Source organism: Esox lucius, chromosome 7 (assembly GCF_011004845.1).
Source record: "Esox lucius isolate fEsoLuc1 chromosome 7, fEsoLuc1.pri, whole genome shotgun sequence".
NCBI classification, from domain to species: domain Eukaryota; kingdom Metazoa; phylum Chordata; class Actinopteri; order Esociformes; family Esocidae; genus Esox; species Esox lucius.
In genome coordinates, this window is record NC_047575.1 from 22,477,254 (window position 1) to 22,544,336 (window position 67,083).

General features: G+C 42.1%; 1 protein-coding gene across 5 annotated transcripts; it reads left to right on the forward strand.

Moving 5' to 3' along the window:
- Positions 1–8,178: 8,178 nt before the first annotated feature.
- On the forward strand, positions 8,179–59,134 carry nrip1b (nuclear receptor interacting protein 1b). 5 transcript variants are annotated; one of them, XR_002197004.3, is made up of 3 exons: positions 8,179–8,453; positions 52,542–57,440; positions 57,557–59,134. XR_002197004.3 is itself a non-coding variant. In XM_020048516.3 (3 exons), exon 3 carries the CDS (start codon positions 52,991–52,993, stop codon positions 56,804–56,806), a length of 3,816 nt encoding a protein of 1,271 aa, XP_019904075.1. In that variant the 5' UTR covers positions 8,179–8,453; positions 12,746–12,851; positions 52,542–52,990; the 3' UTR covers positions 56,807–59,134. The 5 variants fall into 5 exon arrangements, 4 of the variants coding, with proteins under 4 accessions (XP_019904075.1, XP_010868970.1, XP_010868972.1 ...); XM_020048516.3 differs by adding an exon at positions 12,746–12,851 and having other exon boundaries at positions 52,542–59,134; XM_010870668.4 differs by having other exon boundaries at positions 52,542–59,134.
- Positions 59,135–67,083: the final 7,949 nt, after the last annotated feature.

Below are 67,083 nucleotides of genomic sequence, written 5' to 3' on the forward strand. Positions count from 1 at the left end.
CCTTTTGTGTTCCAATGGACTTGACCTGCGACTGAGTTATTATACATTCCAGGAACAACTGATAGGGATTCTAGTGCGAAAAGAATGAGGTTGTGGTCATAATGGAACGTGTCAAGTCTGACCTTTGTGTTGCTCCCCACCATCTATGATAATAAGTCTAGATGGTATATTTTCTCTTTCATACACGCAGTCACCCAGAGGAGAAATATCTCATGCCTCACATTGTCCCTTTTCCCCTATCAGAAGCAGATGATAGAGGTTACACAAATGTCAAATAGCTGTCCATCAACTAGGATTACCTTGTGCAAACTGGTAAATACAGAATGTTTGCACAAGTGCCTATAATCCATTAGTTAACACACAATAATGACAATAGTAGTAGCTGATGGAATTTAAATTTTGTTGTACTCATTAGAGTTAATACATTGTGTCATAGATCTACAAAACATTGTACATTAAGGAGGGATGGGACTCAGAAACTGTAGGGTTGAGTATCATCTTGGCTAGTCACAATGTTATATCATCTGTGTGTGTTTACTCTGACAAGCGGCTAGCCTTTCTCTTTACTGTCATTTGTTTGTTGCACCAGCAGAATCAGTTTAACTTGTTAATGAGTCATTCTATCCATCTGGCACCTAGAACCAGAGAAAAAGGGTTATGTGAGAGGACATTACGTTTTAGGAAAGTATTTGTGGTTGAATTATTCAAATTGTCAAAATATTAATTGATTGTCTAAAGTAGATATTAAGTGTATTTTTACTCAAACCTATGTGGTAACACTTTAGAATAAGGTACACTTTGTAACAGGTTTATAAAGGGATTTTAATTACGCTATTAATGCTTTAATGCTAATTGAAGCATTTGCAAATGCATTATAAACCATTTCAAATGGTTATGACACTTTGGTAAAAATATGATATAGCTGGTCAGTGCTTGCCAAACAGTAAGCCATTATTTACCTCCTTCAATTAACCTTTTATAAATGCACTTACACTCTTATAAGATGAACAGTTATGTAGTATTAATAATGGTTGCAGTTAAACGATACAAATATTTTTAGTTATTTTCAAACTTCTGTTTTGCATGTGTTGGTGCTGTCCCAAAAACCGGACTGATGGGTTTTTATACCAACTCTTACTCAAACTCAAATTTACAATTCATACATTATTTATATATTACCATTTACAAGATTATTCATACCTCCACACACTGTTTGGTAATATTTCATGTTTAGTGAATGCTCTAATGTGAAATTGTAAATTGGAGTTCAATCTTTGCATTTTTGCAAGATGTCCTTTTCCTTTCAGCAGTTAGCTGAAAGGAAAAGAGCAAGGTATATTATGTAATTGCCATAGCAAGGTATTTACAACTCATTTATACATTGCCATTTGTACGTCACTTTAAATTAGGCATCTTTTCAGCAGTTATAAAAATTGTCATAAACGTTTTAATAGAATAAAATACAAATTCAAATTTTTGAGGTCATAAAGATACTGTATTTACAGATTGGGTATTCATTACCACATGTAAATGAAAGGTTTGACCACCAAATGACAAGATTAAACACCAAAGGTATGTAAATGTACAATTATACATTTGTGAAAAAAACAATAACTGATTATAAACATACATTACAGCTAAGTGAAAGTGAACTGATTTTTTGAAGCCCACATTTTGGGCCAATCAATTAAATTATGTTAATTAACAAATGAAAAAAATGAGGAAATGGCTCACTGAATTTCTCATCCTTAGCCTAAAACCACATTTCAAATGCTCTGCTCACATCAGCATGCAAGGTCTTGTGTGGATTGCTTTAATAATGATTATGATCAAAACTTGCTAAATTAAAATATTATTGGCAACAAACATTATTCATCTGGGAGCCAATCTCAAGTTAACAGTATACTCGCTTACTGCAAGGACATGATGAAATACAGTGCATTCAAGATTTCAGATCCCTTCACTTTACAGCATTATCCTTTTTTTTATTGCATTGATTTCCTTCCTTATCAATCTTCACACAATACTCGATAAAGACAAGGAACTTTTATTATTATAATTTTATTTTGCAAATATGTTATGTTTATAACTGAAATATCTCATTTACATACATATTTAGATCCTTTGCTATGGCACAAAACATTTAGCTCAGGTACACCCTGTTTCCATTGATCATACATTGATCCAACATACAAATGTTTCTACAACTTAACTGAAGTCCACCAGTGGTACATTCAATTGATTGGACATGATTTGTTCCCACCATAGAGTTCAAAGCAAAAACCATGCCATGAGGTTAAAGGAATTGTCTGCAGAGGTGCAAGACAGGATTGTGTCAAAGCACAGATCTGGGGAACGGTACCAAAGGGAAGGGGCCTGAATACATTTTTCCAAATGCACTGTATATATACTGCACTGCAGCTAGTCTCTCATATTACAGTGGTACAATAGTTACATTGGCATGTCCTAACTTCGTTTTAAATTGCTACCACTCAAAATCTATTATTGTGCGGTAACATTGGGTTTATATTCTAAATTAATCTAAAGAAAAACAAGTATTCAACCCCTAGACATTTGTTAAAGCCACCCTTTGCCGCAGTAACATCTTTAAGTGTTTATGGTGAGTATGTATCGGCTTTTCACTCAGTGTTGGTTGGAAGACGCTTATGGACTGCAATTTTCAAATAGTGCTGCAAATTCTTAATGCGAATTGGAATGAATATGATTGATAAGTGCACCGTTACTTAAATCTCAGCCACTGAACTGTAACTCGTTTAAAGTGATTTTCGGCCTCTGTGTTGCTTCCCTCGTAAGTCTCCTTCTTTGAGTGTTGAGTTCCGAGTGACAGACTTTTCTTGGCAGTGCCTGGGTGGTGTGATGCAGCTTCCACTTCCTGGCCTGATTATTGACCCGACAGTGCTTACTGGGATTTTCACACACTAAGATATTATTTTGTACCCTTTTGATAAACTATGCAGTTTTATTATTTTATCTCAAACTTCTGCAGAATGCTCTTTGGTCTTAATTTTTCTTTCTTCAGATTCACAGCCTTACTGATCATCCTTCAGTTGGATTTTTCTCCATAAAATTTGACTGCAACTTCAAAGGTTCACATTTGGAGACCACTGCTAAGGTAACTGTGTCCTCGTTAGGGCAATTTCTTTCATCTGTGTGAACTGGGAGCTTCCCCACCACATTATTTATGCGAGCAGCATACAGTATTTCAGTTTTCTGTATTTTCCTTGTAAATATTTTTCTACATAAAACCAATGTCACCTTACAAACCTTCCAAAATGTCAATATACAATATGAAATACAGCCTATACTATAGAAAGCTTTACTTAAATTGATTGAAATTGCCTCATTTTCAGTGACAAGATAAAAGATTGTGCCAAGTCTTTGTCATAGGCATTCACACCAAGGCTTTTCTGCTCTTTTCCACACTGCTTTTCCAACCAGTCACGTGGGTCAACATGTATCAGGCTATGTTCATTCACCTGATGACCTCTGTTGGATTGGCAGATGCCAAAACCACCTGAGGGAGTCGCTCTAGTGCAATTGGATCCACTAACTGTGCGATGTTGGCCAATTTGCATCGCCCCTGGCAGCCACTCTTCTGCTAGCAACACAGTCAGCGGTTGAACTTAGACTTTGGTGGACAGCTTGGTGCTACAAAAGACCAAATAAGGTGGGTCTCCTTTCAATAAAAACAGAACCTTCCATACTCAGACCTTTTTATGACCTCTAGTCCAAATGTCAAAAATACAACTCTATCCATTATATTTGCATACATGGAAGCCATAAAAAAATATTATACTAATTTCAGTTTAGAGGTCACAAAATAGTATGTCTTCCTACCCGTTTGCACCTGCCCGCCCCTTCCCTCCAAACCTTAGGAGTCCTTCCTAATGAAATTGGGGAGTAGATATGAAAGGTCATGGGTTAATGTCTGCTGACACTCTGGTCCTCCTCCTTCAGAGACAATTAGGCATCTGAAGCTAAACTGATCTCTATTTGCACCACTTATTCCAGGAGACCAGTCATTGAGAACCACAGACCTTTGCACTGAGATTCTTATACTTTCTATAAAAAAAAAATTATGTTGGAATGAAATTGCATTAATGCAATTTGGGGAACTGAGCGGTTGGTTGGATTGTTTAATTCCTACATTTTATCCAAATATTCAGATAAAAATCTTGGTAACCACTCACTGAATCCTAAATTGCATTTCTGGGAGGTGAATCACACTAGAAAATGGCTATTTTCAAGTATTTTATAGTTGAGAAATTCCACACTGTAGACTTTGATTAAAAACTGGACTAGTTACATTTGTTAGTCATGTTGACGTACAGTATATAGTGTGGCTATATAGTATGTGGGGTTTTCTTGCCACAAAATGCTTTCCTAATGCTTTTATTAGTTAATAGGCAGGCACATTATGATATTCTACATAAGGATAAGTGTAACCTTTGTGATTTCCACTTTTTTACATTCATGTCCTTTTATTAATATATTATTATTATTGTATTGCTTTCTTTGCTACTACGGCTATTTTGCTAATGTGCCTTGACACACAATACAAAATAACGACTGTTTTGTTGTTTTCCATGGCAGATTAAGTCGTCTTGGGTGTTAACAAGATTGTAACTAGTGTGCCCTGTAAAACACCAGAGTGCATTTACAAATGGCTCTTAAACACCTTGTTAACCAGCCCTCTTAAAGATGACATGCTTCTTCTTCTTTTCTCTCTTTTGTTGCTCACCAGAACGGCCAGGCTTCCACTTACGTCATGGTGATTGCTCCGTCTAACTTTACTCTCACCAGTTCCACAGATGTGACACACAAAGAATCACGTCTGTTACGAGAGACATGTTTTGTGTGTGAACCTTTTTAGTATAACTGTGTCAAACACAGATTTCTTAATACAGCCACAAAAACAGCCACAGGCTGTCCTTCCCCTAAGGTCAAAGGTGAAAGTTCTGCGAACCACATTTCTGTGAAAAGCATGGGGGCAAAGGTCAGGGGAGTTCTGGTTGGGGGAAGCATGAAAGAGAGGATATTGTATCTCCATTCATGTGGCATTTGAGGTCAAAGTTCAAAGATGATAGGTCACTTAAGTTCAAAGGTTAAAGGGGTGGATACTGTTTAAATTGCTGAGACAGTTTGCTCCCCCTAACCTAAAGGTTGACCTCTCAGTAGTCAGGAAGAAGATTCTAGAAGTATAGTGGCCATTTAGTTAGGCAAAAATAAATACCATGCATCTTTTTCACAATAGTCTCTAAGTTAATCCTCTTCATATGTAGTATCTAGACAGACAGTGACAATAAAAAGCAATCAACAGAAGGAATACAAGGTTGATATGAGTGCCAATTTGAACTGAACTTTAATCTCTGAGTCCTACATTAACCTCAGTTACACCGTAAAATGCAAATTAAAGGTAGGACATGTCATGACAAATAACCTTGTAAAGTACTATACAATCTACCTAAGCGTCAAGTTAAGTATGTTACATTTATTAAACTGACATTGAATTAAATTACTGTTTAACAAATATAGGTTAAACCTGCTTTAGGGTATGACACACCACAACCATTGATTAACCAATACTGAAGCTGTGTGTGTGTGTTTGTGTCTGCGCATGTGTGTATGTGTCTAGGCCTTATAAACAAGTATGTATGTGTGTATCCTGTCGAAAACCTATACAGCCAATAACATTGTGTGAAGATATAGTAAAAGGCAGCGTGGAGGGAGAAACTCGACTCCCCCCCTCACCCCTGCATCCTCAGCCTCCTGGAAATAGAGTTTCTCTGGAAGAAGCGCTGTAAGAAGAGAAGTAGGTTATGTTATGTTGATGTGTTTATTCATGAAAGAACACAGAGATGTTCCCCGGGTCCTCTGAGACATTTTGTTCAAGGCCAGATGAGATGGAAGACATGTCTGTGGGCCATCACAATGATAGCATACCATAGAGATTATCACATGTCACAGAAAACAAGGAAACAGTAAACATATCGGGCCCCACAAATTAAACAGCGCCCCAAACCCTCTGAGCCAAATGAGATACCACATGAGACTAATGAATTTCAGTTGTTTTGAATAGGTCCTACATTTGGCCATTCAGTATCATTTTACAAATTCCAGATTCCATTCACCCGTTTCTTAAAATTCGACCAGTTGATTCTCTCATATTGTGTTATAACTACTGTGTATGAATTACTGAGATGTGTATTAGCCAGCATTGCATATGTTATTATATCAAAATACTTTGGGCAGTTACCAAAATATATTGTTGTTTAGGATCTCAATAATTTACTGCTGTTATGCCCAGAATGTACCATCCCAAATCATTTTGATATAATGTTCACACTCTGTTATACACTGTAGGTGATATCTTTCAGGATTTCTACTGCTTGATCATCCAATGTATGTGTGTTATTTACATACCACACATTAAATTAGCAGTACAACAGCAGTAAATTATATAGTTGCTCAGCATAAACTACATATTTTGGTAAGCACCCAATGTATGTTGACATAACTTTGACAAAGCTGGATATTGATAATCTGACTAGCTGCATTCTTTGCAACAGAAACAAACCATCATTAAAATGTGTGTGACTAACTAGCTTAAAAGTGAACTTCATAGCTGTCCTTTTGAATTCATCCTCCCACTCATCGTGGTGATCAAAAAACTAAGCAATACAGTGGTAGAATTTCCTGAAAGACTACTGTAAAAATGTTTAACCTCATTGGACTAATTCCTAAAACAAAGGTTTTTGGATTGAGATATTTTCTATTTCTATTGATTTAATCCTTCAGTCTTTTAGGGGTTGTACAGTATTTGTAGGTGTCCCTAACCTGGTTGCCACAATTACCCACATGACTACACAGAGCTTTACTCCCTCTGTAGAATTTGAGTCTAGTGCCAATGATTAAAAAAACGATCCCAGCTTATTCATAAATTGCTTATTTCTTCACAATAAAGTTTAAAAAATAATATTTTGGGGCTGATGTTCAACAGTGTTTTCTACTCAATGCATCTTCGACAGGAGCTCATGAAGACTTGATCTAAAGCCCGTTACTAGCATTTAAAAATACAAAATCATCTCCAAAGAAGTCAAGTAATAAGTGGCTAAAACTTTTGCAGCTATTTTTAAGCCAGTGACTAGAATGTTGATGTATAATGCAGTATAACGTTAACTAGCTAGCTAATATTGAGGGGACTCCACCAAATTTTTGCTGGCTAACATTAGCATTGCTAGCAATTTTTGACTGATTTTGCTAGCTAATGACAACATTGCCTTCGGTCAAAGTGTATCTGATTATGTGATGATAAGGGCAATGATGTATTCTAAAAAATATTAGCCTTCTTTAGCAATGTTGTCATATTTCCAATAACCTATTGTGTATTTTTTTTAAACAACAATCATTGCCCTTGTTCAGCTTAGAGGCATCAACATGTGTGCACACAAATGACACAAATGACACAAATGACATAACTGAGATTCTATCAAAGCCACATCAATAATGTGTAAACTGAACTAAAATGTGTTTGCTCTAAAGTTAAAGGGGCAATACGTGTGATTTTTTTACTATACAGGTAGGAGACATGTCCATGCCCCTTTAAATAATATATTAGTGAGATTTGCGAGCAAAAACAAACAATATTTTGAAAAATGTATATTCTGAAAATACTTCCCTATTTGTCCTGTACATCAATGTCTTCTGTAATTCATTATTTCATTAAAGATACTAAATAAAACAACCAACCTTTTCTTCGTTTCACATGTGCAGTTTAATCAGTCGATACAACCTTCTCTGTATATTATTTGATTTGATTGAGTATCTGGAGAAAGAGCAGCCAAATACTTGAATACCAATTTTTTAAAAAGGTATTTAAGTATTTAAAATATATATAGCCTACATTGTAGGACACACATAAAGTGGGCTATTGTTGTTGTAAAGAACAGACATATTTTGCTTTTTTCAATTGTTTTTTTTAAGAATATGCGCGGTTAGTGATGTTTTTAATAGCACATGCTGCTAACATTGATCACCCCACAACTCGAGATCAAACGAGAGCAAGTTGAGAATACTCCGGAATACTCAGCTACGGTTCCTAGAGCCACTTCTCCTTTAAGGGTAGTGTCAGCAGCAGAGAGGAGGAGTGTCGCGGCTGCTGAGTTCTCGAGAGCACTGGGATTCCGAGAATAAACAATTCCGTCAGACTCAACTACAGGTCGCGGAGCCTGATCAATTCGATCTTAACCTGAGGTGTTTTGGAAATAAAATATTCCATTTGATATCTATTTTTCATAATAATTCACGCGCGTTTGAGAAATGCGCCGTTTTCACTGAGACTATCCGAAGGATTTCCTCCTGTCGAAAAAGGATGCGCCTTTTCGGTTGAGTGGGGTCCACTGCCAGCCAGCGGGGTAGACAAACCCAAGCAGGTACGTGCCGAGATAAATGGAGGCCTACAGAATAGGCTGTGAAATGATTATGAGTCAGAGTCTGTAAAATCTGCGAGGGCACAAACTGAGTGTGTGTCATGGATTAAACATGTTTACAGCGTGTTTTCAAGGATTAATGTGATGATGGTTGTTTCTGAGCCTGAGTCTATGGGCGAGTTCGGGTAATAGCGGTGTGAAAACGCTGCGTAAAGAAGTCGGAGTAAATCAGCCAGTGCTGTGGTATTGTCGTTTCCATTTTGTTAAATGGCATCAACGATACATTATATCCAGTTCGAGAGTATTAACAGCGCAGCCCCCCCCACCCCAACAAAACATAACCGCACATTGAACAGGCCATATTTGCCATAGAAAGCGACAATGTTTTGTCAACTAATTGTGTTTACACATATTATGTATTTTGCTCATACTGGCTTGTTTGTTATTCCTTAATTTAGTCACATTGTTACGTTGTCGTTACAGTGTTTCTTACACTGTTACATTTCTAGTGTTTGTTGTTACAGTGTTACAATTGTTGCACTGTTCTCGCTGCAGTAGGCCAATAGAACGTACAACAATTCTAAATGATAGGTCACTAATAGGCCTACCTATCTGTTCAGTTCAACCTGCATTAAAATAAGAATGCTACATAGGACGAGTGTTAAGTAGCTAAGTGTATAACCTCTGCCTATTGGAGTTTTATGTGGTGTAGTTTAGCATTATAATGCATTATAATGCTAATTGTTTAAATTATATTAATTATTGCTGATGATTGTCAATTCATTTTTCATGCTTCCTTGTTCCTTGTCAAAGGTGAGAAAATGTTTGGCATTGCATGCCTCAAATGTTTTCAGCAATGGAACTGTGTCTGGAATAATGTGCATTTGATGCATTTACTCCCTGAATTTGTTAAGTATTAAATAATTTACTTCAGATTGTGAACAAGCCATGTTGATTTCTACATAAAGGGTACTGGTGTCCTAATATTACTTATGCTTTATTATTATTATTTATTCATTATTATGGTAATTCCACATTTTGGAAACTACTGGTTTGACAGGCAGACTGGATTTGAACTATTCCAGTGTTTGGATTAATTATCATGAGATGTTCATCTTGCTTCATTTGATCATAGGATCCATGGAAAGGAAAAAGGTTGGCTGGGGGGAGTCACAGGGGAGAGAGCGGGAATGACCACACTGTTAGTTCAGGTGTGCTTAGCCACCCTGGAAAAACGGCCCTCCAACAACAAACCTGTTTACTTTTCAAGATTTGGAACACATCAGCACATTCATATTTGAACTAGGCCCACTTTTACTGCAAACTTGGGTGGATTAGTCAAATATAGGCCAGAGCTTTGTTGAAGTGAACTTGTCTGACTTTTAAAACTCAGAATACTTTGTCTGTCTGGGGGTCTGGCATTTAGCCCTCCCATTGTAAGATGTTTAAGCTGCTTAATTATTTGACCTGATCTTGTACTGGATGTTCATGGTAGCTGACTATTGTCCTCTGTACTGTACTGGAGCAATAGATAACTAAAACCTTAACATTTAACCTTACCTTGCTCTTGAATAATCTGGTCCACATGCCAGCCACCATCCTCCTACACTGAGCTGATGTACTGTACTCTAGACAAACACTGAGCTGATGTACTGTACTCTAGACAAACACTGAGCTGATGTACTGAACTCTAGACAAACACTGAGCTGATGTACTGTACTCTAGACAACCACTGAGCTGATGTACTGTACTCTAGACAACCACTGAGCTGATGTACTGTACTCTAGACAAACACTGAGCTGGTGTACTGTACTCTAGACAAACACTGAGCTGATGTACTGTACTCTAGACAACCACTGAGCTGATGTACTGTACTCTAGACAAACACTGAGCTGGTGTACTGTACTCTAGACAAACACTGAGCTGATGTACTGTACTCTAGACAACCACTGAGCTGATGTACTGTACTCTAGACAACCACTGAGCTGATGTACTGTACTCTAGACAACCACTGAGCTGGTGTACTGTACTCTAGACAACCACTGAGCTGATGTACTGTACTCTAGACAACCACTGAGCTGATGTACTGTACTCTAGACAACCACTGAGCTGATGTACTGTACTCTAGACAACCTGTTGTTGGTGTGGTTTGTTGTCTGGTAGCTACTGGTGATTATTGATATTTGGTTTCCCTCCATGGAATTAGGGGATATTTAAAAGACAAATGATTAAATGATGTTCGGTCTGCTGAACACTCACAAGACTGGACTCTGGACCCTGGTCTGACAGATAAAGGTTCAGTCTTCCCTTCCACCAAAAGGTTACAGCCATATTGCAGTGTTAAAGTTAATTCAGCGCCTTTGCTAGAGTGTATGGGATGAATGAATTTATTTTGTGTATTAATGGTTAAGGAAATATTCAGTTGTGAAGCAAAGTTTGAGTTGAAAATTACTGTGCATGCGTGTACGCGCGCGTGTTCGCATGTGCGTGCATTCATGTAGGCCTGTGCGTGTGTGCCTTAAGTTGTATTAGTTTTCATGAATGCTGAGCCACTGAAACGTGCTAGCTATGTTTGGATTACGCTCAGTCTCATGTGTCAGGACGGTGTAAGGTCATTTGTCAACAATCTGCATACTGTAAACTACTGGATATGACAGGTGTCATGGCATATCCATGATAGCTGCGTGTAAGCCTTATAAACGTGTGGTTGGAGTCAAGCATATCAGGGTGTACGGTTGTATATGGAATCAGAATGCTAATCTTGCATTCACCAACCTCTTGAATATACAACACCTTATTACTCCTAGAAATGTTGCTTCGGTAAAAGCATTTTTATTTATCTCTATCTGTAGGGGACGAATTAGTGTAGAAACCCATGTGTCACGCTGAGCATTCTTTCACACCATCACTCCGGCCCACAGAAGCTCTCTACACCAATCTGGGAGCAGGGGGAAGGGAGGGAACCAAAGTCAATGGGACTAATTTTGATGACACGGCAGGAACAGCTAAACGTACCTTTAATGCCGTGGATCCTGCAGGCAGGCAGGGTGGGACGAAAAGATGGGGGGAGGCTGAAGGCAGCCTTCTGAGATACTGACTGGCCTTGGCTGCCGGGTTCCTCTGTTGAATGACGGTTCCTTTCCCAGCTCACCCTCCTCACCTCCCCTTCCACCTCATTTCACTGCACCATGGCCTTGGAACAACAGGGCCTCTCAATTATCCGCACACATTGATTGTTATTTCTTGCGATTGGGTAAATTATTTATACTTTGCTGAAAAGGCTCCCATAATGATCCGCAGAGGAAAGGGAGAGATGCAGGTCAGATAAATTAAGCATGTCGCCCACACAAACAGTGTGCCCCATTTCATTTGGGGAACTTAACTGTGTGGATCAATGAAGCAGGGGCAACGAGTGCACGGAATGCTGTTACCTTGTTTTGTCACACACACAGGCCAAATATCGTGGCCATGGTACTGTCTTTTACCTTACTCCTGTTTATATTCGGCTATCAAGGCCATTTTGTTTTGTAGTCGGATGCAGCCCAAACCTACAGGGTGATGTGAGCAGATCTGACTGTCTCCTTGGGTTGGTTGGTGTGGTCATAACAGAGGAGGAAATCTGGGTTGTCTTTGGCTTCCTGCTCCAGAGGTGAAGGTGATGGCCCAAGGCTGTGAAGGTGCAGCAGAAGTCTTCTCCTACTTTGTGTTTGGCTTCTGCCAGTTGGAAAGGGAAGTCTCTTCCATCTCTCTCTGATGAGCAGGCCAATGCCACAGGCATGGTGTTTGGTGTGTGGGTTCATTGTATATTTGACGGGAACAGATACCCCAGAATAACATTGAACACAGTGTTTCTAAATGGAGTTGTTTTACTGTATGCCACCAGATGACGTGTTTTTCTCTACAAAGTAAACTACCTTTGTGCACATCTGGTTGTCTGTGTTTACAATTTATTTCACATCACAATAGCAGGATGGATCTATCTTGTGAATAATAAATGGCCTTTGAGAAGGAAAAGACACATCAAAAAACATCCAATGTGTCATCATTTGATAATTATTTTCTCAAAGTATGCTTGTTAACCATGAACTCTTGGTTACTTACTAGTTATTTACGAATGCATTAGGCTACCTGTGTTTGCCGGCGTCTTCAGGACAACAGTGTCAGTCTTAGAGAGTACAACTAGGAGCTTAATTGTGCATCTCAACAAGTCACATTGGCTAATTAGAATGCTAGAAACACCAGATACTTTTTTTCAAACAAAGGGGATTGTTATACAACTGTCTTATTTTAACCAGGTTATGTGGAGGGACTGAGAGCAGAGCTTAGATCTGGGGGAGAGAGAAGCTGTCCTGGCTAAGTGAAAATGCCACTCATTCCTGACGAGTCCCTGGCCTTGTGAAGGTTAGTGGCTTGTCTTTGTAAGCTGAGGGATTGATGCATGAGCCTGTCTGGCGGAGAATTCAAAGTCCAAGGCCGTCGCAGGCAGACAGGCGCAGTCTCAGCACAGCGCTCCCTCCCAGCCAGCCTATCACAGGGGCCCCGTCCTTCTTAGCAGCCTGTCCTTTTGGGAACCTTGAAGCAGCCCAGGCAAGGACACAGCGTCTGGTGCAGTAAGCCTGTGCAGGGGGAGGCTTTACGTAACGCTGCCTGCCTGCCCGGCTCGCCTCTGCTTTAAACATGGGCGTGTGTGACTCCCTGACACCATGTAGAGTAGCGCAGAGCAGCACAAGGCCCCCCGGCCCATTGCCCAGCCCCCTGGACAGGGAGGGGGCAGAGAGATCCCGGCAACTTAATTATATCTTTCTCTTTTAAAAGCTTTCGTTTGAAATTAAATTTCCCAGGCAATTAACTAAAGAGGAGTTTTCAGAATTTATGAATGAATGATGGATATATTGCATAGGAAGACAGGGGATGGGAGGAGGGGGTGGAGGGTTGCTTATGCTATATGTGGTGTAAGATTGTGTCTGAGATATTTCCTTCTTTCCTGAAGGGGAGCGTTAGGGAAACTGTGAAACTTTGTCCGTAGGTAGCTGCAATAATCCAAGAGCACTGACCAGAGAGTTCATAGTGCACAGTGCAGTGGTCAATATTTGGATTATCGTTCATGTAAACACACGCTCACACATACACACGCTCCCACACACTCAGGCTCACATGCATGCATATACACAGGCGCACACACACACACACACACACCCTGTTGTCTGAATCCATGGGCAGACTGAAATCTGAGTCATGTGGCTTTCCAAGAGAGAAGTTTTTATAGAGCAGGGGCCAAGTTCAAGGAGAGTAGGATCTGTGGCCCAGTTCTTCAAATGTTATCTATTCGGATTTTGACAGCTAGGACAGGATTCAATTTCGACAAATACATAGAGATACAATTAATAAAACAGGAGTTCCCATTCAATGAAACATATTTATTTGTTATATTCTCTCTTTTTCTATGAATTCATTCATATGTAGTAGGCAAAATCCAGAAGAACTTGTTAGGAGCTGCTAACTGGGATTTTCCCAGTCGGGGCCATTCCATGAAAACAAATGTGTCACTGTGTCTCTTGGTTTTTCACCTTTTAAACGCATGCCAAGCGAATAAAGAATTCCCACTGAAAAGTGAAGAATTTCAGATCTATCCTACATTTACTGTACTCTTTCTACCCTTCTGCCCCAGTAGTTCCATTTACTCCTCCAGGTCCATCTCCGCTTAGTAGCCTCACTGCTGACTGAAACCTACCAAAATGACCGGTGTGGGGCTCCTTGGTAGTGAAAGACACTTCCAGTTGTAACGGCTGCAGAGTTTCTGGTCTTGTCCTCCTGTCTACTAGATCTAAAAACATCTGTATTTAGCTTTGATTGTTGTCTGCTTACAGATCAGCTCAGAACATCACAGCGCATCGTAGCGCAGCAGTGTAGAGTTCATTGCAGTATAGTACATTACAATACAGTACATTATATGACAATGTTGTTGAATACTAGCTTCTGATTTGCCGGAAGTGAGTTTTAGAATTCACATTCATTCCTGAAATAATGGACAGCTAATCATGTGGACATAAAAGTCTACACTATCACAGCATATAAATAGCTGTCTGGCCGGTAGACTTTAATCGCCTGCCACAGTGGCTGGGGAACCAAAAGTTCATTTTGGCCCTGACTTATATGTAGGTCTAGTCATAACATCCAATGACATATATCTAGGTTTAGTAATAAGATCCAATGACATATATGTAGGTCTAGTCATAACATCCAATGACTTATATGTAGGTCTAGTCATAACATCCAATGACATATATGTAGGTCTAGTCATAACATCCAATGACATATATGTAGGTCTAGTCATAACATCCAATGACATATATGTAGGTCTAGTCATAACATCCTATGACATATATGTAGGTCTAGTCATAACATCCAATGACATATGTAGGTCTAGTCATAACATCCAATTACTTATATGTAGGTTTAGTCATAACGTCCAATGACTTATATTTAGGTCTAGTTTAACTTGTTACTTCTGTGGATACTCATTATCCTCGTCATGAGGGAGACAAATGTTAACATAGTTCAAATATGTGGTTTTGTAATAGGAACAGTAGGAAATATTTATTAAGCACAGCTTTTTGCAAAAAAAAAAAATACATGTTGATATTGGTTGGCTTCCACGTTATTGTTTAAATACATCTTTAATACCCATAAAGTTTTTTTGGTAGATATTTTCTAAGACAGTTTTTCAAACTGTTTAAACATTATATTTCACTTAATTTCTCTAAAAGACTGTTAGCTGTTAGCACATTTTGGTGGTCATGGGTTTGTACAGTCAGTTGTCAGCCAGTGCTTGTTGTAGAAGTGCATCCTTTATTGTTTTAGTGCTGTGGAAACAACCTGATTCCTATTATGAAGTACTCCCCAGCACCTCCACGCAATCAACTGTAATTGTATAACTTTTGGGAGCTCTTTTAGTGATGAGGCTAGCTGTTGCCCGGCAACAGGAGCCCTTGTGCGGGTGGCTGTGCTTTAGAGAGTGATGACTAGAGAAGGGACTTTTGGTGATTTGGGAGGACATCTACAGTATAGCCTATTGCATACACACTACTGCTGAGGGAGGAAAATGAAAACATTTGAGATAAATATACAGTATACCCAGACAGACTTATTATAAAACATATTGGTTTTGATCACCTACTGACCAATACCATGTGTTATTATGTTTTGTAGGAATACGACACATGTAACATGTTGCTCTTGTTCTTAAGAGCTCAAAAGGATCTAATGTGGCCTAATCATTCACAAGTTCTGACACATGGATTAATATTGTTTCTTCCTTCCCGCCTGAACCTGATATCTGGGTATACACATTCGTTATCACAGTAGTTGCGTTAACTAATGCAGTTGTGGTGCATCCTGGTGTGGTGGTGGCTTTGACAACCAGACAGGGAGAGAACTGTGGTTCACACCCAGGGCCCTGTTCAGAAGACTGTTGGTGTGCTTTATTATCATTTTAGTTTAGTGAATCGGCTCACCTTGACAGGTTTTTCCAATGTCTTTCTTCATGTTACCAAGCAACGTTCTTCCGAATATGTCAACATAATTCAGTAAATCACAAATGATTTGTGAGGTTTGGCGGATAGTTGAAGTTAGTTTTAAAAAAATTGTACATCCAGCGTTGGAGTTGAGAAATGTAAGTAAATACATACATTACATCCAAGCCTGAGCTAGCCACTTCATATGAAATGAAAGGACGCTAACGAGCTTGTGCATTAATAACAGCAGTGGCCTGTAATTATCTAACCATGGTAGACAAGCAGAAGATCTAGTTTTCAGATGACACTCAAAAAAGAGCCTGTGACACAATTTCTGCTTTTAGATGTTAACAAGGTGTCAATCCATCTTAACCCCTCTTATTAATTTACTGGTTTAAAAAAAAAAAAGGACCAGAGGACAAAGTAGGGTATCTAGTTTTATTTTATTGCTTGCAACGTTATGTTTGCTTTTACCAGACCCTGCCGTGCATTTGGGTGGAATTGCCTTGGAATGAGATTACGAGATGCCCAATCAAGGATTGCCATCTGCCTGCCTTGTGCACTGTGAGAGAGTGAGAGACGCCATTTGAGAAAGGAGGGAAGATGTCTGTAGGCAGTGCTGTGACCTATTACTTAGGGAGAATGGACTGGTGACCAGAAGATTGCTGGCTCATACTCTGATGTTCTCTTCTGCCCTTGAGCAAAGGCAATTAACCTGGATTTGGCCAGTAAATATCCAGCAGCCGTAGAAATTAAAAAAGATTTGCTAGACTGATAACCATGGGAGTGACTTTGAATAAAAGTGTCCACTAAGCAGTGAGATTAATATTGTTAATAGAACCACTGCTGCCTGTGTTTTAGTGATCTTCCTTCCTTAACTCCTTAGGCTTCCCTCTCTTTTCTTTCTCCCTTTGGCATTAAGGCCAGAGCTCAACCTTGACCTGATTGCCGAGGAGGCTTTTTAAGTCTCCAGAAGGAGATCTAATCATGTGACACCCTTCACCCAACCTAACCCCCAACCTCTCCTGCCAGTATTTACAGTCCTTATGTGAAACGGACCCGTTAGATGGTGTAAAATTTGTCTGGTGAGAGGACCTAACAGCTGTAAACAGTTTCGGCAGTCAATAACTGTTGTTTTCAGGTAGCACAGATCAACTAACCCAAACCCGAAGTTGACAGTAAAGTACTAGTGTGCCCTCTTTGTGTTGCTGATAGTCATCATCGTTGTAACCATTTCACCACAGATAACTATCAAGCTAGCTAGAGGATTAAATAAACATAATTATTCAAACTTTAAATGCCAGTGCGGTACTCAAGCTAAACAGCTAGTATATAATATGTTAGCTTGCGCAACATAGCTTGCTAGCTAGTTAAATACATCAAGCTCACTCTCAGCAGATCACGTAGACAGCTGCTTCATGAAAACAAATATATCCTGAGTTGTTTATGGTGCCAATACTAGGTACAGTGGCCAGAAAGCTAGTGTCTAGTAAGTATTTTGTTTATTGTGCCTTTTTTTTTTTTTTTTTACTGAACACACAAAAGCAACAACACCTTTCACATTTTGTGTTTCCCCTTATTTTTCCCCTAAATAAATGAAAACACAAGTAGAGATGAAAGAAACAAGTACTGATAACCAAATAGAAATAAAAAGGATATCTTTACAGTCAGCTATGGTCATTTCAGTGCCTAGTTCCTTCTCCCATTTTGCAGAAAAGATATATGTTGCTTGAGATGGGGTACATTATAAAGGACCCATTAAATATAGGTCTAGGATTTTCAAATTCAGGAAGATCGTTTTTTTTTTGTGCATTTGTTTGTATACCTACTAGATCCCAGCAAAAAATCCCATAGCCTGTACATGGTTAATTATGTAAGCTGCAAGGAACCCTGCTTTTGTATTATTGTTTGACATCCTTTCAGCTTTTCACTTTTGCTCCCTGATCAGCTCATCTATACCGAGTGGGCCAAAACATTTTCAGTCAGCCCGAACCTTCTGATTCATGGAGTCAGTGGTACTGTTAGGGTCACCCAATCATACCATTTCACTAGCGAGTACTTAAATGGTAAATGAACTTCCAACTGACATTCGGCCCAGGCTGCTTTTGCCCATAGGAAGGGGCAGGTGGTGGCTGACTGACAGTGGCATACAAGCAGAACATGCAGCTGTGGTTTGTTGTCTCATTGGCCATTCACTCCAGTCCGAGGTAAAAAAAAAGTCTGGAGGTCAAAGTATCACAGCCAGCTAGATACATGGCTTCCCCTGGTCTCTACCCCTTGGATGACTTCTGTCATGATCTGAGCTGGAGCAAAATACAGCAGCCCCTCTGAGCCCTGGGTCCTGCATGCTTCATTGTAATGGCAGCCAATGGCGGGTCAGGCAGGTTTAGTCATTGTCTCGACTCGATCACCGATCCCAGGATGTCAATTTGAAGGTCAGTGTGTGACTAAAGTGATTCATGTCCTCAATGAGCTGGCTGGGGGATTCATGTTATTGCAGTTGCCTTGAGTCAGTCCTCTCGGCTACAGCAGCAGCAGCTGTCCCACTCATAAATCTGTACCTGCTCCTGTCATACTCCCTCTTTCTTTAATAGAGCTGACTGCTTTTCAGAGTATTTTTATATTCGATCATCATGGTATTTGTGCCCCTCTGATGTATTTAATATATGTGCTGCCTAGTGAATATCACGTCCAAATGAAACTTTTCATGAAAGGTTTAATGATACATTAGGCAGCAATTCCTTACTTAGTATTTCTATAACTGCATTGTGCCAAAGTCTGAGGCACCTGAAAGTCAAACTGAAGTCATTTATTTGGAAAGTGTTTATTTGTAAAAAAAAAAAAGTATATAATAATATATATAATACAGCTCTGGAAAAAATGATGAGGCCACTGCACCTTTTTCTTCTCTTCCCTAAAGAGTCGAAAGGAAGGTTTTGAGTGAAGAACAGAAGGGTTCAAATGAAGAGACCACTGCAAAGTGAACGCTTCTGTTCCTCACTCAAAAATTTCCTTTTCAACTTTTTTGAGAAAAAGGTGCAATGGTCTCATATTTAATCCGGAGCTGTATATGCATGTATGTATATGTGTGTATATGTATATGTATATGTATATGTATATTTGTGTTTTTATTAAAACACTTGCTACCCAAATAGAAGGTTTTTCACAAAATACCCTCGGCTGGACCTCTTACTCTTATGTAAACATGCCAACTTGCCATATCTCAAGTCCACTACCTCCGAAAGTAGAGCACAATGCTCCTGAATAGTACCCCCCTCCAAGCAGGGTGATGTAAACAGAATTGGGTGTGTAGGCAAATGTTCCTCCTATAAAAATCATAATAACAGAGCAAATGTTTATTGCCCCCCTCCAACCTGGGTGGTGTAAATAGAATTTTGGATTGTAGCCAAGTGCTCCTACAGTAAACATCTTAATGGCAGAGCAAATGTGTTTAAGAAAGCTGGAATTTCTAAACACTGACTTTGCTGATAGGTACTTTTTTGAGTAAAGATCACTTACTATTACTTGGTTGTCCCACCGTACTCTCTTAATGCACTAACCGTAAGTCGCTCAGAACAACCGTGTCTGCTACATTAGTAAACTGTAACAATATCTGGAGTAAAAATCTGTAGAACAGTGTTGAACTGAACAGATCGTGTTTTATTGAGTGTGAAACGTAAAATGCAGGAATAGCACTTCATAACCATCTTTGGTAATAGCCTTTTGCCGGGTCATTGTGGATTTAAGATAACTTTCCAGCTCTGACAAAAGTGCAGAAAGCTGGCACTCATGCTGATAAGAAAAACTCCCTGCAATGTGGATTAAGGTAGTTTCAGGCCAACTTCATAGGTATATCCCATGGAACAGTGGTAAGATCTGCATTATAAGATAAAGCAAAGCCTGGTTTGCTTTGAGGCTGTTAGCAATTTTAGACAGCTATTTTTTAAATATTATAGATGATGGATGCAAGCCAGCTAGTAGAGTTATTCAGTAATGTGATTTATATTGTACATTTTTTGCTTAGCTTTCTACCTACTGTACATCTCTAAAATGCATATGATTTTGTATAATAGTGATAAACGATTTATTATTAAAAAACAAAGTGCACCCACATCACTTCTGTTTTTCATTATTTCCGTTATTATCTTTGTTTCACCTGTCACACCTGAGAAAGGAGGCCAAATGCAGGAGCCTCTACAGTATAGTATTTATTCACCAAAACTGAAACAAAACGGTTACTCTGTAAATGGGACGCAGCCCAGACTCCGCTTAGCATAACTCAGAAAAGAAAACAATTGAGGACAAGGCCAGAACAAAGGTAAGGTCCAGAGTACTGCTGGTCAGAGGCAGCGTGACGGCAACAAAAAACGACAAGGGACTGGGGAACGGAAGCACTTAAATACATGTACTAATTGACTAATGGAAACCAGGTGTGAAATTATGGCACAAGACAGTCCGGGGTGCGTTCAAAAAGGTGTTCCTGTGATGGTTTTAGTGATTTGGGGGCCCTAGGCAGAGTCTGGTTGAGGTCCCAACATCATCTATTTTTTACCTCGTTGTCATTATCAAAGACATACCGGCAACATTTGGAACATACCTTCTTTCTCTGTTGTTGAATGGAACTGCCACTTCCAAAGACACTTGAATTGCTGCCCCTTTCAGTAGAGTAAATCAACTAGTTTCAAATGTTTTATCTGAAGGGCACATATTGCCTTATAAGCTCCAGTGAAGCACTTAGCCACTTTGTTCAAGTGTACAGTTTCATTATTCTGTCAGCTAGGAGGGCCACGTATACTTGGTTCAGACATAATATTGTGTCACCACACTGTCAGAGCTTTCTTGAGGAGCCAGGGGAGGGTAAACATCAACATTGCATGAGGGTAAACATCAACAAGTTGTATTCAGTAGCACTATCGCTATCACCATCATAATCAACATTGGCGTCATCGTAATCAAAATGCGTGATGTTAAAAGAACGACATGACGGAATTGAATCAGTAACCTCTGTCTGTTGGCCGTTGGTAATGGTCAAGGTCAGGGATAGAGCTTTCTCATGGCACTGTCAAACTGTCATTATCAGTAATAGCCGCTAAGCTATTCACGTTTATGACACAAGTAGTAGAAGCAGCCGCTAAGCAACTACTGTTATGGACACTCATGCTATCCTCCATCCTTCTTTATTGTCTGCCCCTCTCACGTACGAGCATTTCATATATTCAAAACGTCTCTGTCCTGCTCTTGTGTAGTGTAGCAGGCTCAGGCTGACTGAGTAAGCTTCCTAACGTGTTTCGGCCTGCAGCCTTGAGAAACAATATGGGACAGACCATTTGAGTAAAAGAGGAGGGTTCAGTCTCAAACATAAATAATGCACAACTGTGCAGCCAGGCTTTATACCTAATAGTCTTCATGTTCAATACATGGTTAACGCATACCTGTAAACTTTTACTATTAACCTGATGCAAGAGAATAAATTAATGTTTGGAGAGAGTGCACTTTTTCTAAGCATAAACCAGCTTTATTTAGAATAGCTTACAAGCAATGTTGCATTTATAATGATATATAATATATACTTCTTTGGAAAAAATTAAGAGACCACTCCTAATCTTTCTTAAATCAGCATCTCTACATGTATGGCAGCCATTCCATTCCAGTGTCTCCATTCCAACACAGGCACACCATTAATGGGGTACTGATTAGGTGATTACCTGAACCAAATCTAATTTAACGAGGAGAAGTATAAAAACCACTGCTGTGGTCATCACTATCCTTTTGCAATAGGACCAGCTGGATGCCAAAAACAGTGCAAGGTAATTTGAATAAAACTCAGCGTGACAAAAGAGTTGAAAATTATAGCTATGAGTGAGGATAAGAAGGGTTCAATTCTGGCTTTACTGGCAGAGGGATACAGTGAGTGTCAGGTTGGTTCCATCCTGAAAATTTCAAAGATGGTGGTTCATAAGAACAAGGTCAAGCAACAGACATTGGGAACAACAAAGCTAAAGACTGGCAGAGGGTGAAAACGACTGTCCACTGACCGAGATGACTGTCAACTCATTCGAATTTCACTCAACAACCGTAGGATGACATCAAGTGAGCTACAAAAAGAATGGCAAACAGCAGCTGTGGTGAAGTGCACGGCGAGGACGGTTTGAAACAGGCTCCTAGGGGCAGGGCTGGAGTCCTGAAAAGCTAGAAAAAGCCCTTTTTCAGTTTTGTCCAACACCTGGTTGTCTAATGGTTAGACGGAGACCTGGAGAGGGCTACCCACTGTGAAATTTGGTGGAGGATCGGTGATGGTCTGGGGATGCTTCAACAAGGCTGGAGTCGGGCAGATTTGTCTTTGTGAAGGACACATGAATCAAGCCAAGTACAAGGTTGTCCTGGAAGAACACCTGCTTCCTTCTGCTCTGACAGTGTAGCCCAACTCTGAGAAAAAAGATTTCCAGCAGGACAATGCTCCAAGCCAGATCAATAAAGGTGTGGATGGAGGACCACCAGATCAAGACCCTGCCATGGCCATCCCTATCTCCAGACCTGAACCCCATTGAAAACCTCTGGAATTTGATCAAGAGGAAGATGGATGGTCACAAGCCATCAAACAAAGCCAAGCTACTTGAAGTCGCCCAACAGCAATGTGAAAGACTGGTGGAGAGCATGCCAAGATGCCTTACAGTTGTGATAAAGAATCAGGGTTATTCCACCAAATATAGATTTCTCTTCCTAAGTTAAAACATTAGTATTTTGTTGTTGAAAATTGAATATTAATTTGTTTTGGTTATTTTCACACATTGTTATTTTCTACAAATAAATACTCTAAATATTTTAGTTTGGAATTTGGGAGTAATGTTGTCAGTTGTTTATAGAATAAAACTGTTCATTTTATTCAAACACATACCTATGAATAGTAAAACCAGAGAAACTGATAATTTTACAGTGGTCTCTTAATTTCTTCCAGAGCTGTATTTAAAAATGTAGTTGGTTTTCATGTAAAACAAACATTAATTGAGTTTGAATAGGAAATATAGTCCTTGAAAAGGTTAGAAGTATTGATTTTTAATTATAGTAATATAATAATATAAATAATACAATATAATAATAATTGTGTTCTTCAAACTTTGCTTTTGTCAAAGAATCCTCCATTTGCAACAATTACAGCCTTGAAGACCTTTGGCAGTTTAATTGTCAATTGGTTGAGGAAATCTCAACCATCTCAAACCCATAAATTGGATTGGCTTGATGGGCACTTCTTATGTACCACACAGTCAAGCTGCTCCCACAACAGCTCAATAGGGTTGAGATCTGGTGACTGTGCTGGCCACTCCATTATAGACAGAATACCAGCTGACTGCTTCTTCCCTTAATAGTTCTTGCATAGTTTGGAGCTGTGCTTTGGGTCAATGTCCGGATGTAGGAGGAAATTGGCTCCGATCAAGTGCCTCCTACCGGAGGATTGATAACCTTCCTTCTTCAATCCTTCTTTTTACCCTGTACATCTCTCCCACCTTATCACCACAAAAGCACTCCCAGACCATCAAATTGCCTCCACCATGCTTCACAGATGGTGTCATGCTCTCCTCCAGCATCTTTTCATTTGGTCTGTGTTTCACAAATGTTTTCCTTTGTGATCCAAGCATCTCAAACTTAAATGTGTCTTTCCATAACACTAACCTCTGTCCAGTGTCTGTGTTATTTTGCCCATCTTAATCTTTTCTTTTTATTGGCCAGTCTGAGATTGGGAGATTTTTGTAGAATAATTCTAGAATCGCCTCTTAAAAATCATACAATGTGATTTTCTGGATTTTTGTTTTAGATTCTGTCACTCACAGTTGAAGAGTACCTATGATAAAAATACAGACTTCTATATGCTTTGTAAGTAGGAAAACCTGCAAAATCGGCAGTGTATCAAATACTTGTTCTCCCCACTGTGTGTACATATATATATGTGTGTGTGTGTGTGTGTGTATATATATATATATATATATATGTGTATATAGTAGGGGTTATCGTTCCATTGTCGGCACCAACATTGTTACCACAGACATTGGTCAGAAATCAGTTAACCCAATAGAACGTTCGCTGAGAGAAATGTTTGGGCTATTCTCGTCACATGTCTTTCATACATAAAAATACTGCATTGTAATTCACGGCATGACCCAATTAGAGGCTGTTTGAGCTTGGAATATTAGCACAGCTAATTTAAACAAAAAACATTGAAACATCTGGTGACTGAAGAGACTGGCCCTGGTTAAAGTACCCTTTCTCATTTCTTCACCCCAAAACTGTAGGTTTTGTCATTATTGGGTTTGTCATTATTGGGCTTTCGATCAAGAGTTGGATTTTTATTTTATAAAGCAAATCTTTATGCATTAAAGGACACTATTGTGAGTGCAAGGCAGTATATGACAGGACAGTATTTTCAGAATGTATTTTTCTCAGACAGACATTTTAATAGTAGTGTTTACATGTAGGGTTAGCAGCCCATGAGTAACCCTCAGCTTGCATAACCTTGTTTGCACGTCAAGGTTTAGCATCAGCGCGGCACAAACACATAACAGCTTGTATAACTGTATTTACATGCCAGGTAATGGGGCTGGCGCTGGAGTAGCTAATGCATATCTCAGGTATATTTAAATCAGGGGTGTACTCTAGTGACATAGCAGTAACTGGCACAATTGTACAGATTATGTAGCATGCTTTGTGTTCATGCACACAAAGGCGTGCACACACACACACACACACACACACACACACTCTCACACACACACATACCCCTGTGGTTTTTAGCTAGCAGACAAGGGATGTAGCAGCCTAATAGGCATTGTGTAACTGTGTGTGCATATCTGTTGCTAGAACAGAGCTGGCTGAGAGAGATAGATGATGAATTGTCTGCATGTGGTTTAACCCAAGACTCTCCCTTTCTCTCTTCTGTGTGTAGTGTAAGCCACCTACCATTCCATTCAGCAGCATTGACCTTGGTGGTTATGAGGAGGCCAGATCTTACTAACATGCAGCCCAAACGGGCTTAGACTGTTCTAATCATTGGCCTTTCCTAAGCCTCAAATTCGCACAGGCCCCATGAACACATCCAACAGAAATTCACCCCAAAGGCGAGTAAGGCCATGTTCCACTGTTGCCCAATCCGTTCGTAAAATGTTTTTTTTCTTCTTTTTTTTCTTGTGTTATGTTTTTGTCCAGTTTGGTTTTGTGCTGGGCCAAGCTTGGGCGAGCACAGGTGAAAGTGGAACAGCAGCGAGGTTCATGCTGATGACTGTGTCTCTGAAGCTTCACCAGGTCTGTGCTGCCTCACATTAGGTCACCATTAGCACACAGAAGCTTAGCACTCTGGCGCTGAAAGTTCAGTTCCGGGTCAACCTCCTGTCTCAGGCAATGGCTAATGCTATGCCTTACACACAACCCCATGGCGTAGGAACTTCACCGCTGCATCCGGTATCAGCCCTGTCTCTGTATTTATTTGCTTATGTACTGCATGGAATTTCAGGTGAGACATGGTGAACTACTGGCTCTTTAGCACCGATTCAATACACACATATGGGACTCTACCCCGCCCCCACACACACACACACACACACGCGCGCGCGCTTCGTCACACGTAACATGTACTTACATGATTATGGAAGCTGCACACACACAAACACACTTTTCCAATCTTCACATACACAGCTGCTGTGATTTATTATCTGTTATGTTTCCTAGCTACCTCACCCCCACATACATGTGTTTGAACCCAAACTACCTCTGTCACTGCACATGAATGTACTGCGGGTGCTCCTTGAATATATAAGCTACAGTGGCTGCAGAAAGTATTTCGGAATCCTTCAATTTCTTTGCATGTTGTGATCATTTCCAGTTGATCAAATGAAATGTTTTTTGATCAATCCATACCAATCCATATCAATATATCAGTAATGACAAAGCAAAAACATGTAGAAATATGTGCCAATTAATTGAAAATACAATTCTGAAGTATCTAATTTACAAAAGTATTCAGATCCTTAATTGAGGACTTTTTAGAAGCGCCTTTGGCAGAAATCCCAGCTTCAAGTCTTCCTCTACCAGCTTTGAATACCTGGATTTTGGCCATTTCTTCCCTTCTTCCATGTAGATCCTTTTAAGCTCTGTGAAATTGGATGGGGAGCGTTGATGAACTGTGATCATCTCCATAACCAAACCTTTCTTGCCCAGTTACTTAGTTTGGCTGGACAGCAAATTCTGAAAAGAGTTGGTCGTTCAAACTTCTTCCATTTCACAATGATGGAGCTCACTGTGCTTCTGGGAACTTTCATTTTTTATAACCTTCAGCAGTCTATGCCTTTGCACAGTTCTATCTCTGAGGTCTACAGAGAGTTCCTTGGACTTCAGGGCTCAGATTTTATTCTGACATTCACTGTGAAGTGTTGAACCTTATGAACAGGTGTGTTCCTATCTAAGTCATGTACAATCATTTGAGGTTCTACAGACATTTCAAGGATAATCAATGATACATATGAGCTCAATTTGGAGTGTCATGCCAAAGGATGTGAATACATGAGATTTTATTATTGCATTTTCAATGGCACATTTCTGTCCTGTGGAGAGCAGGAGGCTGGACACAGGTGCAGGTAGAACATAGGACTTAATAAATAACTAAGATGTATCAAAACTAAAACAGGACAGAAACAGAATAACGTTACAAAAGGAATCCAAAAACAGTGACCGACAAGATACACTAGGAAAGGAGAAACTTCAGTATGGACAGTGATCAGGAAGACCGATAGGAAAGGTGTTAATGCTTTAAATGAGGGACAGAGGTTGTTTGCTATCACTGACATGCTAAAAGCTTGTTTTTACTTTGTCATTATGGGCTAATGTGGCAGATTGGTGGCCAATAAAATAAATGTGATTATAAATGAAGTAGAGAAAGTGAAGGGATCTGAAGCTGCATGAATTTGCGGGTGAAAAATCTCCAGGAACTGCATGATGCTACTACGTCAGCATGAACGAAAATCCCTAAGGACTTGTTTCCAGCACATACTCGAATCCATGCTGCGAATAACTCTGGCTGTTCTGGAGGCAAAAGAGGCTATTACTAAATACTGGATAGGTGTACATAAATTGGCCTGTGAGTGTGGGTACTGACTTCCCCTACAAATATGTATTTGGGTTTTCCCTAAGTGGTGAAAGGCTGATTATCGGACAGGCTAACTTCCTGTTTAACTTGTCATCGTTATTTCTTAAATTCGAAATACATCAAACAATATCAAGGCGAGATAGCTATGCATTATGATACTTATGATGTAGGGTTTAATATTTTAGTATCCACATTTTGTATTCATTCAATATTTTCTTGTTCAAAGATTTCTCACAAAGGTAACATTGCAAAATGTCAATATATCACTGATGAAATACCAGTCGTTTGATTTTCAAAGCCATACACCATTAAATTAGATTTTTTCATACAGATTGAGGTTTTTTGTGACTTTTATTAACGTGTGAGTGGTTGACCACCGAAGGATTCAGAATATGAAGATGCGTAGTTGTCTTGGTAAAACAATGTAAAGCAGCATGTTTTTCAAATAAGGCAAATTATTCCTTTTAACATTCAGATAAAAGATAAGTATACTGTGTGAGTGAGTGTGTGTGTGTGTGCCTGCACCTGTGTGTGCGTGCATGCGTGCATCTGGGCACTGTCGACTGGCTGATGTTTGCGCCCTAAGAGCAGTAGCTGGTTGTTTAATGAAGGCGTGGGATAATGACTCTGTCTACTGTATATACAGGCCACGCTGATAAGGGTCAGTTCTGTTTCAAAGGCCACAAGATCTCACAAGCACTGGGGCTCATGAGGGGAGTCTCTTTCTGTCTTTGTCTCTTTTGGATGACCCTCTATCTTTCTCTGTCTCACGCTCTCTCTGCCTCCCCCCTCCCCTCCCCCCCCTGTCTCACTTGATCATACTCTGCAGAACTCCTAGCACGGTCTTGGGGAGAGAAGAAAAAAGGAAGAAAAGTGGGTCAGGGTGACCTATTTTTTCCACAGTTCACGGAGGCAGAGGGTGGCAGAGTTCTAGTCAGTTAGACTGTGGAGGGAGCAGGGCATGATGGGGAGGCAGGGCACTGGCTGTGGAGAGACACAGGCAGAGGCAGCCACTCAGAACTGGGTCAGCGGCAGAGGCTACGTCTTCTAAACGGCTTGTCATACTGGGGAGAAAAGCTGCAAATGAACCATAGATTATACGCCCCAAGCTGGGAGCTGAGGTCTCTCCTCACCACTCCTAAGCCCTACATCACACAGACATACACACGTAAAAATATACACACATACACACGCACGCACAGACGCACAGACACAGAGCCTACAGTAGTACAAGTGTGAAATACTGCCACCTCCTATAAGCTGTTCTGTTCCCCCAACTGTCTTCAGTAATACTGTATCATAACAGCAGACAAGCTCATAGACAAGCCATTGGAGGCAGATGCATTCAGACTATAGGACGCTGTGTACGTTTTCGCCTTCTGACCTTAGGTTATTGCTTGTCTAAAAACAATGACGATTTCTCCCTCATTACATTCAGCTCAGGGTTTACAGTGGAAGTCATTCCCATGTTCAGTGGATGGCCTAGCTAGCTTATGTGGATGGATGATGGGCAAACCACATGCTCACTCGGCCTGAAATGCTAACCCATTTAATTTGTATGGTTTCCAAACAACTGTCATGTGGATCTGGAGTCCCCTGTTATGTAATGAGATGTGTGTTCTGGATAAGTAAAGCACAAGGCAGTTCCTCTGAGTCAGAATGCACTCAGTGTCCTTATTGGCTGGTGATGAATCATGATGAGCCTCCACTGGCATGTATGAACACAGTCAGTCAGTGTGCAAGCTAATGCTAATAATGACATCATCCTACATCCAAGGCAATCCCACATCTCCATTCCACCTTAAGGGGTTTAACTTATGAATTAATGTTATTTCCGATTGAGTTTAAGTTGGAAACTTAGATTTATGTGTCATAGCCCCATTTACACCCTGTAAAATTAATGCGACGGTCGCTATGTGTCTCCTTGATATTGATTTTCGACACACGTAAACATTTCTTGGCATGTTTGATGTCTCCTAAAAGCAGGGAGATTTGACAACATATTTTCCTAGAAAATGATTGCCTGTTTTTGTAGGAAGCTAAGCTAAGCTGGAACCTTGGAAGTTGGGTTTTAAATTGGGGGATCTGTAGTAGACACCTTAAGGTCTGAGGGCATTCTCAAATTTGTGTAATTTTGAAAGGGGATAAGCACAAAAGTAGTTATTGTATTCCACTGTTTATTTTAACTGTATAACAGATCAGCAGGCCTAAATCAATCTTAATAATCTTATAAATAACATGTTTTGGGTTATAGTTTTTAGACTGGTTGAACTGACAGACAGCCAGGTAGAGACAGTTTTCCAGACATCGTCAGACAGCTGTTGACCAGAAAGGTATATATATTTTCTATATTCTTAGTAATGATTTAGTAATCCTTGTAGCTGGTATGCACTTGTTGTTCTGTTAAAATTAAGCTAGACAACTGTACCGAGCTCTGTTGCCCCAAAGCACAACGTAATGAAGCAGCTAATCTTGAATGGGCCGCATCCAAACACGACCATTATATTGTGTAAATTGGCCCATAGTCCTACTTCCCCAAGGCTGCCTACAGTACATTTTCATGTACATGTTGGCAAGACGGCCACTAGGTCTTTCAGGTGGTGGCAGTACCACCCAAAAAATATTACCAAAATGTGTAATATCACAGAATATCCAAAAATTCTCAAAACGTGAAGTAGTCTTCTAAAAAACTGGAAGGTATGACTTGCAGATAAGTACTGTAGTACATCAATCCTATTTGAAATGTTGAGGAACTGACACAACAAAACTAGGAACAGTTCTAGAAGTGTAGACATTCTATTGGAATTGTACATAAATGGTTCAATCCAACACAATGTATCTAATGATTTTGATGTGCACCCTAAACCAGTGATTATAATACATTTTGGGTTGAAACTTGGTTATTGTTTAAATGTTTCACTCTTAAAATGGGGCTTTGTGGCCTACGGTGGTCTAGTGTTCTCTAGTCTACTGGTACAGCACAGGGTTGATTCTGGCCTACTTCTTTTTAAGCACATTCACTTCTAGCTTTTCCTCTTTCTCTGTTCTCTTTAATGCATAAAATGACCCAAAATGTATCAAAATAAACAAAAAGGGCTTCAATAGGGCATCATCTTTATGTGCACTAAAAAGTATAAACATCTTAGCTAGATTGCTAACTCTAAATAACATACACAGTACTCATTCTACTAGCCATGTATATTAATCTAACACGAAATGTAATGTCCAAACAACATTGCAATTTTAAACAACTATACCATCTCAATGGCCAATGTGTTTTTGCCTGATCTGTATTGATTTTTTAAATATATTTGTATCCTGTGAGATATACATTTCTGAATATATTTGGAATACATACTTTTTTAAATAAAATGCATTTTATGTTAAGTAGTTGCTGTTGAGCTCAGAAATGATAGCTGAGAAATAAATATTATCAGTGTTACAATCTTTTTGTAATCAGGGCAGCACTCCACTGCTGCTAAATTGTGATGCGCCACCACAGAAAAACAGAATATTTTTAGATTTTTTTTTCCCCCCAAGCTGAGCACAGTTTACTTTTGTGCGCAGTTTACTATCACACGAGCAACCAACCAGAGTAACAATGACCTGCATCTGATGTTCCGAGTATCAAACTAGTGAGTGAGGTCAGAGAAATGTGACTGGCTATGTCGGTGCACATGTACATTTTCATATAAAATAATAGTCTGTGATTGTATATATAGTGTGTATTGTGTACATATTCAAAGTAAAAATTATGTAGAAAAAATATAAATTAAACAAAATTACAATAAATAATTCCTTATATAAGGTTACATATTTAATACAACCCTGTTTCCATAAAACGTCGACACTGTGTAAAATGTTTATTAAAAAAGAATGCAATGATGTGCAAATCATTTAATCCTTAGGTTTAATTAAAAATAATACAATGCAACATATCAAATGTTGAACCAGAGAAATTTTCTTGTTTTTGGAAAGAATTATGGCTGTTTTAAATTTGATGCCGGCCACACATTTCAAAAAAGTTGGGACAGGGTCATGTTTGTTACTTTGTGGCAGATCCTCTAATCTTAACAACACTCTGTAAGCGTTTGGGAACCAAAAAATTGGGAGACCAATTGCTGTAGTTTTGAAAGTGAAATGTTTTTGCATTCTTGCATGATATAAAATTTCAGCTGCCCAACAGTTCAGGGTCTCCTTTGTGGTATTTTAATTTTCTTAATGTGCTACATTTTCAATGGGTGACAGGTCTGGACTGGATGAAAGGTCAGTTTAGTACCAGGACTCTTACTACTGAGCCATGCTGTTGTAATACATTCTCAATGTGGTTTGGCATTGTCTTGCTGAAATAATCAAGGACTTCCCTGAAACAGACAGCATATGTTGCTTCAAAACCTGTATATATTGTTCAGCATTAACGGTGTCTTCACAGATGTGCAAGTTACCCATGCCAATGTGCACTCCCATACCATCATGGATGTTGGCTTTTGAACTGTGCACTGATAAACAAGCCAGATGGTCCCTTTCCTTTTTAGTTTAAATGATTTGCACTTCTTTGTATTCTGTTTTTATTTCCATTTTACACAGCTTCCCAACTTTTTTTCCTATTATTGTTGTTATTATTGTTGTTAATTTGCTTGTGCTCATTGGCTTTGGAGAGGGATTATGGGGTTATAAATCCAACCACACAATTTTTTTCCAACCCCCTCCCCTCACTGTAATGTACAAGGGATACTTTGGGCGCCACAGTGAATGTAGTGTACGAAATACACCTGGGAGTTTGTAAAGTTAGAAATATAGGCCTTATGTGAAATCATGGGGCACTGTGTGTTACATCCAGCAAAACTATATTTTCTACCCCCTCTTTTATCCCCAATGCAACACATCTATACTGTACATGGAATTCATATTCATTAGTAGCTGGTTGCTTTTATTAGGAGTCTTAGAGAATAGTTGAGGGTGAGTACTTATGTTATTACACACACACACACTCCTGGAAAAAAGTAGGGGAAACACTGATTATACACTATCATATTAGAGTTTCAAATGTTTTACAATCTGCCAGAGCATTATTTTCTCCTTGAGCATTGTTGCTCAACACATTTAAGGAACCGTGAGAATAATGCACTTTATCGTTATATCATGATTTTAGCCTTCTAAAAATAAGACGTTTTAGTAAGGTGTGCTTTATGTGCAAATAAAAAAAATAGTTGTGTACTCACAAGTCAAAGGGTAGTTCAGCAAAGGCTTACAAAATGTGACTAAAATGGTGGCAGCCTGAAGCCTTGCTCCCTTTGCTTGTTATTCTTAGCCTCAGAACTTGTTGTCTGAAGGAGAAAGCCTCTTCCACTAATTGAGGAGTCTGTTTGTTGTCTGTGTTCCTAAACATTAGTCCCTAAGGACACTCATATGTCTCTTACTTGTGTGTGCGTGCTTGTGTGTCTATCTGTTCATGTGTGTGTGTAAAGGTGTGACATGCTGAGCAGGACACTCATATGTCACTGTGTGTCACTCGACATTTGTGCGTGTCCGTGTGTATATGTGTGTCTATGTGTGTCTATGTGTGTCTGTGTGTGTGTGTGTGTGTGTGTGCGTGTGCGTGTGTGTGTGCGTGTGTGTGTGTGTGTGTGTGTGTGTGTGTGTGTGAAGGTGAGACATGCTGAGCAGTTAAGGAGTTCAATCCAGAGCCGCTCCAGGCCGGGTCTCCAACCAGTCCCGCAGCAGTGTTTTGGTGAGGGGGCCGTGGCCGCTACGCTGCCTCTAGCAGATGGTTTCCAGCAGGCCTGCCTGCATATGACATGTGATAACAGTACAGTCATGAAAGGTCAGGCATGAAAGGAGCTGCAAGGGAGGGGGAGGGTGCTGGCCCGGTGCTGAGGAGAAGGTCTGTTTCTGTCTCTGCTGCTCCCCCTAGAATACAGACCTGGCACATACACACACACACACACACACACACACACACACACAAGCCCACATACACGCCCAGACACACACACACACAGACTTGCACACATTACTGTGATTCCTGGAAGTCAAATTAACTTTAAAGGTGAGAAGGCCACTCTGCATTTCCCTTCCAGTTCATGTATTGAACAAACGGTCTCTTGGTGCAGTGTAAATATTAGCTCTATCCCATGAAGCTGGCTGACCTGCACTGCCTTGTATTGACAGGGAGCGGTGCTCTGCACTGTTTGCATGTTGATAAAAGCATCTGTGTGCCCTAACGTGGCATACGTTGAGGTGGAAGATCCAGAAATGGCCGTGTGACAGGACAGAACCTGAGGACGACTGTGGACAGCTTCTGTCTACGTCAAAGAGAGGGTTTGATGACATGCATTCCTGTCGGTACATGAACCTTGACCTTATCGGACATTTTCACTGGTTGATGCCTCTTCAACATTAAGATTTCATGGTGTTGCCTGTAACAGAACAGATGAGACCTTCTTTCGGCATCCCTTTGTTATCAAGTATAATGATGGTATCTGGTCAGAATTCTGGCATTTTAACGAAACTAGCATACCAATAGCCTGGAAGGGAAATGAAGAAAACCAAGACTCAAGAGGACTTCTGTTCCATTGTGGGTCAGCTAGCCAGTCAGATAATTGTACACACACACACACACACACACACACACACACCTTACCCCAATTGTAACTTAACCTAACCAAATATTTATCCTCATGGGCACCTGCGAAATGTCCTTCAAGTTCAAATTGTTTTAATATCTTTGCAAAGATTTTTTTGTCCCAACCAGGATAGTTAAACGTTCACACACAGGTGTGTTCCAAAAACACTTGTCTGGAAATGGCAAGGGGGCTCCAACCAGAAGAACAAGGAGGTGGTGGAGAGGTTTAAAAATACATTGACACGACCAGGCCAGGTCAGACATTTTGAAATTCTGTCTCTATCTTGGTCTGATAGGGACGTTAAAGATACAGCCTCCTGATAAATCTTTTCCCACTGGAGGGACAGATAAGAGCAGTGCAGATGGAATACAAAAGGGGTTGGGAGAGAGGGAGGGAAGAAGAGACAGGGATGGAGGAGATCTGAGATGTCTATCAGGGTGCAGCGTGAAGTTGTTTTTTTGTCTTGCAGATCCAGTTCAAGGGCGCCTGCAGGCCAGGCAGCTCCTACTTGCCGTGCCACTGATGCCGCTCAAGGTCATGTGACATTAAAGAGAACAGGAAGGGGAGGGTGGGGTGGGGGTGGGCCATTCTCTAGCAGTATGCTTAAGATAATGGGATAATTTTACAATCAGATGGGGCATAATCTCTTTCCATCTGACTAAATATCCTAACATGTAGGTCTAGACTGTTTTTTTGGGGTGTATGACTGGGAGGTTTTCTTGGCCATCAGTAACTGTGGCATGAACCGTTTTGGAGTGTGTAACTGGGAGGTTTTCATGGCCATCAGTAACTGTGGCATGAACCATTTTGGGGTGTGTGACTGGGAGGTTTTCATGGCCATCAGTAACTGTGACATGAACCGTTTTGGAGTGTGTAACTGGGAGGTTTTCATGGCCATCAGTAACTGTGGCATGAACAGTTTTATTGGCACCAATATGCTGCATTTCCTTAGATGCAGCATATCCCTGCTGCTTAACCCCAAAACAGCAGTTCTCTGTTTCCACTAGCGGACTTAAGGTGGGGTCTGTGGGTTGGTGTGTGACACTGGTAGGAAGGTGCTGGATTTTGGGATGTATTTTGGACTCTGTACCAACAGCAAAACACATTTGTAATGAACTGGAAGGATGACAAAGCCAGTAGCTAGAAAGAAGCCAAGACACAGGCAGGAGTGGGAACAATATTTTGAAGGTCTGAAAGCTACTATTAAATTGGAGCTACTGTGACCCATAGATTAATAACATGTTGTGTGCCAAGTGAGAGGTATAGCTTGCAATAATGTACACACCATGAAATGTGGAACAGGTTAGTGCTTGTAGTCGATAATGTCTTTGTTATTATGTGGAGATTGTATAGTGGTTTTGGAAATTGTTCAGTCCCTTCCACATTTCTCCAAAATGTATGTTCTAGACTGAATTTATAATTGATCTAAAACAATTATTGCCATATATATATACACAAACCTCTCTAATAACAAACAAAAAATACACTTTTAGAAATGTTCCAATTTATTTACATCTAAAAACAAAAATATCTCGTACATAAGTATTCAGAATTTTGTAGAGCGCCTCAGCATTGACTCCTCTTGGGTATGCCTCTAGTAGGTTTGACTCTATTTGGGTATGCCTCTAGCAGCATTGATTCTTCTTGGGTATGCTTCTAGAAGCTTTGCACACCTGGATTTGGGCAGTTTCTCCCATTACTCCTTCAAGATAGATCCTATGAACCTAAGTCAAATTGGATGGGGAGTGTCAGTGAACTGCTGTCTTCAGGTCTCCCTGAAGATGTTCAATGAAATTCAAGTCTATGCTTTGGCTAAGCCACACTTAGGGACATTCACAGTCTCGTACCGAAGCCATTACAGCATTGTCTTGACTGTGTGGTCGTTGTTGTGCTGATAGATGAATCTTCGCCTCAGTCTGAGTTTCTTTGCTCTGTATCAGGTTTTCGCTCCATTCCTCCTTCCCTCAGTCCTCACCAGTCTCTCAGTCCTCACCAGTCTCTCAGTCCCTGCCACTGAAAAGCATCCTCACCATCATGTTTCACCGTAAGGCTAGTAGTAGCCAGGTGATTAGTGTTACCTTGTTTTCCCCAGATGTGGCCCTTGGCTTTCAGGCCTACTAGTTTGATGTTGGTCTCATCAGACCAGATAACCTTTTTCCTCATGCTCAAAGAGTCCTTCAGACTGTATGTGATATTGCTCAAAAGTGGATTCTGCTTAGCCACTCTACCCTAAAGTTCTAAATGATAGGGCACCGCACAGATGGTTGTCCTTCTGTCAGGTTCTCTCATCTCCACTAGAGTGACCATTGGGTTCTTGGTCACATCCCTCACCAAGGCTCGTCTTGTCTGGTTACTTAGTAAGCCAGATGGCCAACTCCGTGAGGAGCTTTCGTGGTTCCAAACTTCACAAAGATGGAGCCCACTGTGCTCTCTCGATGTGTGAGCAATTTGTTTAGAACCTTCCCCAACTATATGCTGCAACATAAATCTCAGAAGTCTGTGGACATTTCCTTGAAGTTCATTGCTTAATTTTTCTCCGATATGCATTGTGAAGTGTTGAACCTTATATAGACTTTCTAAATAATATGCAATCAATTAAATTAACACCAATTAAGTTCTAGAGACATCTCAATGAACTCAGGATAAATCTAAGCGCAATTTGAAATGTCATGGCAAAGGTTCTGAATACATATGTACATGACATTTTTCAGCTTGTGTTAATAAATCGGCACTAATTAAAAAGGGTTTTTGCTTTGGCATTATGGGGTATTGTGTGTAGATTGATGGTGAAAAATAAATGTAATAATTGTAAATTCGGTCTATAATACTACAAAATGTGGCTAAAGTGAAGGGGTTTGAAGACTTTTCTGATGCCACAATATTTCATAATTATGCTGTGTCCATGGGATGATTGTTACCTAGCTAGCATTGACTAGCTAACTTAGCATTAACTGTTTTGAGCAACAAAGAGTTTACATTAGACAGCGTTATAGCTGGTGTAGTTGGTATCTCTAAATTGATTTTTTTATATACTATTTTCTAAATTCAAGTTTGGATGTGAAGAGGTTGTCTGTCTCAGCTAACAACAATGGATTATAAAAACAGCGTTATAGCCGGTTATCTTCCCGGATGTTGATGGCTGCTGACTATAGTGTCATCTTCTGTGTTGGGTGGGACGTTTGTGAATAACACATAATACCTCCCAATTTGAGCTGGATCTGTAAAATGTTGTTTGAATGTGCATAGTTTATTATTAGAATCTCTATCATACCTCAGATGGCCATGAAATTCCACATTTGGATAGAATATTTTTTCACATTGTGCGCCACACATCTGCTCACACACAACATATCACAAAATTTACCGGGGAACCGTTTGGTCTTGACCACACCACATCCACAGCCAGTGGCTTTAAAGCAAGCTCAATAAAGATTAGCAATGTGCAAGCCCCGCTCACCTGAGTTTCTTTCCGTTTCAGTGACTGTTAACTGTCTGATGGGTACTAAATCCACTTGTCACTTAAATGCAGTTGGATTGATTGATTTAATTTAACTTTGGGGACTTTTCCCACTTGTGTGTTTATTATTTGTGTCTTCCCCTGCCCATCCTCCTCTGGGAAATTACCACATATATCTGATCAGATTGATCTGTTGTGTATTTCCCTATTCTGTTTGCACATAGTGGAAAAGTCCTCACAGGTTTTTACGGGTTAAAAGTTGGGCGTGCCGATCGTGCCCTGTAGTGCTGAACTTATCTACTACCCAGGCCGACTCAGGGTACAACAGGACAATATTGGGGTGCAGATTGGGGAGAGGGGTGTAGCTGCCAGGCATTATTTGCACATATGCCTGTCTTGATCTAGCTATGCCTATGTGCTTGGCACACAGTGTTGAGGAGATAGATTGCGGGTAAGGCCCTTCAATAGATTAGTGTCCTTTTCTGGTGGTGGACTTTCACCTGAAGATCAAACTCAACAGAAAAGCTAAACTTTTAAAATGCATTCAAACTCCACCCGCATATTAGCCTTAATCCCCATTTGCACGCATTTGTCATTCAGAAAGTATAAAACAATGTTTACTTTTTTCTGAGTAAGAGGAAAACTATATAGACTAAACAATCAATAAGGAGTGGTGAGTGGTGATTGGCCACGGTATAAATCTTGCTGTTTCCTGTCTGGTAAGCAGTCCTTTGTATCATTTATGCTGATTACTTTTCTCATTACTCAAAACAGATGTGTTGAGATGATGAATTATCCAATTAGAAGCTGTTTGTCAGCCATTTCATTTCTGGCATATTTCGAAACACACTGGAAAGTCCTTTCTTGTTCCGTCGGACTTTAGACCTCCTCAGTCCATGCACACACATGTAGAATGACTAGGTAGGAAGATGGCTTAGTAAAACATTTTAACTGTCATTTTGTGTACAAAAAGCCTACGATCAACTTCTGACAAAATGAGAAAGCCTTCAGTAACGGTCCCAGTTTCAGTGTACTGCTCCTTTATGTTTTAATCATGTGCAGCCTATTGATGGAGAGTAGACATTATCATTGACAAATCTCCTGGGGAGAGAAAGAGAGATGGCACCGGTTGAAATGTCAAAATCCACCCCAGTGGAAAGGCAGTCAGTGGGGCTATGTGAATGCCCAATGTTAGGAAGGGTGATTAGGATAGGCAATGATTTGATAGTAAACGGCATTGAAAATAAATAGTGGCTTCACAAACCTTCCTTCCTCATGCCTCCCCCTCTCACATTACATGTAGTCAAAGGGACATGTCTGACACAGTTCATACATGGCTGTCCTGTAGTTCCTTCCTTAACCTCCCAAACACACTCTAACACACACACACACACACACACACACACACACACACATAGCTGAAGGGGTCATACATGTCCCCTGTTGCTCATTGCCCCCACCCTGTCTCCCCGTCGGTAGACAGTAGGCTGATTCACCCTCCCTCCCTTTCTCCCAGCCCTGCTCTCCCCCACTCTACTGTGCTGGGCTGTGTGTATGTGTGTGTGTGTGTGTGTGACAGCTGCCTAATTGGGCATTCTCCCCTCGTCGAAGCGGCTGCCTCTCTTCTCTCCTCCAGCCTGGGCCGGGGCTGCTGACGAATGGCAGCGGATTACAGATGAGGACACAGTGACCCTCCCGACCTTGCCGCGGGGGAGGGTAGAGGGGGGCACGGGTGGGGGGGGGCAGAGAGAACAGTGTGGGGTCACTGGAGGATGAGGTCAGGGGAAGGTGGGGACTCTGCCAGGTGGCCGTGCGGTGAATGACGGAGTGTCACATGACAGTGGCCCCATGTCAGTGTGTCAAGGGCACAAGCCCTGCTGGCATCACCTCTGCAGTATTTTCCACTTGTATTTATGTATTTACCTACTCCCAGTCAATCGTTCTCACTCACTTCTTTCATGTATTTATCCAGTCCTCCCGTACTATGGGGGCTTCTGGCTTCCGGCTCAGCTCAGTTTACTCTCTGGCTGGGGTATTGGTCGGTCAGGCAGCAGCACAGGAGATGGCAGATCCCTGAGTGTGGTGAATTTTAATTTCTATGCCTGTCCCCTCCCCTCACTCTCCCTTCCACAGCCCCCCCCCCCCCCCCCCCCCCCCCCCCACTGCTGTGCATGTGAGACTGCCAAGGTGAGGTTGTGTCCTCTTGTTAAGAGCGATTAATGGCACTCGTTATGTACATAATGAAATATCCCTGCTGATGCATAGGGTGGCGTTCTCCTCTCTCCTATCTATGCTCCACGGCTGGCCTGTCTCTGTATGCATACAGCACTGGGACTGAGGAGGCAGTCTCACTGCCCCTGCCTACAGGCAGACAGACTGACAGATACACTACATTAACCAGTAGATCCTGTGGAGTCAGGGAATGAGACTGCCCTCATAAAGCACGGCTGTAAATGAAAACAAATGACAATGACGGCTAATAAATATAAATAAGAATATAAAAGCACATGCACTATAGGCCCTAAATGTACACAAATAATAATATATTTAAGTTCTCGGTTGAGTTTGTGCCTTTTCATTCGATACGCACACAGGATGATGAAGCATTGTGAATTGTGTTCATGTACTGTACCAATTTCAGGAAGGAAAAAAATTGGTCAATGTACATATGACCCTCTTTTAAACCGGGGTGTTGTGCCCCACTGACATGTGGAAGTAGGTGTGAGTGGGCGTCTATTTGAATGAACCCATTAATATTCAATCACATACGCTTCTGTTATAGTATAGTAGTTTAAGCAGGTAGAATAGAGTTTGTTGCATTAGTATACCTCTCTAGAAAAAAGTTAAGATACCACTGTAAGATTATCAGTTTCTCTGGTCTTAATATTCATAGGTATGTGTTTGAGTAAAATGAAAATTTCTTCTATAAGAAGAACAACCTTACTGACAACATTACTCCCAAATTCCATTTATAGTTTTTATTTGTAGAAAATAACTAGTCAAAATAACTAAAAGAAGATGCATTGTTTTCTGACCTCAAATAATGCAAAGAAAATATTAATTTTTTTACTTAGGAAGAGTTCAGAAATCAATATTTGGTGGAATAATCCTGATTTTTTTATCACAGCTTTCATGTGTCTTGGCAAGCTCTCCATCAGTCTGTCACATTGCTGTTGTGTGACTTTATGCCACTCCTGGCACAAAAATTCAAGTCGCTCAGCTTTGTTTGATGGCTTGTGACCATCCATCTTCCTCTTGATCAAATTCCAGAGGTATTCAATGGGGTTCAGGTCTGGAGATTGGGCAGGCCATGACAGGGTCTTGATCTGGGGGTCCTCCATCCACACCTAGATTGACCTGGATGTGTGGCATGGAGCATTGTCCTGCTGGAAAAACCATAGCAGAAAGAAGCATGTGTTCTTCCAGGATAACTTTGTACTTGATTGATTCATGCGTCCTTCACAAAGATCCAGCCTTGCTGAAGCATCCCCAGATCATCACCGATCCTCCACCAAATTTCACAGTGGGTGCGAGACACTGTGGCTTGTCGGCCTCTACAGGTCTCTGTCTAACCATTAGATGACCAGGTGTTGGGCAAAGCTGAAAATTTGACTCGTCAGAGAAGATGACCTTACTCCATTCCTCTACGGTCCAATCCTTACGGTCTTTTACAAACTCCACCCTGGCTCTTCTTTGCTTCTCATTGATGAAGGGCTTTTTTCTAGCTTTGCACGACTCCAGTCCTGCCCCTAGGAGCCTGTTATGAACTGTCCTCGCTGTTCACTTCACCACAGCTGCTGTTTGCCATTCTTTTTGTAGGTCACTTGATGTCATCCTACGGTTGTTGATTGACATTCGAATGAGTTGACAGTCATCTCGGTCAGTGGACAGTCATTTTCGCCCTCTGCCAGTCTGTAGCTTTGTTGTTCTCAGTGTCTGTTGCTTGACCTTGTTCTTATGATCTGCCGTCTTTGAACTTTTCAGGATGGAACAAACCTGACGCTCATTGTATCCATCTGCCAGTAAAAACAGAATTTAACCTTTCTTATCCTCACTCTTTTTTCATGCTGAATAGTTATTTTTTTAATTCAAATTAAATTTGAGGTACTATTTGCACTGTTTTTGCCTTCCAGCTGGTCCTATTGCAAGAGGATTGTGATGACCACAGCAGTGGTTTTTACCCAATCAGTACCTCATTAAGTAAAATGAGGTCTGCCTGTGTTGGAATTTTACAGACATTGGAATGGAATGGCTGCCATACATGTACCGATGCTGATTTAAGAAAAATTAGGAGTGGTCTCAGAATTTTTTCCAGAGCTGTATAATTGTACAATGCAAATTATAGTTTGTGAATTCCTTACTTTAACAGTGAAAACAAAATAATAGTTTTGGAAATCCCAAACAACATTGTTGCAAGATAATTATTAAAGGGAATTATATTTTCAAACAGAGCCAAAGCCAATATTCTATTTATTATCTGTTCTTTTTAACAGAATATACATTTCCGCCTCACTTGCATGACAGTAGGATGATGTAAACAAGTAACTTTTAGGATTCTGTCTCTTCCTTCTCTCACTGCACTTGCTAGATAGTACGCACATTGGTAGCTTACAGATGCCCTCAACAACTGTATTTTTGTTAAAAACGCAAATAAGCCGCTTAGCAGAACATTGTCAAAGCATTTCTTTGAAACATTGTGATTGGTTGACAAGCGAGGTACGTCCCATAGCCCCAATTTACACAGAGGCCTATGGTGGTCTTTTTAAACATACAACTGCAGTCATGTCCAGGTCTATTTGTGGAATTGAACAGGATTGTTACTGCCGTCGCCTGTTCATATATTATGAAAAGGTTGTAAAAAGAAGACAGCTTTGGTAAAGCTGTTTGATTTTATATGAAAGGGAAGAAATTGATAGTGAAAACGAAAGGTACTGTAGGTGTACATTTTCATCCAGTGTTTTTTTTGCTGTGAGTTAGTTTGTAATCATTCTCCAGTTCCATCGTGTTCCATTCTCCTTGTTTAGTTTGCATGCCAATGTTTTGTGTTTGTAGGGCGAGACACTTCTGGGTCGCTACAGTTTTCATATTGACCTCATTGTGTGAGTGTATTTGTGTGTGTGTGGCTCTATCTAATGCCTGTGTCAAGCTGTGCTGGCTCTTTAATCCCACGGCCCGGTGCTCGTAGGCTTGATTAGTGACAGCAGTTATCTCTGCAGAAGACAGCAGGCCCACCTTTAGAGTTTGGTCAGGTCCGGGGCACAGGGGGGTGTCAAGTCATGAGAAAGGTGAGCAAGGAAGGAGAAAGAGTGCGAACAGAGTCAGTGGAGGGAGGGAGATGTGAATGAGGGAGGGGAGAGGAGTCGAGGGCCTGATTAGTATTCTGCAGGAGTGCTCCTGCCAGTAGAGCAAATTGATTACTACACTTTACCTGTATCAGCCTCCACAGCTAAGGATGACAAGGTAGGGGAGCATGATGTGTGTCCGTGTTCGCCTTGCAATCAAAGAAGACTTGTGTTGGCTACCCAACAGTGCATTGCTTATCCTAGCATACACTACAGACTAATCCTCTTTTGGGTTTTTCTGATGTATCTACCACCACACAGCCTAGTCTGCTGTTTCCCCTCACCCGTTCCCTTCCATTACTGCTAAGTAACAGGACTAAGTAACAGAGCACAACTTCTCGTTCCCAATCATCAATTGACAATATTTTAACCTCACAGCATTATCCCCCTCAGTGGCTCTCAGCATCATAATTGGTGACACAGCATTCAAACGTGTGGTGGACAGGCACCTGAAACAGCCTGTTGTATCAGTGTAGGCTTGTCTACTCTGCCTTTCTACTTAACAAATCCTTAAATCTAGAAGATAATTTGCGCCAAATGAAATAGCACTCATTGCACAGTACAATTTCATACATCATTTTACTTTGTTCACTCCTTTAAACAAAGTATACCTTTGTATGGGTTATATTGGGCAACACTTGTGCAGTAAAAACTGTTAAACACTTTTTGTGTAATTTCTAGAGGTTTGGGGTAGTTTGGGGTCATTTGTAGGACCTGTGTGTTGAGTTGGCTGTAGGCTCAAGAAAGACTGTTTTTTGTAACCATAACCCAGTTACAGTCAGAAGCAGCCTGTCTGTTCTCACATGGCTAGAGGTGGGCCTGATTGACAGATATAGTAACCAGTGCGTTAGCTGCTGTAGATTAATTGACAGTAAAATGAAAGGGGCCAGAACGTCTCCAGCAGAATATGGCTGGATAGATTTATTCAGAAAAGATCTGGCAACAATACTAAGACGGATGCAATTGTCCTAATTACTTTATAATGAGTCCAACATAACCCAAGGAGTTGAATGGAATATGTTCTTTAATGTAGAGTCACGCATTTCTATTTGCTTTGTTCTACATTTAATAACATCTCAATTTTGCTCAAGAAGCAAAATCTTTGTGAGTCAGCTGGGTGATGTAATTTATTTGCATTAGAAACACTGATTCAGGACTAGGGTTGGAATCAGTCCCATTTCACTTCAGATGATTGTATTTTTTGTTTTTATTCTTGAAGCTACGCTAGCAGAATGTTCTGTTATATTAGCCTGTGTGTTGTAGTATATTAGCACTATAGCACGTGTTGTAGTAAATTAACATAGGTGTTTGTGGTTCAGCACAATGAATACTGGGTCGGGCTTGCCACTGCAGTGCCAGGTATAGTGCTAATTGGTGTTTAGAGTGGTCTGGGATCTTAATTGCAATATGCTGGCTTTTGGCATGCCAACTGGATTGGTGCTGCTGTTTTACTGCCTGCTAGAGATCTCCTGAACGTTTACATGTAACAATCGCTGGTTTTTAATAATTACATGCATCCTTTGCTGGTTTAAGTGTCTTTAAATTATTCAATGTGTTTATTTAATTTTGACTTTCAATGAGAATGTATTCTTAGTTGAATCTATAAAAACAAATTGCACAAAGAGAGGAGAAATGGCTATTCTGATGTATCAACATTTTTGCTGATTGTACCAGATCTTTCCCTACGCTTGTCATTCTCCGAGCTCACTGTGGGCTAAAGCATTAGAATGATTTAAAAACTCCTTGTGAAGTAGGTCAATGGTATTATGAATGGTAAAATGATTAGGGAGCAGGCAGAGATGTCCCCTCTTTTTCTGTCACTTAGTCCTCTGTTACAGGCTGGCCATCTTTTATTCACAAAGCATCCCAGCATTACTCATCCTATAATCAGCAGACTACTCCTTTAACCCAATAAAGCCCCATACTGCTGACTCACACACAGAAAGAACAGAGAAAGGGGGAGCTGTTTAGGATAGAATCCAAGGATATTATGGAAATCGTTGATTAAAGGCCATTTTCTTTACATGGTTAGTAGCCAATGTCCTGGGCAGCAGCAGACTGAGACAGGGAGGGGCAGATGATTTCAGTGGAAAAGAGGCATATTTCCCTTAGCCATCATCATAATCGGCAGCAGAGTGGTCTGGTTCAAATACCTTCAGCGGGCTTCTAGATGACTGGATGTGTCCTTCGGCTCCATGGCCCTGGGCTAATCAGCTGTTATGGCTTCCAGTACTTCCAGCCTCAAACCCCTCAGCTGAGGCGCCTTCATATGGAAAATGGCTTGATGCTTTCTGCTGCTCGGATTTTGTGTGTGAATATGCTGTTGAATAAAGATGTGTTTTGTTAGTAGGGAGGTGACAAACAGACAATTTCCTTAACATGTGAATCATTGGTGATGGGGACACCGGAAACATGCGGGCTATGCCTAGTGAATTCAACAACAACCACAATAATGTCTGCAGTCTGGAATTACTTACACTTATAACAGCCTCTGGAAAACTGGTAGTAGCAAACTTTACAAAGTGATTAAAGGCATGACAGTAGAGAAGCTTAAGCTAGAATACAACACTTTTAGATTTCTAATATCCAATTCCATTCAGATCGATATCTAAATAGCAAGCCTACCTGTTTGGTGCTTTACAGCCTTTAATTTTAGTTCTATCTCTTGAAGTGCCTAAAGTTTATCTTGTGTTACTTTGATCGTGTTGTGATTGGACAACAACAAGCTTAACATGCTAATTCATATGGAAATGTATGATCAACCAAATAGAGATAAGAACATGACTGGATAAACTATAAGGATCATTCTCAGTTTGTCACATCCCTAGTTTTCTCTGCTGTAACTATTTGTCCAATATGTATCCCCTTTCCTATTTTAAATTGAATTTCCACAAATGCCTCACTCCACCGTGTCAATGGAGTGTATTATATTTTAGATTTAAAATTAGATTTGATGTTACAAAAATTATGGATGTTTATTGAATAATATTTTTTTTTCTATTATATAATGTTTATACATAGTCATTTTTATGTGCTCCTTGTTAGCAGGTGGAGGAAAGTTAACTACTTCAAGGGAAGATGGAATATATTTATGTTAATTTAGGCTTTTGGAACCTAAAGGCGCTTGAGATTTTACCACACTGTTTCCTCGCAAACTGATCTCAGGGGACTACGTAGACTATTTTACGCAAATCCATAGCACTCGATTTTGTATGATATGTTACGTTTTTTATAATACATTACAATTTGGCTAAAACGTAACATATGTTACTAATGCTGTTAAAATGTATAATATGTTACGAATGCCAGACAAACATATCGTATGTTACAAGTACAAAAACGTATCATACATTACATACTTGCCAGTTCAAAAATGATTCTGAACCGGCAACGTTCAGCTCCGCAGGCTTGCGGCCTACCCACTGATCCACACAGGGATTATGGATTTAGAGGGATGAGTGATGGTCTTACCAAGGTTGCTACAGTATTTAATGAATGCATTTTAACGTTTGGTTAACGTTAGGTATCACTGCACTGGGGTTAAGGTTAGGGTTAAGGTTATGCATCACAGCACTAGAGTTAAGGTTAGGGTTAAGGTTTGGGGTAAGGTTAGAAAACAAAAAAGATTAGGTTAATGCTTGGTTAGGGTTAGGTATCACAGAACTGGGGTTAAGGCTAGGGTTTGGGTTAAGGTTAGGTATCACAGCACTGGAGTTAAGGTTAGGGTTAAGGTTAAGGTTAGAAAGAAAATCTCTTGTAACATATTGATATTGTAATACCACTACTGGCTGCCTCTGTCAGGAAGTTCCTATTTGAAGCAGTGGGTAGCGCACCCATCTCCCCATCTACGGAGTGGAAAGATCCGGGTTTGAAACACAGCCTTTCACTTTTTTTCTGGATTATTACTCTGACGTTACTTCACCTAATTCGTATATCTTACGAATTCAGCTTTCAAAGATTTACATAAAATAGTCTATGTAGTCACCTGAGACCAGGTTATTCCTTCATAAGCACGCTCGCTCTTTTCTCACACGAACTGGCGGTTGAGCCGATGTTAGATGAGAACGGTACCCACTCCTTCACACGTTATTTAGTAGCCTAGGCTTACAGCTCTTGTTTATCAGTAGTTTTTAAAAACATGTATTTCAGTTTTGAACAATAACGCGTTATTCTGCTAATAAATGTCCAGTGCACATCCCTAGTTAAAATGGTGTAAGTACCACTTTAGTTTAACATTGCGACAGTTGTTAATAAAAAATATGATGATATACAATTCTGTCTTGCACAAGAATCATGGCAAGGCAATAACAGTGCATGTCAACAAAATTAACATTTGAATCGGCACTCTGTATCGACAGATACTTCAAGTTCAGTACTCGGGAATCGATGTGGACAATTAAATGGTGGTATAGGTGCATCCTTAATTCTCAGTTAGACAAGCATCAGCTAGCTATTGTAATGTTCTCTCGGTTTGATGGAGTTAGTGCAGCTGCAATGTAATCACAAGATATGGGTAAATAACAACATGTACAGTTTAGCCTAAATACAGTTGCTAAAACATTGTTATTCTTTTGTCCTGCTAATGCTACAGCATCATTATAGTATGTATTCATTTGGTTATGATGATTGTGAATTGTTAAGGGTAGTTTTGCAAAAAAAAACGACTATGGTTTTAATTTGTGAAAAAAAATATGAATATTATTTTGGTTTTGATCTCACAATTGTTTAAACGTTTAAACTGTCACACCCATAATGATTAGCATGGACAACCAATAGCAGTGAATTGGTTTAGATTGATAATGGTCACAGCTCATTAAGATTAAGGAATGTGTGTGTTTTAATCAACACACTCGTTCTCCAACCCTACCTCTCTCTCGCACGGGTACTCTTGGTCAGGAAATAGCCCTCTTCCGTTGCTGCACAAATATTTACTATGGACACAAACATTTTGATAGCCGTCTTGTTTTCTTGTGGACCCATTGGCTGGGGCAGCCATTCCTTTTTAGGACTGTCTCCCTTGCAGTGCAGGGCCCAGGGTGAAAGATTTGGATCACCAAGGGGCTCCTCCCCTTTCAGCCTGCCTTTACATCCCATCATTCTGCTACCTGGTCAACATGACCCCATAGGCCCTGTGTGAGTATCAAGTGGGCACTGCTTAGTCCACACCAAGCCCAATCTAGTCCGACAAGTGCTAGCCCACACTAGCCCAACACAGCCTAGCTTACACCAGCCCATGACAGGCATGCTCACAGCATGCCCAACACTGGCCAGCACATATCAATTCTAACGCAGGCTAGCCCTCCCCTAGGCCACACTAGATTACATGAGCTAACCTAAACCAGCCCAACAGGGTCTAGCCCACAAATTGGCCAACACGGCGAGGCCAGACCAACCAAGCGCAGGGAGAGATAATGTAGGAGTGTGGCACTATGCATGAGTTGTTGGGTCAGTGTATCTGTATGACCGGGTCGGAGTGCCCTCGTTCCCACCTGTGTACATCAGCACTGCCCATGTTTTCAATGCATCCTGGTTTAATTGACACACATCTGCCGTATTCTTTGGTTGCAGTCTCACAATGTTCACTAACCTGCTGTTGTCTTGTTTATCCCCGCCAAGGTGAGACAGAGTTTCTCCCCTGACTTCCCGACCTTCTGTAAGTTAACTTGTGCTTCCTGTTAGAGCAGTTGCATTCGGTCAGGTCGGTAGCTTGCTTTTCGTCTTATTTAATCATGTCAGGCCAGACCATATTGAATTTACAGATGCCGGTCACGCTGCATGTGTAAGTGAGCTACCCTGTTGAGTATTTGCAGCAGGCTGGCCTGCAGATTACATGATATAATAGTGTTTCGGCATCGCCTCTCCTTTTAAATTCCTTTAACCTTGACTCCCCTTTAGTGCAGGGAGAACACATCTGCCAGGCTGGTGTCAGACATTAGTGATACACACCGCTTGGGCTGCATTGTCACTTTTTATTAACGCCCAGAGCTTTGCATGGACACCAGCTGTTGCGTCAAGTGGAAAGCCTGGGCGGTGTGAATGACCTTGACTTTAACTGCCTGCTCCTGTGGCTCTTCCCCTTTTTAATTATTTTGTTTTGACTCATACATTTTAAATAGCTTAAATGGATTACCATTTCTGACAATGAAGGTCATTTTGCAAACTCTCTTGTTTTTTTTTGTGTTGGGGGGGTTAGTGGATGTAGCGAATAATTGACACCCGATGTGAGTGGGATTGAAGGTCAGACATGGATATCTATTCCCTGACATCTGCATTGGGTTGTATTCATTACAGTTGTTCTAGACATTTCTAGACATTTCACAGAGAATGTCTGATCAGTCCACTAGCCTCACTGTTCCTATTCCTGGGGAGGAAAAGAAGAAGGGAAGACAGGAGATGAGGAGATGGGGAAGGGAGGAGAAGAAGGATGACAGTTGATTGGGAGTGGGTAGGGGTAGGAGAGAAGAGGAGAGAGAGGGGGGCAGGAGAAGGAAGATGGAGAGGAGGGGAGCCGTGGAGAAGAAAAGGGAAGGGAAGAAAGGTAGAAAGATTGAAAGAAAATGAGAGAAGAGGAGTACAGAGAAAGCTTGGGAAGGAGCAGAACAACCATTCGGTTCGGGCTTGATAAAGCTCTCGTCTCCATAGCTGGCCTACCTTTCGCCCGTGGCCACTGTAGTGAAAATCACTTTAGAATGCATTTGGGTGTCATTGTGTGACATTGTCAAAGATAATGGATAATCACCACGGTAACTGGAGTCGGTGGAGAGCGGCTCATTGGCCCTCTGGTGTCTCACCATGGGGATGGGGGAGGGTTCTGCCTTTTGGGGCCCGGCAATGAGATGACATGTTAACAGATGTGTAAGGTCATTTTCAATATGTACACCAGGCCAGATAATGTAATAGTAATACACACGCCTGGATCGCCTGTCCTGCTCCTGAAAGCAAACATTGGCTTCTGGCTTAGAGGACAGGCTTAATATATTAAGGTCATTTATTTGTTCACAGTGCTCCTTTACAGAAGGATTTCTCCTTCTGATGCCCCTGCAACTTTTTGACCTCATCTCTGTCAGGGATTCTTTCAAGGACACTGCTGTTCATTAGGTCCTAGCTTACAATTTTTATCTCCAGGCAGGACAGGGACCCTGCTTAACTTTTCATTTACACAGTTCACTGCCCTGTAATCTGGTATTACATCTTTCTTTCCATATTGTTGATGGGTTAAAGTCAAGCCTAAAATTCAACACCAGTTGAGGCTTGGTTCTGTTTTGACATAATGTCAGTAGATGTTCTGGTACAGCCACCATTTTAACCTCATGTGGTGACACACACAGGTCTCTAGCTAAGTGACTTGACAGTAAACATTTATTTACATGTTTACTGCCCCTACCAAACCCTGTGTTCTTTTTTTAAATGTTAAGCCCTTGGATTGGCCAGCACAGCGGGAAAATAGCCCTAATCCTGCCATCTAAGATTAGCAGGACAACAGACGTCAGGTGGTCCTTTGCTCCAGTCCAGCCCGAAGTGACCAGGTTGGTTTTTGTTGTTGTCGGATTTGGGTCGTCTTAAAGCTGGACTTGAACTTTAATTGACGCTGATGGGCCAATCTGAAATTAAGTAATTCCTAAAGTTGTCCAGACTCGTTCTATATATACCTTGAATAAATGCAGCCTTTCCTGAACTGGGAGTCATTACCGCACGTGAAGTTACCTGATTTGTAAACTGGGTACGTAGAACCTGGGATTAGGAGTGAACTCCGAGTAGCTGCAAAATGCAGTTAAATTAAACTCAGGGGTTTATGTTTTTTCCTATTGATGAAGATTTATCTTTGTAATGGATTGAGATACAAAAATATTATTACTCTATTCCTGATATATAAGAATCTTCACAATAGGGCTGTTTCCTACAGAAACCCTTAGTCTAGTGGACAGCACCAGAATGGACATAAAGGGGGCTTCAAACCGGTGCCAACCACTCTTCAAGACAGCCTAGAATGTTGTTGGCCCTGTCTGCCTCAGTCCACATATATGATTGGCCTAGATAGGTTAGGCTGACTGGATTTCATCATCCTCCAGTCATTGTGATTATGAACGGCCCTTTCCTTGACAGCCTACACTGTCCTGTCCCACATTATTTAGGTTAGACTGGATCATCACTGACCTCCAGTCATCCTAATCAAGGGCTGTCCTGTCACGCCGACCCCGTGTCTCCACTCAGCGAGCCACGCCAAAGGTGGGACAGGCAGACCGCTTCAGCGAGGGACGCTGGGCGTCAGGCAGGCAGACGGGCAGCTGAGGTGTAGTGGCGGTGGAAGCTCTCTGTATTAATTAACCTTTATGGTCCAGTGCTCTTGACTGTGGGACGTAATCACAGACACCAGCCTGACAGGGTTCACACCGCAGGTCTTCTCAGGGCGTAGCTGCTGCCGCTGTCATGGCAACCAGCAATGGTGGTCAGTTGCCTGACTGTCAGTGTCTTGCCCTCCTGACAGTTGAACAGCAAATATGTGACAGGTACACTGGGCCCACATACACACACACTCAGACACACTCACATTTGGCAGCTCAGCCGAGCCGATCTCTTTTCTGTGGAGGCCTGTGTCAGTGCCTTGGGAAACGGTGGTGCTTTTCAACATCATAACCGGCTCATGTCAAGTCAGTTCAGTTTATATCAATCCAGTTCTGTTTGTATTTTATTTTGGCCTCCTTCAGGGTGCAGACAGGGATCCAGCGTAGAGGCAGAGGAGCTGGGCAGGTATCAACAGGGCACCAGGGCAGGTATCAGTAGGGCACCAGGGCATGTATCGAAGGGGCACCAGGGCAGGTATCGAAGGGGCACCAGGGCAGGTATCGAAGGGGCACCAGGGCAGGTATCGAAGGGGCACCAGGGCAGGTATCGAAGGGGCACCAGGGCAGGTATCGAAGGGGCACCAGGGCAGGTATCGAAGGGGCACCAGGGCAGGTATCGAAGGGGCACCAGGGCAGGTATCGAAGGGGAACCAGGGCAGGTATCGAAGGGGCACCAGGGCAGGTATCGAAGGGGCACCAGGGCAGGTATCGAAGGGGCACCAGGGCAGCCAGGAGGGACCTGCTGGGAAGGCACTGGTCAAAATAACATTATCTTCTTCAGCACTGCTGAACTGTGTGTGTGTGTGTCTTTGTTTTACGATACATGCGAGTACCAAAAATCCCTGCAAAGATGGTAAAATGAGGAACATTCCAGCTTGTGGGGACATGTCAGTGATCCCATAAGGATAAAGGCTGTTTACGGTAAATAGTTAGGTTTAGAGTAAAAGTTACAAGTTCAGGGGTTAGGGAAAATATGATTTGAATAGTAGTCATCCCTGCAAGAATAGTAGAACCTTGCAGACCAGTTTGAGCTTTACACCATGAGGGCACTTTATTGGTGTTAAGGTTAGTTTAGGGGTTATGGAAAATAGGATTTTTTAATGGTACTACATTTCTATGGTTCTAACATTGATTACGCAAAACTGGAGCGCGTGTGTGTGTGTGTGTGTGTGTGTGTGTGTGGGCGTTCACTGGGTGCACAGCTAATGTGTGAGAATGGAGACAGGGTTGTGAGAGATGCTCAAGTGCAGGAGGAGTGGGAGTAGGGTGGAGGGGGATTATCCACTGAAATGACAAGCTGCATAAGAAATGATCCCCAGCTCTCACAGGCCCTTCACAGACTCACTGCAACCAGGGGCTTACGGCTTGAAGACCTCAATGTTTTCCAGGTGGTGGGCTTGAATTTTTCATTTGAATAAAATCCAAACCTAATCTACATTTATCGTCATTGCTTCGGTTGAAAGAGGGGGAGAAAAAAAGCCACATGGAAAGCGGGTTGCCGTGCGCAGTCAAACTGAAACGTTGCTAAGTAACAGGGATGGTGGACAAGGTGTTGAACTGAATGTGATTGTGTGGGGCCGTGCAGCAAATCCCTGCTTCTCACACACTGTTTCTCTTTCTCTCTCCCTTCCACTCCCTCGCTCTCTGGCTCTACTCTTTTCTTTCTGTCTCTGTTACCGTAGGTCCTCGGGTGTGAGATCAGGAGAGTGGAAAGGCTCCCGACAGACAGACGTCCCAAACATCCCCAGCTACGGAATGCATCAACATCACTGTGGTCGGGAAATCAAACGGACACCTTTTTCTTCACTGCTCACGGCACAGGACTGGACCGGGCCTTTCTAAAGCGTCCGGTGTTCACAGGCTCACAGGAATGCCAGCACGGGCCGGGTGAGAGCCCCAACATGGCTCCCGTCATGGCCGCTATTGTGTGTTGTTGACTTCCGTTTTTGCTGCGGAGGAGGGATTACTGTACGTTGAGCAGGTAGATATTAGAACCTGTGAAATACTGTCGCGGCCCATGTGCATCCTCACCTCTTATCCGTTTTTGGAAGTACAGTACCTGATGACCTAGCGGATCTTGTCATTCCCAGTAGCAGTGCTGAACCATACGAGTGGGATCCTAGTATTGAACATGACTCATGGGGAGGAGCCTGGCCCTGAGACACACACGGATTCAGCTGTTCTAACTTATCTGGAAGGTTTACTGATGCATCCCGTGGCGGCTGGGCCCGGGGCCACGGCAACCCGGAGATCGGAGCCTGCGCACGGGCATGCCAACCCAGTGGAGCAGGTCAACAAGGCGGCCCGGCCGTTCCAAATGCCCAGCCACGGCCCCGCCGCCGCCACCGTTCAGAAGGCCGGGAACGGCCCCGCCCTGCACCACGCAGCCTCCCAGAACCTGAAGAAGGCCCGGCTGCTCCGCTCGGGGGCATGGAATGAGCCTGGGGCTCAGAGGCTCAATTCCCCCCCTGTGGAGCTGAACGGTCAAGGGGGTGCGGGTGGCCTGCAAAACGGCGCCATGGAGGGCTCCCCTCACGCTGGGGAGAGCACGCTGCTGGCCTCCCTGCTGCAGTCCTTCAGCTCCAGACTGCAGAGCGTGGCCATGTCGCAGCAGTCCACCAAACCCCCGAGCGAGCTCTCTCCGCCCACCGAGGCCCCTCCTGCCGCGGAAAAGGAGCCGATCCCCTGCTACGGCATGGCCTCCAGCCGCCTCAAGGGCCTGATGAGGAAGAGCAAGTTGCAGAACCACAGCAGCACGCCATACAGCCGGCGCGTCCACGGCCAGGACAGGACCTCAGAGTCCCCCAGGTCGGTACCGAGCAGCACCCCTCCCTCCATCCCCACCACCGCCCCTGCTGCCACGGATGCTGTGTCCTGTGCCGAACGGCTCAAGGCGGTCGCCAATCTGGTAAAGATCCGGTCCAGCCCCGCTCCCTCGCCCAAGCCCAGTGTGGCCTGCAGTCAGCTGGCCCTGCTGCTGTCCAGTGAGGCCCACCTGCAGCAATATAGTCGGGAGCAAGCCCTCAAGGCCCAGCTCTCCGGCCGCTCGGCCAGTGAGAGGCTGGCGGCCATGGCAACACAGCAGACCCAGGACAAGAGGCCTCCGAGTGTGGGAGAGGCTCCGCCCACCAGCACATCCACCACCGCCCCGGACCCGCTAAGCTCCTTAACCGCCCAGAATGGGACCGCGGCAACAGCACTCCCCCGACTGGCACTCGGCAGCGGCCCCAGGCAGCGGAGCCCCTCCCTGCTGCCGCCCCACAGTTCGCCCCACCCCACCCCTCCTCCTTTGCCCCTCACCCCACAGACCCAACCCCCAACCCCCACTAGGGAGAAACGGAGCTGTGACTCACGTCCCACCCGGCCCCCCCAGACCTGCAGCAGCCTGCTCCTTCTACTCCTCAACAACCACAACAACCAGAAGCAGCTGACCAAGAACGGACACCTGGAGGATGACTTTGGGGTCCTGCCCCCTAGCCGCAGCTCCTCAGTCACCTCCGACAGCGAGTGTTCCATCCCGAAGAAGAGCCTGGCCAAGAGAGAGGAGAGCTGTAGTGACGCTGAGGGCTCCTACTCCAGCTGTTCTCCTATTGACCTCTCCATGAGGAACAAGGCCAGCAACAGAGCCGCAGAAACCATGCCTAGTGCCACCTCCTCCACCGCTACTTCTTACTCCTCTCCTTCTACTGCTTTCTCCTCCTCTGCTGCTTTCTCCTCCTCTACTGCTTTCTCATCCAGTTCTTCTGTTGTTTTTTCCTCCTCCTCCTCCACCACTTTCTCTTCCTCCTCTAATGTTCTCTCCTCCTCTTCTTCATCCCTAGACAAACTCACTGAGTCCCTGCTAAACAAGTGGAAGCCAGATCCCTCTGGGCCGAAGGTCCTCCAGGTTAAGAAGGAGCTTGAAATTAGCCCAGACCTTAAGTCCCACCCCAAGGTCACTCTTATGCAGCTCCTTCTGGAGCGCAGGAATAACGACAAGGTAAACAAAATGGTGGTTAATCCAGATTTGCAACATGACGCAACCCTGTCCAGTCTGTCACGTGGCCCACTTAAGTCACTAAACCCCTGGGAGGAGGTCAGGACACAGAGTCCCCTGGATCGACCAGGCCAAAGCCTTCCCCTGTACTCCCTCAGCCGAGACCCCAGCAACACCCCGTCCCCCTTCTCCTACCCCTCTCCCCATGCCCATGTCCAGTCCAGCCCTCTGGATCTCTGCAAGTCCAAACCCTTCCCTGCTGAGAAAGCTGCGGCTGAGCCGGCGTTCAGCGCCAGTAAACTGTTACAGAACCTGGCCCAGTGCGGCACCGCCTCACCATCCCCACCCGTTGGTCCCGGGCGAGTCCCCAGCCAGGAGCTGGATGTGGTTGGCGGTAGGCCCCTGGCTCTGCTTGAGAGGCTCAATGCCCCCATCCAGAGGAGCACCACCACCCCCCTATCAGACGGGCCCTCAGGCAGCGGCACCCCGTCGTTCGGACGCCAGGGGGACATGTCGCCCCCCTCATCCCAGATCGAGAACCTTTTGGAGCGTCGCACCGTGCTGCAGCTACTGCTGGGAACGAGCTCATCCTCAGCCTCCTCTATGGCCTCGGCCACCCGCAGAGACAGACAGCACTCCAGCGGGAGGGGCAGTGTGGAGACGGCGGCAGGGGGCTGCTACGAGAAGGGCACCTCTGTCATCTGTGACAGCTCCAATGGGCCCTCAGCAGTAGACGTCAAGGTCAAAACTGAACCAGGGGAGGAGGTCCTCGGCCCGTTGTCCTCCGCAGTGTGTGAGGATGTGACTAGCAGAAAGAGGCAGGGAGGTGGAGGAGGAGGGTTTCCTGACAGGCACAGCCCCCTCTCTGAACCCCAGCAGGACCTAAGGACAGAGCCCCGGCCCACAGAGGTCATCGCTAAATATGGACTTCTCAGCCAGCTCCTGAAACAGCAGAGCGCTACCTACTACACCAGCGCCGCGCAGCTTCACACAGATCGCCGGCCCAGCCCCGTGCCTGTGAAGGAGGAGCAGAAGGACTACCACCACCAGGGACCCAGCCCTAAAAAGAGACGCCTCTGCTCAGAGCTGGCCGAGAGCCTGAACAATGGCAGCCCTCAGAGGGCAGTGGTGGATGGTGGAGGAAGCCACAGCAGCCTGGCCCGTGGCCAGGGACCAGAGGAGCCTGACTACCACAGGGGCCACAGGAGTCCTAAGGAGGAGGCTCCAACCAGGAGCCCCGGCAGTGAAGTTCTCCTTCCCAGAGAGAGCCGGGGCTTCAATGTGCTCAAACAGCTGCTCCTGTCCGACAACTGTCTGAAGGAGCTGTCCCAGCATCCCCGGGGGGCCCCCAGCCCCTCTGTCCTGCATGCCAATGGCAAAGCCAACGGGAGCAGCCTCAACCTCAATCAGCCAGGCTACAATCATCACGACCTCCTCAACCTGCCCACCTTGCCCTGGCACCACCCTCACAGCTCCCTCAACTCAGGGCCCCCCAGCCACCTCAGACCCCTGCCCTCACCCATGACAGGGGACAGCAGCCGGCGCTCCCCCTGGGGGCGCCACACAGCACCCACACCCCATCAAGACTCGCCTAAGCGGGACTCCACTCCTGTCAAGCAGGAGCCACAGAGCCCGGTGCGGTGGGCGGCTCGGGACCGGGAGGAAGAGGAGGGCTGTGACTCCATCCCGGACTCCCCCCGGCTGACCCGCTCCAACCCCATCCTCTACTACATGCTGCAGAAAGGCAGCGCTCAGCTGAGGAGAGAGATGAGGGACCAGGCAGAGGGGACCCAGGGGTCAGGGGGAGCGAGGGTGAAGGAGGAGCCAGGTAATGACGCCCATGTTGCATATGAACACAGACTAAGCTCCACCGCCAACTCCACCCTGCACTCCTCCCTGTCCCCTCCTTACAACAACGACAAGCACAGCCACAAGGATGACCGGCTGAGCGACTCCTCTGACAAATGGTAGTTTTATGAACTAATGACTTTTATTAACTGAAACGTGAAAAAGACAAAAGGGGGAAAAATATGACAATGTTTTTTTTTTTTTTTTTTTTTTTTTTTTTTGCTTTTTTACTGACTTGCCAAATTAATTTGTAATTTGATGAGAGGAAATGAGAAAGAATGCCAGAGTGAGGATTTTCAATAAGAACCGAGCAAATGAATTCAAGGCATTATTTTCATTACTGTATCATAATTCTAGATGTCTTGGGATACGGAATGGGTAGTATGATATAACCCTTCAAAAGAATGTCAAATTACTTGCACCAAAATTAGGTAATCGTCAAATGTTGACCTGGCCACTGGTGATTTCCATACAGTACGTATTATACATTCTTAACTGAATGAAAGAAAGCACCATTCAAAAGAGTTGTCTGGTTTAATCCATATGATTTGTGTCTGTGTTGCACACACATATCACTATTCTATGTCCTCTCCTTTGCCACCCGTAAAACATTTCCAGAGAACATTTCCAGCTACATTTATTATTGATGAAAGATGTTAGCACTCAGTTCACTGCATATTTATTTTCCCATCAGGAGGTTTTCAGATGGACAGAGAGCATCCATTTGAGATCAGATCCTTAAGATAGTCTTACCAGGGTAAGCACAGGAATACATTAAAACATACAAAATAAAGAAATTTTAAAGGAAGACCTTGAGAACAACAATCATAATCAAATCCACTGACGGTACCTATAATCCTATTCTGTTTGAAGGTTCTGCATTGGGTGCCACTGTACCTTCGCAAGACAGTGAGTTGGCTGTCCACGTACAGGCAAGGCTGTGTGCTCACAACGCATTGCATTTTTGCTTCGATCTGAAATGAACTTGTTGGGGCTACATTTTGACAGTGCAAATACAGGGTGACTTTGTGTTAATATATGGTAATACAACTGGCAATACAGCTGTTATTGACTAGTTGTGTTGGAAGTTATTTTAAAAGATGAAGCAACAGTGCCTGTGGGACATACACTGAGTGTTGTACAACTTGTATGCAGGTTTGAAGCAACAGGTTAAAGACTGCAGTATCTGCATCACTGTTTCATTAAAAATCTATTGAAAAGGATGGTTTTGAAATACAACTACATGTTTTGGAATAAATAACACAGTCTTGTTTGATATTGTAGCCCTGTGTTTACACTGTCAAAGGTTTTAGCTTTTGGTGTCTTTAAATTGAATATGTTTATGGCATGTAATGAAAAAAATGTCAGTGTTGATATCCGTTGAACATTTTGACAGTTTGTGAAGTTTATTTTGTGTTTCTTGATTCTTGTGCTTTATGGACACCTTTTACTTTCGTGGTGGTTTCTTAGCTCATATTAAAATGTAAAAATAATTGCATGGAAATAAAGAGAAATCCGCAGGTACATTTTGAAGCAGCTGGATATGACGTGAACCTACCACCCAATAATCACTGAGACATATTTGGTGTCTTTTGAGGGCTTATCCTATCTCTAGCTCCTTATTTTGATTGTACTGTATTTTTTTCAGTTTCACACACTGCTGTCATCCATTTAGTCTTACATGTGATCTTTTTTAAATACATATACATATGAAGTACATATTCAGTACATGGTTCTTCTATTAAAAATACATTTTCACGATGGTTAAATATATGTGTAAATAGTACTTTCATTATGAAAGATAACTATTTTGTATCGTTGAAGAAAAAGATATTACCCTAGTTTTTAATGCCCTGAAAAATGTAAATATGAATTCTATGCGTAATAGTGTACATACAAATGGCAGAGGATGCGATGCCCATTTTTGGTTGGTTTGTTCTTTGCATGTGTCTCTATGTGGTAAATGATAATCTATCCTGCGCCGTGTTGTGTAAAACTGTCTGACTCTCCTCACTGCTGCCTGTTGCATGCAGACGCATGGGAACTACCTGTGTATCCCTACTGGTGATGGGGCAAAATGTCAAGTCTTATAATAGGTCTTTTTTATCACAGAGAGAGGGTCATTTAGAACATGAACAGTCCCCAAATAACCACAGACTGTTGAGCAAGTGGAGAAAAATGTGTGAAAATAAACGTGCATTAAATATTTTTGTGATTTTATTTTCTGTTACTGGTTGACGAAAGCTTAGATGGACAGAGTCTGAGGGTTTTAGTGAAGGTATGAAGTACAATCATGAACCTGTATTGTGCATCTGAAACATACGTTTGTAGCAAAAAAGAAAGGGTTTCATGTGACAACCTGAAACATTATTTGATTTTTTTATGTTTTCATTTTTTTGGTGTTAATTTGCACTGATATCTAAAAAATAAAGTACTAAAATGCTTGACTGAGTTATTCTCTTGTTTCATTTATGTTAATCTTTCATTACTGTAATTCCTCATATTAGTTGATTACATGTTTTATTGTTCACCCTCTTATTAATGTGCTCAATATAATGTCAGTGTCAGTAATAGTCAGTTGCTTTTCAGCTTTCTATTTCATCGTGCATTCTGAGCCCTGTGTAAGTCATCTATTTTCTGATTCAGAGAACTTTGATTCCGAGTCCTAGGTTCATCTGTTCGCTGCCAGATCTTAACAAAGGCAGGAAAGGCATTGAAAGGAGGGAGTACAGGAGTGGAGGTCAGCAGATGTGCCCTGGATAAATTCACCATGGTGTGTTTACCCTTCTAAGCTGAATACACATCCCATTTCTCCCTTGGACTAAAATAGATTCATTTATATTATCACAATAAAACACCTGAAGTCCTGTTTTCTAACATCCTGATGGTCCCTTTCATGAAGCAGCAGCTCTGTTTAGGGACAGAAAACAGCCTGTAGTTTGAAAGAGAGAAAAAATTAGAATTTGTAAAGGTGAAAGGAAGTTCAACCCAAATATTCTCTGCCTTTGGGTTTTGTATGTTGAAGTCCATTGGGTGAACAGTCAAGTTTTTGTCTGTCTGCAGACAGTGCACTTTTGAAATCCTGCTCAGTTCCTCAGCAGCTCTAGCCCGACTAGCTTCCCCTTTCTTTAATCCCTCCCCATGACTGGCCACATGCACTCTCTTTAAACTCTCAGTAACCTTTCCCCTGAGTTAACTTCTCCATCCCAAGATCCTTATCAAGCCATGAACCGCCAATAACCCCTCAATTTCCTTCTGCTCCCAAAACAGCGGCAAGCATAAAAGAGTTTAAAGTTGAAACTGAGGTCAAGGTGTAAAACCTGACAATCGACTGTTTGTCTGTGTTTCTCCCTTCGATATCCTGACCTCAACATGTGGCCAGAAGGATGTGAATGAAGCACAGCAGGTCACCAATTATTCAAACTGAGTCAATCAAGATCTCTGAAAACAGTCAGATGCCTCAAAAACAACATCATGCAATTGGTAGTTTAATTTAGTTAGGTGGGGTCAAAACTCAGTCAAGTATTGTTCACATAAAATTCAAAAGTTTGTGAAGAATCACAGCTTGTAAATGACAAGATGGGTATTACAACTGTAAAAAATAAACTAGTGCTGTCAAACGATTAAAATAATGAATTGCTATAAATCGCATAAAGGTCTGTAGTTAATCATGATTAATCAAAAATTTTAAAAATGTTCAAATGTGGTCCTAAATAAACACATTTCTGTTTAAAAAGCAGATTATTATGTTAAAGATGTAATTTTTTTTGTAAAATATGGACATTGCTTGATTTTAAATTAAGTGCAGGAGCTGTCTTTTTCCAAGTTGGTCCATTAGAACAGGGAATGTCATGGCTCTTAATGTCTCCCCTCAAATTATAACAATGACTTGCACAATCTATTGGTATCCCATGTAAATCTAAATAGAATGTTGCTGGTGTATGATCCAGTAGTTTTACCATCTAACATTGTGCTCTGGATCAAGGCACCGAGTACAGTAACAACGATGTTAGGATTCTGTTTAAAACACCCATCAGCCCCTCTCTCTGGAAAGCTGCAGGCATGTTATCCAACACTGAATCAGTGAACTTAGATTTTTTTAGGCTTAAATGTGGTTAGAATGTGGTTCAGGTCAGGGCCTGCAAACAAGTGTCTTATTTTTTATAGGTGTTTGGCCACAGCCAAATACGTGTATCTTTATAAAATTATTTCCAAATGCCAAAAGGTAGAAAACCTAAATAGGCAAAGGCATAAGGTAGGCAAGGTAGCCAGAGATGTTTATCCACGAACATTAATCAGGATCAGATATGTAATTTATTTACGCTCAGCGTAAAAGTTCCGTGATTATGTTTTAGTGGAAATGCAACTGGCGACAAAATGTATGTCTAGATTAGGTAACAACATTAAATAACTTACCATGCTACAAGCAAGTTTAACAGGTGGATTCATGCACACAACATCTAGGGGTCAGTTTCAGAAAAGGGTCAGAGAGGCTCGGCTGTTCTACTTATTCCAATTTCCAACAGACTGCAGAATGTGTTCTAACGTTCTACCGCGTTGTTACACTCCATTCACACAAAAACTGCATGCCGTCGTTGAAAGCGTAAGCTTTCTATTTGACGACAAGATTCACAGACAAGTGGTGAGTTAACATGATTCACGACATGAATGAGTGGGCTACTCTACATTGTTATATAAAAAAATGCTAATGTGAAGTGCTCTTGACCACTCCAGCACAAGTCAATTGCCAAATAAAGTTACCCCTATAATGTTGCAAATGAATAAATGACAGCTCCTGCTCAAGTCAAGCATTAACTATGTTTCTGAGACTCAAAAACAGAAAAATTAACAGCGTTAAGCATTTTTAATCAATAGCATTAGTTAACGCATTAATTTTGACAGCCCTAATAAAAACCAAATATGATTACTTTAAATTATGCTCTGAGCTGTCCTATTTTAGCGGGCTGTGCAAGGCCAACACTTGTCTAGTTTTCTAGTTTTCGATTATTATGAATATCCCCACAGATATTCAGTCACTACTGCTTATACTAATTTGAACTTTGAGCACATGGTCTGACCTCCCATGTTATGCAAACAGACAGAGCACCTCCCAATGGAGGAGTGAAGTAAACATTTTATAGGTCATGTGACCTCATTAAAAACAAGGGCATCAGGAGTTACTTGTCCTGAGAACATTACAATTTGAAGTAAAAGGCAAAAAATAACAAGCCTATCATATGGTATCATATGGTTTTAATACATGGATGAACTGCAAAGTCAATCTTGAATTGAACCAACATAATTAATCATTTAAAAAAGTACAGTCAACTGAATGGGTAAAGAATATGCTGGTTTCTTTTCCTGCCCTAACCAGTTTCCCAATGGGGCCTTGGCTTTTGAAGCTGGGCATCTTGTGATGTCTGAAGCCTTAACCCACAAAGGTCATGACCTCTAAACCTCTCCTAGGCCTAACAGTCCTCTGTCTCTCAGCAGTCCTGGATCAAGGGGGCCTGCAGCTGTGACTGGGGCCCCAGCGCTTTATGACCCCGTTCTTCAAAGGGCCTCCGTAAATATGACAACTGGCAGCATGATTTCAGTTCTTTCTTTTAATTAGACCTGATAGCCTTTGGACCTTTTTACTTCCTCTGCTCTCCAGGTCTCTCTGAGGGGGCGCATAAATGTTTGGGTAATAATTAATGTTGTGAATTAGTAATTATCTTGATGTGTAGAGTGGATGTTTAAGACGAGTTCCCAGCATACTGAACATGCAATAATCTAGTACTGCTACTTGATAAATGTTCTGTTTACTAATGTTCTGTTTACTAACTGTTTTACAGTTTCATGGGAGCAGCCCATGGCACAAAGGGTTCATATTTGTTCATTATTGATAAGGTTAAAAATAAAAAATCTAGTACAGCCTACATATTGATGGTCAAATGAATACATGTAAACAGACTGAAATATTAATGATCCCTAAGAGCTTCTCTTTGCAGTCATAGCCTCAGTGCAGCAGCCTGCATGCCTGTCGGTTTGAGGGATCTTGGCTGACATTGAAAGAGCATGGCTGACATCTGCAGTGTCAGACAAGCACACGGGTAAATGTTTTACAAACTGGCTGGGGAGAGCTCGTGGTGTCAATCTCCTGTCTGTTAATGTCTTCCTCCCAGGAATGTACAATGAATGCTTTTCCCACACTTTACTTAGACCAAACAGTTGACTACTTTTGATGCTCTCAACAGTGCCTAAAGATTGTATCAATTTACATTTGAACAGATTTACTTAAAATTAGAGCATTCATTTTAAGATAGCTAGGTGACAACAACAAATTACAGTTATACCCAGGACCTTTTTTCTCAATTATACACTCACCTAAAGGATTATTAGGAACACCAGTTCAATTTCTCGTTAATGCAATTATCTAATCAACCAATCACATGGCAGTTGCTTCAATGCATTTAAGGGTGTGGTCCTGGTCAAGACAATCTCCTGAACCCCAAACTAAATGTCAGAATGGGAAAGAAAGGTGATTTAAGCAATTTTGAGCGTGGCATTGTTGTTGGTGCCAGACGGGCCGGTCTGAGTATTTCACAATCTGCTCAGTTACTGGGATTTTCACGCGCAACCATTTCTAGGGTTTACAAAGAATGGTGTGAAAAGGGAAAAACATCCAGTATAGGGCAGTCCTGTGGGCGAAAATCCCTTGTTGATGCTAGAGGTCAGAGGAGAATGGGCCGACTGATTCAAGCTGATAGAAGAGCAACTTTGACTGAAATAACCACTCGTTACAACCGAGGTATGCAACATAAAGCATTTGTGAAGCCACAACACACACAACCTTGAGGCGGATGGGCTACAACAGCAGAAGACCCCACCGGGTACCACTCATCTCCACTACAAATAGGAAAAAGAGGCTACAATTTGCACGAACTCACCAAAATTGGACAGTTGAAGACTGGAAGAATGTTGCCTGGTCTGATGAGTCTCGATTTCTGTTGAGACATTCAGATGGTAGAGTCAGAATTTGGCATAAACACAATGAGAACATGGATCCATCATGCCTTGTTACCACTGTGCAGGCTGGTGGTGGTGGTGTAATGGTGTGGGGGATGTTTTCTTGGCACACTTTAGGCCCCTTAGTGCCAATTGGGCATTGTTTAAATGGCATGGCCTACCTGAGCATTGTTTCTGACCATGTCCATCCCTTTATGACCACCATGTACCCATCCTCTGATGGCTACTTCCAGCAGGATAATGCACCATGTCACAAAGCTTGAATCATTTCAAATTGGTTTCTTGAACATGACAATGAGTTCACTGTACTGAAATGTCCCCCACAGTCACCAGATCTCAACCCAATAGAGCATCTTTGGGATGTGGTGGAACGGGAGCTTCGTGCCCTGGATGTGCATCCCACAAATCTCCATCATCCTATCAATACGGGCCAACATTTCTAAAGAATGCTTTCAGCACCTTGTTGAATCAATGCCACGTAGAATTAAGGCAGTTCTGAAGGCGAAAGGGGGTCAAACACAGTATTAGTATGGTGTTCCTAATAATCCTTTAGGTGAGTGTATATCAACAACAAAGTGTGTCATGTGTGGAAACAGTCCTCTTGCATGGGTAGGATGTCCAAAAGACAAGTGGTGGGCGGGACGGTGTGCCTGTGTTCTTTTATAGGGTTTTAACCTAACATGTAAAGAAGCCAGTGGAACTGTTTCAACTGGAAAACAGTTGAGTGTGCAGTGGTTTGGGGCGACATGGAAGAACATAGGTTCAACAACTAGTGGGCTGCAACATTCAGGACTAGTTGCAGGTTGGATTTGCACAAGTGAGAATAAAACCCGACAGAGTGTTCCAGTCGTCTAGACCGGAGATGACAAGTAGATGGATTAGGATCTGTGCCGCTTCCTGTCTGAGGAAAGGTCATCATCTACGGATGTTATAGAGTGTGAACCTGCATGTGAAAGGTCTGTGAAAAATGTTGTCTTTCAAAGATGTTCCAACAGGAACTAGTCTTGTCTGGAAAGGTGGGAAGGAATGTGACCAGCAGCATACCCTGAGCTAGCCAGCTTTTCCTCCACTAGAGGCATTTTCTCCACTAGAGTTTCGAAGTCTCACCAGGCAACCTGGAGGACAGCAGCCATGCCCAGGTGGTCAATGAAAACTGGTAGACAGCCAACTGACCCCTAAATACTCAGTTGCCCTGTGGCACAGAATTAAAAAACTGATTGTCAGCATGGGAGTCCTCTGCCTTGCTGGGAGATGGAACAGGGGATTGGCTAGACACAGCGAATTAAATGAAACAGGGGATTGGTTGGACACAGCGAATGAAATGGAACAGTAGATTGGCTGGATCCAGCGAAGGATAGGGCCTCTAGATCCTCGGAAACAGAATCTGCCTCAGAGTACCTTATCCTGCCTGGATTGGATCTATGCAGAACAAGCCTGGTCGTGCCTCTGCTCCCCTGCCTGTAACAAGACATGGATGGAGCGGACACTTTGCGGAGGGCAGGAGAGATCATGTGGAATTTTAACCTTTACAAAAATGGGACCTGCTGACTGAGTGCAACTGGGAATGGACTACATGGAAACTGGAAATGGACTAAAATGGCAGACAAAGCATGGCCTAACCTGAGAGACACCATACACATCTTGGTAGGAGCGGTAAAAAACCAGCATGAGCGGGGAAACACCTTGAAATGCTAACCCCTTCATCGAGTTCTCATTAAAAACCATACTCACAGAGGGCACAACCAGGCTGGAAAGAAGAACAAAAATTCATGGCAAACAAAGTACTGGTAACTCCTGGAGGCATAAACGCCCAGAATGGACAGTTAAATTGTCATTGAAGCAGGTGGCAAAGTTGCAGATATAAGGTAGGGAAAAGCTGTTTAATTTTCTTACAAGAAGCATTAGATTTCCTTTCAACCAAGTGCAGGAAAGAGTGGGTAATCAGTAAGGGCAGGTGTGAACTGGGCTTTCGCAGCCTGGGAGGTGTTCCTGGTTGGCTCGACACCTGTTTGGCCTTAAGGCTTGATTAGATTTCTGTTGAGGCGTGTGTGCACTTCCCCTAATGTAACACAAAGTGACCAACTGAAAGTGAACCCTATATTTCATCATCACTCTGAGGTATGTCAGAGGTATTCAGCTCTGGGCCTCGAAGCAAGTTCCACTACATTTTTTTAATGCAACCCTCAAATCAGGGATTTATTCAGACCTGGGATACTACGTGAGTGCAGTAAATGATGAGGTAGAACAGGAAACCAGCAGGTCTCTAGACATCATAAGGTAAGAGTTGAATACCTGAGCCATTGTTCTAAGGTTGGCATTCTCCATCAGAGGTTGGAAGTTCCCATTGCACTGGGAAGAATGTTATCTGTGTATACATTTTATTTAGAGTATTACACCTGGATTTGGCAGTTTCTCACATTTTTCCTTGCAGATACTCTCAAACTCTGAGATACTTTTTTACCATAACCTTTATTTTAAGTCTTTCACAGCTGAGCCCTGTATTATAACCATTACATACAAAATGGAAATAAAACACAGATTAACAAAAAACAGCATTGACAGTAAAAACATTAGTTATAAGAAATTTAAAATGTTTTATTGGGACTAAAACGTTTAACTTAAGATCCCTCTGAATGGCATTCCATAATTGTGAGGCAAAATCTTCAAAAGGTGTTGTACCATGTTCTTAATACGCTTGCATTATCTCTATGTTTGGTGCTGTTCTTCCAGCAAACATTCTCAAAGTGTTCTGTTAGATGGTCAGGAGGTTTTTCATGACATTTTTATATAAAAACATCAACCAATGTCAGTGACTCCAAGCCATCTTTTAGATGTCAGTGACTCCAAGCTGCTTGAAGAATGTAACAGACAGGTCTGGGTGCCAACATTTGCACTAGTGTTTAAACTTAAGGCTGAACAAAGAGAAACAACCCAACAACATCGGAGATCAAGGCTGTGACAACTCTACGCTACTTGGCCACAGGGAAAATGCAGCAATGCAGCGCATACGAACTACGTATATCTCAGTCATCTGTCAGTAGAATATAACATCAAACCATAAATGCCCTCTCCAGACCCCATATCATCCGAAAAAGTGTTCAGTTTCCTCATTCCCCAACTACAAAAGAACAAAGCCAACTTCATGGCCATAGCTGGACCACCTAGTGTAGTTGGTCCTATACATGGGGCACGTAATTGCACAAATTATTGCACCATCAAAAGATGAATGCAAATTTTTTTACGAGTTGCCAGACGTGTAAGAGGCTGACAATTCATTGCAGAGGACTATGCACACTATTTTACGTAAATCTTTGACAGCCGAATTCATTAGATATATTACGTTAAGTAAAGTAACGCCACAGTAATAAAGCAGAAAAAAAAGGTTAGCT

What these genes read in the sequence shown, in the direction of transcription:
- nrip1b (XM_020048516.3), top strand. Translation starts at nt 52,991, where the DNA reads ATGACTCATGGGGAGGAGCCTGGCCCTGAGACACACACGGATTCAGCT.